Source organism: Apium graveolens, unplaced genomic scaffold (assembly GCF_009905375.1).
Source record: "Apium graveolens cultivar Ventura unplaced genomic scaffold, ASM990537v1 ctg1946, whole genome shotgun sequence".
Lineage (NCBI taxonomy): Eukaryota > Viridiplantae > Streptophyta > Magnoliopsida > Apiales > Apiaceae > Apium > Apium graveolens.
Window position 1 is genome coordinate 1 of NW_027417464.1, and position 61,284 is coordinate 61,284.

The 61,284-nt window shown below is 33.5% G+C and overlaps 1 protein-coding gene and 1 pseudogene across 1 annotated transcript; both read left to right on the forward strand.

Annotated features, from left to right (window-relative positions):
* The first annotated feature begins 5,961 nt into the window (after window positions 1–5,961).
* LOC141700246 (uncharacterized) lies at window positions 5,962–27,436 on the forward strand. The gene is made up of 13 exons (XM_074504048.1): window positions 5,962–6,210; window positions 6,365–6,523; window positions 7,512–7,763; window positions 7,871–7,990; window positions 10,870–10,947; window positions 11,183–11,275; window positions 11,803–11,898; window positions 12,263–12,316; window positions 12,409–12,612; window positions 16,877–17,002; window positions 23,303–23,368; window positions 25,471–25,770; window positions 26,592–27,436. The coding sequence occupies exons 1-13, from the start codon at window positions 6,148–6,150 to the stop codon at window positions 27,066–27,068; spliced, it is 2,088 nt and encodes a 695-aa protein (XP_074360149.1). The 5' UTR covers window positions 5,962–6,147; the 3' UTR covers window positions 27,069–27,436.
* A 21,099-nt stretch (window positions 27,437–48,535) lies between these two features.
* On the forward strand, window positions 48,536–57,275 carry LOC141700245 (obg-like ATPase 1; annotated as a pseudogene).
* The last annotated feature ends 4,009 nt before the right edge of the window (window positions 57,276–61,284 follow it).

Below are 61,284 nucleotides of genomic sequence, written 5' to 3' on the forward strand. Positions count from 1 at the left end.
TCCTTTATTCATTCTTGTCAGGATCCTCCATGGGATCCTCCTCAATAACTATCCCTTCTAGGACAACATCATCAACCGCTACATCCTCACACATCATCCGGTCCTGCATTAGGACACTCTATCGGATCCACAATCCGATCTCCAATTAGTAATAAAACATCATCGCGCTGTTGCTCCTCAACCTCAGGGTTCGGAGTCCCGCTACCATATACGATAACGAACTACGCTCCTATCATGATATTTATAAGGGTTCCCATAAGGGTTTTAACTGTCAGTGCTACGTTAGGTAGCCCGACTATGAACTTGGCAAGAGTTCTTATTTCTTAGTTAACTTATTCTTAACGTCCCATCATCTGAGGTTTATAACGCTTAGCTCTGATACCATTTCTGTAACACCCCCAGATCCGGGGTCGGGGATCCGGGTCGTCACGGTCTTTCTTTCCACAATATCACTTCACTTAATTAATAATAAATAACCTTATGCTGTGACCCCACACTAACACACACCACAACCCGTTATAGTCTCAGAGATGAAATTTAAATAAGTACAAGTCTTTGAATCCACAATTTAAAAGTTATTACAACCCAAAATGATTACTTGATAAATTTACAGTTAATTGCCATTATCTGCCACAAGTTATAATTATACATAATTGATTCTCAAAAGTAGATGGTCTGATCTACAATAGATCTACCTCTGCAGCTATAGCAGCTACAACATCAACGGGAAGACGCGGGACGCTTCCCACGCGCTTGCGCTGGGTCTGCTGGGGTCTGGCCATCTCTCCTAACTGTTGTTGTGATGAAGAAATAAAGCAAGGGTGAGCAGCAAGCCCACCAAAATAATATGTTAATGATTTACAATATATGAGCCTACTCATAATACTCATGAAAGTCTTGGTCAAAAGAAATGAACCAAGTTTGATATCTTAATGCGATGAAGTCGCAAAATATTCAGTATATATACATATATACTTTTCAAAATATTGGAAGTCCTCTTCCATGCATAATATACACAAAGTCCCAGTGTATAACTGTATATAAAAAAATATCGTTGCAAGGTGATCTCATATATCTAACCTTGTCTCAACGTTTTCTGAAAATCTTTGTCATTCATAAGACAATTATTAATTAGATATAAGTTTAAAAGATGAGGTTACCAAATACCCCAATATACTTATATCTTTCCCAATACTACTTGAACTACCACCGTTCAAGTTATAATCAGTTTCAAAAGTTCATCACATAGATGAGACTACAAGACAAGATTTGAATAGATTCAATCTTTGAAATATTATTGAATGAAATAAAGTTACGAGATACTTTATTTAGTCCCGATATATATATCCACATATATATCTCTTAAACATTTCCTGGAACCTCTGTTATAAAGTATGAACAGAGTTTGAAACATCCAATGAATTTTGGAAAGGAAAAGAATTTTGGCATAAACCCGATATCTCGCTGATCAGGCAAAGATACCAATAAGTAACCTTTTCTACTAGTAGATGGACGAATTCCCCACTGGTCATCACCCTGGTCATAATTAAGACCTATGCTGGACTGCCACTCAGCCACTTATGCATTTGATGGACTCCCACTGAGCCACTTACACAATAATAGACCGTACCCCGGCCTGTCGCTTATGCCGACTCAATGAGAGGGGCTTACTTCCCGAACGTTGGGCAAGTAATCAATTCATTTACCAAATCTGCAACCTTGTTGCGAATATAAAATCACCACAGAGCCGGATTCCCCAGGTTTTGAGCGAGTATTTAAATCCCCTTAAAAGGATCTTAAATATAAAAATGAGTTTTGGGATCCGCTCTGACTTTTAAAAATCATTTTGAAGACTCGAAAACACTTTAAAGAGTGTTTGGAGTAAGGCTGATTTAATGAAGTAAATCATCCCCAGAATATTTTAGAAAATGACTGAATATTATTATTTTAATTAATATTCCCATAAAGAATAATCTTTATAAAATAATTGAAGTAGAATTTTTAAAACTTATACTTAAAACGAATATTAAATAACCAAAGATATACTTATATAAAAGTATTATCTTTATTTGAATAACCGAAAATAAGTTTGATTATTTACACCTTATTCTTTAATAAAATAAAGAATATTCCTCAGCAAATAATCGGAGTCATAGATCCTCAAATGAATATTCAAATATATTCAAATAAAATACGCTGAGTCATAATACCTCGAATGAATATTATAAATAATATTCATTAAATAAAATAAAGGAGTCATACATCCTCAAATGAATATTCAAATAATATTCAATAAATAAATAAAAGTCATAAGTCCTCGAATGAATATTCAAATAATATTCAATAAATATATAAAAGAGTCATAAGCCCTCGAATGATATTCGAAATAATATTCAATAATAAATAAAGTTTAAAGTTATCGAATAAACCTTATCGATTAATAGTTTGGAAAACTATAACCATATATAAATAATATATATAATATATCCATATCCATATATACAAAATCTACTCGGGATCCTCGACTCCCGGTTTTAGAAAATTTTCACCTTTGGGTCCCTATACTAAGGGTATACGCAAATACCGCTTATCTCTAGCATAGGTATTATGCAACGAATAAGCATTTGAACCAACAGATATATATTTCAAGAATATGAAACAGGCATGCATATATACCATATCACATGCTACAATATATCGCAACATTTGCTAATATAAACATCATGCATCTATCGCAAGATAATGCATATACATATATACATCACACAACAGTATAACGGATAGAATACTTGCCTGAGCGACTGGGGTTACGAATGGCTCGGGACGAGTCTGGTAACCTATAAACAACAAGTAAGTTGGAATTAAACCAAAGTCACTTGTAAATCTATACTTTAACTAACTTAGACTCTAACGCTTATTCTGCGCTTACTGATTCGCTTAAGTCACTCGGGTACCCTCGGCTCCACCATTTTTAATAATTTAACCTTTACGAGTTTTAAAGCGATTCCTTCGCGAATGTCTTACCAACTGCCTAACACACTTACCATAAATGTTTCATACATTAATTAACCCTTTTTGATCTTTAACCTATGTTTCAAAGTAAGGCGAGGGAAAAAGTTTCGTTCGCGAAACGCCGTTACTTGAAACGGTCGTTTCTCCTAAACCGTGCATCGGAATCGAACGAACTACATATCAAAACGAAGCTCGTAACATGAGCTACCTAAACATGGCAGTGGTCACAATCTAGCAGGGGTCCTCGGGTCCTAATGTTATGCACAAAACAGTCTAAAGAAAATCGGACGTTACGACGGCTATGTTTACGCGATTACCAATATTTATACCACTCCAATTCTTTACCAATTCACTACAAACCACCAACCATCATCAATACCTCAAACACAACTTATATCAAGGCAAAGTCCATAATCTCAAGGTTTTCCAACTTATTCAACCACAAACATGATCTACTAACCATAACTTAAGATTCATTAACCATTAACCAAGATTCATATCCAAAATCACCACAAATCCAACCAAACCATCTATCATACATGGATCTTGCTATACATACATGGATATTTCTATATATACATTAATCCATCCATAAACTCATCAAAACTCAAAGTTCAAACTATAAGTTAAAGGTGAAAGTTGTTTTACCTCCTTGAAGCTTCCTAACACAACCCAAGAGCTTTGAACGCCTAAAAGAACCTTGATCCTTGCTTGTATAACCTTAATCTTTCATAAAAATTCAAGAAAACTAAAGTTATTTCTTGAAGGTTACTATTCACCATCTTCTTCCTTGATTTATAGAAAAAGATTGGCTTGGAATTAGAAGCTTAAACTTATAGGAAGTATGTAACTATCCATGGGGAAGCTTAGATAATTACCTTGCTAAATAGTAAGTGGTGGAGCTTGGATCTTCAAATTTAAGAAATGGGCCGAGAGCTAGCTTGGGAAGAAGATATTTTTGTGTTTTGTTTGATGAAAATGAAATGATTTGCTTGGTTGGTTGATTTTTGTGTTGTTTTTGGTTAATGACTTAATTAACCTTGATTTTGTGTGGTTATAATTCAACCACACTTCCTTCCCTTCTATGTCATGCTTGTGTCACCTTGCACATGTCATTATGCTCCCACTTGTCCACACCTTGTGGTTTGATGATGTCACAATCCCTGGCTTCTTGTACAAGCTTGTCTCTTGGTCACTTATTTGTTTTACGGTTCGCTTATCTTTCGTTCTCGTTTATCGTTTGAGGGATCATACCCGGGATCTTATTACTTAGGTTCCCTTAACCTTTCTCAATATATTATATTCCTTTTATGATCCTCTCCTATAATCCTTTAATTTCAATCCTTTTTATCCTGTTACCTTATACTCAATTCTCTCCGTATCTTGTGGATTTCCGGGAAAAATCAAAGTGTTCGGAATTGGATTCTGACGATCTTTACATACACTTATATACCACATAGAGTACTAATAATATCCCATAAGATCAATAACAGAACCCCTACATAGCGTGGCATGAAAAGTTTTCTCGTTCAGCAAAAACACTATTCATAAGGGTTTCAAAATTTCTCAAAAATTGGGGTTATTACATTTGACAAGTCACATAGGCTGATAGAAATCTCAGGAAGAAAATGGAAGCCTAGACAAATGCATATATGCTAGGAAAATCCGAAATTAAAAACATTCCATTTCAGTGCAAACAAATTGGATGATTCAAAGATGCTATATGTTGAAGACAAATGTATCCAATTTAAAGGAGTCATATGCGATGAAGTTAAACATGCATAATACTGGACCTAGATAATAGCAAACTTTTATTTTCTAGTAAAATGTAATTTGATAATATATAATAAACCAAGTGTAGCAGAGTTTAGTTATCAATAAATAAAAACAGAAAAAGAAATAAGTATGTTTCTTTGAGCGTTCGAGAGAGAAGTTCTTCAGAGAAAATACTGTATATGCAGCTGCTTACTTACTTTATAATTTACAGATTATTTTTTCAATATCTACCTCAGGTGGAATGACTAAAAAATCACATGAAATTTTAAATACCGTTGTTATTTCATTTATGCTGCTATGTTTTCTGTTCATCAAAGTTTAAGTTCCAAATTTAGTTAAAAAATATGCGATTTGAATTTAACCCCTTTCCACAAATATCATTGTAATTGCTTACAAATAACGTGTTTCAAGAAGTTACTAGGAAGGTTGGCCAAAAGAAAGGTAACAGCCATACGATGCAGATCCATGAGTCCATGAGTTCATGTGAGAAATGGAACAATTATCGGATCCCATGTTCATTTAAGAAATGAAACAATTATCGGATCCCATATTATCTATATAATTTATCTTGTATTGCATTTGGAGTCATTATTTTGAGACTTGTTTAGTATTGTTGCACATTAGAGACATTTTAATTTTTAAAAATATTGTTACAATTTTAAACTTGTATTATCATTTTTATTTATATGTGTGTTCGGGTATTTTTAATTTTATTAAGCTTGTTATTAGTTTTTTTCATTATTTAAGCACAATTTCGGGTGTAGGAAAAAATAGGCGGTAGTCATTCAGAAGCTACTCTTAATTCTAATAAAAATGATTCAAATGTTATGTTGTCCAAAGTTTAGTATTTTTTTCAAAAACAATTGAGTTAAACGTGATATCGTCTAGCGTTTAGCCTCTTTATTTTAAAGGAAAAGAACATGGTAGTGTTTTGGCTTTACACGTGTTATCGTCTAACGTTTTTTTTTAAATGGAGCAGAAAATAAATGATATAGCGTTTTGGTGCAAATGTGATATCCTCTAGCATTTTGACTATGTAAAATTTAAAAATAAAATCAAAAAAGATTAAATGCTAGACATAATAGTGTTCAAGTAAAACGCTGAATGAAATAACATTGGTGGATTATATTTTAGGGCATTCTCACTTCACCGGGCTTATAATATTAGGCATTTTTGTACGAAACTGTGTCGAATATAGGGCCAAGCCAACCCCACTTTAATTTCGAGGTAAAAAATAGGTAATGAAAAACTGGAGATACAATCCGAAACACATAATAATGTACTGAACAAGACGACCACTGCAACTACCGATTCTTAATAAGGCCAGAGCACAGTGTGTGACAACTAACAATATCAAACATGAGAAAGCGAGATTTAGCTATTCTCATGCTCTCCGCTTTTGCCATCTTCTTCTCCCTTCATGTATGTAATCTCTCTCTCTCTCTCTCGATCTCTATAAACCCTAGCTATATCATCACTTAATTATCCCTATCTCAATTATGTACATACTTTTAATTACTTAATTGTTGATTCTATATTTAATTTAATTATACACTGAGCGTAAATTGTTTAATAGCATGAAGGTGATTTTTCATTTAAAGAAGCGTGGTATCATTTATCTGATGAATATCCAATTAAGTACGAAGCTGACCGCCTTCCTCCGCCCATCGTATCTGATCTTAACGGTGACGGTAAAAATGAGGTTCTTGTCGCCACTCACGATGCCAAAATTCAGGTAATTTCGCCCTCAGAGCATCTCCAGTCAGAGTTTTTACTTCAGTGGTATTAGTTATAATGATTAGCTATATTTAATAAAATTATTTTATTACTATTTTTTACATACATATATATACATATGAAAATTTTATATGTTAAAATAAATTTAGTATATATTTAGTTAAGTACAATTGAAAATATAAATAATATATTCAATGAAAATATATTAAATATAATAGCAATTTAATATATATTACAATTGGAATATTATAACATATTTAAATATAACCAAACATAATTAATAAAAATTACTTATATCTATTATAAAATATATAATTATATTATTATCTATTTGTATTTATTAACATGCAATGTATATTAAAATATATATTAAAGTTTAAAATATTAAATATATAATAAGAATTTTAATATATATATATATAGTATATATTAACGTGCACGTTAAGGTTGAAAGGATAGAAGATATCTAAAATTATTGCTAACAGGTTTAATGGTTGGAGGGGTCTATTTTTTAACTATATATATCATGCTGTCACCTAGACTTTTTAGCTAACAAGTGATGATCGTTGGAGATGCTCTTACTTGTACATTTGTGTTTTCCTTATCAACTTATATGTATGAATTACTCTATCATATTTATGGATTTTTTTGATAAATTAATATACAGGACGACTCCAATATATAAAACAAGATTAGCTTACAATATCAACATGAATTTGTTATTTATAGATAATGATTATAAAATTGAATAACTTACTACTAAAGTTCATTAATGTTACATATAATCCGAATCAAATTTCATAGAAGTAAATATAAAATTTACTACTCTAATGTTCATATTTGAATTTTGAACAGAAACTTTTATTTATATTGTAGCTGGTATTGGTTTTTTGATAGTTTTTTTGGCTGATAAATCAATACGTGGGTAAAGTTATGTTTGAGTGTTTTTGATTTCTTGTTCCGTTTTCTTTTGATGTTGCTTCTAGGTATTAGAGCCTCATTCTAGACGTGTGGATGAAGGATTTAGTGAAGCACGCGTTCTTGCAGAAGTTTCCTTGTTGCCAGACAAGATTCGTGTTGCATCTGGAAGGCGTGCTATAGCCATGGCTGCAGGAGTTGTTGACCGGATCTATAAACATGGACAAGTGCAGAAAGAGGTCCTTGTTGTTGTTACTTCTGGTTGGTCTGTTATGTGTTTTGATCACAACCTTCAAAAGCTATGGGAAAAGAATCTTCAGGTTTGAATAATTTCAAAAGTTTTATTATATGCCTTTTGCTTCCGTCTTTTGTTAGATTTTAAGTCAGTTTGTAGTGATACACTCATCATATCCTCGATTTTTCTCAGGAGGATTTCCCCCATCATGTTCACCACAGGGAGATAGCTATCTCTATAAGCAATTATACCATAAAACACGGAGATTCAGGCTTGATCATTGTAGGAGGAAGGATGGAAATACAGAGTCATGTGAGTTTTTTAGCTTTGCAACTATAGTTACCTCTCTATTTAGCTATTTCACTAAGCATGTTTGCACGATGATCTAATCTATGTGATACCCATTAAACCTCAGGGAAAAATTTAATTTTTGGAGCTTTTGTATTTTGGAAATGTACTTGCTATATTCTTTGTATCTTCTTGGTTTAAAATAAACACGTACAGTTTTTCCTTTATGTTTCTGGGCATATCAGTGACATTTTGTGTCATAAAAATGTGTTTCTCTCCTTAGATTTAGTACTTTTAAATGGTTTAGACCGATGTAGATCGTGGTTTGTTAATTAGGAATGAAGCTGGGAAGCACGGGTGCGGGGATATGGGAATTCAGCAAATTTAAAATAATGGGGATTCGGGTGCAGGGGGATACGGAAAATTTTAAAATATTAAAAATATATTATATATTTATTTAACATTTTTTTTATAAACACAATTACAAAAAATGTTACCAAACTAATAAACTAATATTAAAATATAAGAAGAGTGTCTGTGATAGACTGCTTAAGTTAGTGGGCTGAACCAGCCAAATAGTTGACATACCCAGGCCCAAACTAACAGGCCGAACTAAAATATCCACACATATACACGTAGTCACGCATATATACATACATACAGCACATCAACACATCTGACGCATCGAAGATTGACCACAAGACAACACAGTGACTGAAGAACAGATCTCCCTCCCGGTGTATGTCTCTATCTGTTCGTTTGATTTAAGGCTGGTTTTCGTTGTTTTACAGTAGCTGAAAAATGACCATAAATACCCTTCCCGCACCCCCTCTCCCGTACTCCCCCGAATTCCAGCCAGGTAATACGGTGACATGCCGGGTGGTGCACCCCGTACGTATGACGCCGCTCCCCCCGCATCGCTGCACCAGTCCGCACCCGGTGCGCAGTGCAGCACCTAAGTGCCACACCCCTGCTTTTCAGGAATGAAGTAACTAACAAATCCCGGTAAGAAGGAAGCATGGGTTATTAAATGACTTGCTATTCTACCTATCAAAATTGAGTAGGTCATCTGTCCAGCTAACCCGACCTTGATTTATCCGTATAATACTTAAACATGATATATATGTTTTTCTGGATATTTAAAAAAAATCAATTACAGTTGTACAGAGAGAGCGTCTTGATTAATGGGCAAGCTCAGACAGTGCACACCAATATGGTTCTTATTTCTTTTGTAAATTGCTCTTTTTTTACTTGCTTTCTGACCTCAGGAAAAAAGGATGTAGACAAATGAAGTGGGTTTAAAACATGTTTCAGATGGCAAAAATTATGCAAACCTAGCCTTCTAAACCAAATTAGCAAATTAACAAAGTTAACTTTAATACTAACGGACTTGTACCTTGGAATCATTTCTCTTGAGATTGAGGATTGTATGGACTCGTTGTTTAGGGACAATATGTGAAGCTTCTGCACCATATTTTAGCGTCTGTTTGGCAGTGATGAGTTTTGGTGCTATTATTCCTTTTAATATATTATTGACCAATTCCATGAGGTAAATGGATCGTGTGTGTGTTGTCAAATACGGTGGAGCTTGAATTTTTATCTAGGATGGGAATAGCATGGAATGGTTCAAGTTTATTTTACAGAAAAATTTGTAGCAGTTTCTTTATTTTGGGCAATTAAAAACTTGTTGAAGTAGTTCTGAAAGGAATTTTGTCAATTACTTAAAAATAAAAATAAAAGATAGAAATTAAATGAGAATCTTTTTATTATACATATCAGGAACTAATAATCCTAGTTCTCAGACAAAAACTAAATTGGGCCTATATATATTGAGCATAAGTTTAAATTCTTTTTTAGCAACAAGATCTTGAAACTAGGGGTGAGCATTCGGTCTGTTCGGTCCAAAACCGGACCGAACCGAATAGACCGAAAAACCGAATAGTCATTTTTTCTTGGACCCAACCGGACCGAAGTTATAATATGGACCGGACCGAACAGAACTGAAATAATTCGGTTCGGTCCGGTTTTGGACCGAACAGGCCGAAATTTTTTCAAAAAGAAAATTGCATTAAAAATTAAATCACAAATTATAAAATTTAAAATATAATTAAAGTAATGTGACATGTAGAGTTCTAAGAGTTTATAAATATAATTAAAAATTAAAAATTATAATTATAATTTTTAAGATATAAGTAAAATGTATATAATATAAATTATAGTATTTATGATTTGGTCTATTCGGTCTATTCGGTCCGGACCGAAATATTTGTTAAAAGAACCGAACCGAATTTTATTTCGGTCTATTCGGTCCGGACCGAATAGACCGAATTTCTGGAAAAATTAGGACCGAACTGAACCGAATTAGCACGGTTCGGTTCGGTTTTTCTGTTTCGGTTCGGTTTTGCTCAGCCCTACATGAAACATCAGTACAAAATTTAGATAGCCTGTATATAGTGGGAGGGTTGGGCCCTCTCCACCCTTCCAACCAAGTTAAGTTGCGTTTTTGGAGCACTAGATTTGCAGTCACCGGAAATTCAAGCATGTTTTGATTTAAAATCTTCCTGTTTGCCCTAGAAACTACGTCCGGATTTTAAGGTTTTGTTTTTCTTTATATATTTTCTGTTGTCCAGTGTAAGGATTTCTGCTCGATATTGTTAGTTTTCTAGTTCATTGCATTCTTTAAGGTATGTGTGTGTATATATATATATATTTTTCCCTCTCTATTTTCTGTTGTCTGGCGTAAGGAATTTTGCTCGATATTGTTGTTAATTTTATAGTTCATTACATTCTAATCATTTTTATTAACCAATTAACTTTCTTTTGCTTTAGTGATGCATCTTATTTTCGAATATTGTTTAAATATTAACATTCACAACTCTTATAAATTCTAAAAATCTTTCCAGATGCAAATGGATCCTTTTGAAGATATCAACATGGCAGTGGATAGTGAACAGCATAGAAGAAGTGCAAGTGAAAAGGAGGTATCTAGTGGACTGTTTCTGTTGTTAAGTTATGTGTACAAAGTTAAATGGTAGTTTAGATTAAATATGGAAGGGTATAATAAAGGTCCGTCTGACATAGAACACCAAATATATGATATATTCAAGTTAATTTCATCTCATGGCCAAGATAGGTTAAAGTTTGTTACATATTTTAGAAATGCTACATTCTTGTAATATTAAATACTCATGTTTTATGATCTTATTAAATGTGTAGGCCTTTGAGAACTCTACCGTGGACTTGCGCCATTTTGCATTTTTCGCGTTTGGTGGTCGATCAGGAAAGCTTCACTGGACTAGAAAGAATGAGGTTGGAAAACATATGTACTCCAAAGTTGGACCAGTTTCCCAAAAATCATTTATTAAGTTCTTTAATTTATTTATATCTCATCTGTTAATTGTTTTTTAGAATTAAACATTTTTCTAAACCAAACTCCAGTGAAGGAACTGTTGAAAAATACCTAAACACTCCACCTGAATATTTTAAGTATGTGACTCTTCCATTTGTATTTTACATACATGACTACTACTATGATTTAGAACAGGCAAAGAAATTGAACCTAGTGATTTCATAGAAGGTGCAAAGGGATTAAGATATGAGACCGGCTCTTCAAATTTATTTCAGACGGGCTTTTTATTAAGTAGACTGAGATATGCATGGCCGAAGCATTAACTAATCATTTACTGATACTGTTTCAGGTCCAACAATTTAATGTCGTACAAAATTATATTCCTTGAGGTTGTAGAAACTAGAAACTGTAAACGATAAATTTTGAAACTTATGCATGGGAATTACATCATCTTTTCTATTTGCTAATTGATATTATGCTATTACAGGATATTGAAACACTGTCATCAGACGCATCTCAGTTAATTCCACAGCATAATTACAAGCTTGATGTTCATGCTTTAAACAGTCGCCGTCCTGGAGAGGTATGGTACTATGGTAGATTCACAGAGGAAGTTGTTAATCTGTAGTTGTACTTGGAAAGTATTGACTTTTATATCCTGCCTAGGGTAGTCTCTATTTATAAAATCTCTTTAAGTTGTCGTAATTATGTTGTAGAATACAAAAATAGATATCTTATTCATGGCAGATTTAACTATCAGTTACTTTGAACCAAGGTAACTATATTATTCTTTTAAGAAAAAAACATGATTATATAGAGAGACTTCTTAATCTTAAATTTCAGTTGTATTAAAATTAAAATGTAATGCATAGTGCATTCTATTCTGGACATTTATTTGTAGTATTATATTTTCCTACAAGTTATTTCACTGAACAATTTGAATGTAGTTTGAGTGTAGGGAATTTAGAGAATCGATACTCGGAGTTATGCCACATCACTGGGTAAGTATTGTATGCGGTATCTGTGTTTGTACACATCACTGGTAAATGTAGTTTGCATTTTGTATGTTCAGACATCAGTTTTTTGGTCCCAGGATAGGCGGGAAGACACGTCGTTAAAATTGGCACATTTCAGACGTCACAAACGGAAAGCACTGAAGAAAACAGATGGAAAAAGTATGACTTACCCGTACCACAAGCCTGAGGAAAATCATCCTCCGGGCAAGGACTCCACCCAAAAAATTTCGAACTTGATTGGAAAAGCAGCAAAATATGCTGGATCAGCAAAACCAAAGAAGGTTGTCTTTCCATCCTTCTACATGTCGGAAAAAATAAAAAAGAATTGTGGTACACTTGCTAGTAATTGATTTATCTGATTCGGATATATTTTTTCTATTATAGCACCATGTCAGGAATTGGTGGTTCCTGAACTAGTTTTGTAACTGTTTTTGGTATTTTCTAGTTAATTGAGAGAGATAACAGCTAGATATAACAAAGAAACAGAGAGAAACAACAGATTAGAGGCAGAAACAGAGAGATAGAGTCAGAAATTGTAGAGAGAGAGACAGAATCTGATAGTAACTTGAAGAAGATAGATTTCTAGAGAGAATCTCTAGAGAGAGAAGAGAGAGACTTGTGGAATAAGTTCCATTTTCATATATTCATAATGCATTAAAGAAACAGAACACTAGTCTGGTGTATATAGACCAGCACCATACAAGATTGTAAAGACCAAACTACCCCTAGTTGATTTATACTAGCACACACCACACCATAACACATCAGCACAGTATATACTACTACTGCTACTTATTACCTTTTCCTGACATATCTCCCCTCTTGAAAATGAACCATGTCCTCATGGTTCTTGCACTTTTCAACTTCTTCCCACCAGAATGAAGTACATCTTTGCTATGTTTTCTTTTCTGGTACATGACAACTCTTTTCTATTCAGAATATCTTGCATCAATGGTTGATGTACAGAAAAATCTCATTACCAACAAGTTGAATTTCCTGCAAACACCTCCTGGATCAAAAATTGTTATTGAATACCTTCTTCTCCAGCCCTCCTTGACTTCAAGTCTTGTTATCTTACATGAGCTGCCTTCTCTTAATACAATGTACTTGTAGAGTTGTACAATTATCTCACCTATCACAGGATTACATTGTTGATTAGTCTCAGCCAGAATTATATCAATTCCATCACTCACTTGGACATTCTGTCTTTGAACTCTAACTGAAATCTCAATCTCAGTGATAACCACATTCCTCTGCAAATGAGAAAGTTCCTCCAATAGCTGCTCTATTGCTAGAGAATTCAAACTAATATCATGCCGATTCCTGCGTTGATTAGCAACTAAGACTTCCATTACAACTGCTTCCTTTATCACCTCACTCTTAATCGTATTGTTGAACTTGTTAACACCTTTTGATTCCTTGTTTTGCACCTGACCACCCGGATCAAAGATAAGCCTATTCCCATTGCTAAAATTGTCAGATTCCATACCTAACCCATAAGAATTTTCAGCTGCTGGGGAATCTTTGATATTTAATTTGCACAGAAAAGCCTCAACAATCTTTTTCATGTTGGCAGGAAATAAGGAAAAAACTTCTTCCAACTGGAGTGTCATCTCATTAATAATATTGTTACCCCCGCCTTCCACTGTTTTAAGTCTTTCATTTTTGCAACCAGTTCCATTGAGCTTTCATTTATGCAGATTCAGTTGTTTTCCTAGCAACATGTTCCTTGGTGAAATCAATAGAATCACTCAATCCATCTCCACCTTCAGCTAAAACAGTTTGCTTTCAGAGTTCATGTCCAACACAAATTTAGTCCTAGATGAACAGGTTGAACATTAATCAGGTGATTCACACTAGAGATTCAAACTTCTCTCTTGGAAACTTTTCAATAGTGTCAGACTCACTAGACTCACTGGGAAAGTGATTTTGAGGCTCCACAATTACATCCCTCTTTGCCTTCAAGGTTTTAGATGCTTGCCCATCACCAATTGGAGTTGCATCTCTCCTTTTTCCTCTTCACTAGTTTCTTATAGCTTAGCTAAATTCTCTTTGTACAATATTGCTGATTACTTTCAGTTTCCTTGTCACGATCTTTTGACTTCTCTTCATAGGCTTTTATGGAATTTAAATCTTGATGTTTTAAAATAAAACAAGGTGCAGGCTGCAACCTCAACTTAATACAGTTCTGAGGATGCTATCACATCTGTCGGCATTTGAAAACTCTGGCCCTGACTTTATTGTCACATGTAGATCTTCTTTTTCATCATACTTCTTCTCCCTTAGTTTTATTCTTAAATCAGATGTGCACTCCAACACCTTAGCATCAATAGAATTGCCTTTTTCAAAACTCTGTTTAGGCTTAAAGAAATCCTCTAGACCCAAAGCTATACAATGATTTCTTCATAGCGCCAATCCTCTTTATCTTCACCTGGCGATTCATCAAACTTTGGAGAATTTAATTTGAGATGATGTAATGATTCGAGTAGATCATTTCCTGGTAAACTAGATTCAACAGAAGGATTCACATATCCAGCTTCTCCTTTTTTCTTACCTTTCATCTTTTTCAAATTTTCCATCTTCAGAGCAGCTTTACCAATCAAATCTTCTAAATCCTGAAATCTCTTATCAGAAGTCTCCTCGTACCCGAGGAACTGCTGTTGAACTTCTTGTAAGAGTTCGTCAAAGCTTAGTCCATTGGCCTTTTCCATGCTTATTCTGCTGATGAAACAATTCCTTACCACAAACCAATAGTTAACTACACTCCCTACTATAGCACTACAATTTCCCACACCAGTACCAATTGATTCTCACAAACAATTAATCAAACACCAGAGTGCTTGAACAACAACACACTTCAATAAGCACAATTTCTTCGGAACCTTGTCTACCAGTAACAAGACGACAATATCTGTAGAGCACCACACCTTCCAACTGTCCTCCAGTTCAACACTCCACAACTATCAGGAAAAATACACTACAATATCAATTCTGCAGAGTTTCTACTTCAATTTACTGAGTTAACTTCTCACGTGCAATTTATCAAACAGTTTTAGTGCACTATCACAAGCACTCAACAATTCGCCAACTCTTACTTTACACAGTCAATATCTCTTCTGTTACACTACAACACCAGTCCTCCTTTCAATTTCAACCTCAATCTTCACAATTTTACTGGAACACTTTTTATTCATATACACAATTAGTTCACAATCGCATCTCCTTGGCAATTAGTCAAATACCTTCAGTACTATACCTCATATTACACCACAAATACAGTATAACTACCAGCAAAACTCAAAATTTTGTGATTTTTCAATAAGGAAAACACAAAACTAGTAAAAACTAATAGAAATGAGGTAGTATCTGCTAAACTTCACTTCAAAAAAACAGATCTGTTTAACACAACTACTGATCTGTAAGTAATAGAAGAGAAACAGAGTATCTTAACAAATTTAGCCATAACTTGAGATTTATAACTGCGATTACAACACTTCCACAACCGCTCGACTCGTTTTAACTAGCACAGAAAAGATGAAGCAGTGGCTGGATCAAAATATGGGCTCTGATACCAATTTTTCAGGAATTGGTGGTTCCTAAACTAGTTTTGTAACTGTTTTTGGTATTTTCTAGTTAATTGAGAGAGATAACAGCTAGATATAGCAAAGAAACAGAGAGAAACAGCAGATTCGAGGCAGAAACAGAGAGATAGAGTCAGAAATTGTAGAGAGAGACAGAATCAGATAGTAACTTGAAGAAGATAGATTTCTAGTGAGAAACCCTAGAGAGAGAAGAGAGAGACTTGTGGAACAAGTTCCATTTTCATATATTCATAATGCATAAAAGCAACAGAACACTAGTCTGGTGTATATAGACCAGCACCATACAAGATTGTAAAGACCAAACTACCCCTAGTTGACTTATACTAGCACACACCAGACCATAACACATCAGCACAGTATATACTACTACTGCTACTTATTCCCTTTTCCTGACACACCATGCCACAGACCTACAGTTGTTTGGTAAAAGTAAGTATTTTAGTTATTGTTAAGAAATGAGTATATGCTGATAATTATTAGCATATTAGGTATTTTGGATAAGCGTACTGGTTCAGGACAAGCGCAGCGTGAAACAATATGGGAAGAATATATAGAAGATTCTGGACGCCGATTAGTGGTTTTATTTAGGGTAATTTTAATTTGACAAAATGATACAAAAAGTAATTTTTGTCAGCCAAGCCAAACGGGCTCTGAATGACACTACTCCACTACTTATATAGTCAGATCCTGACATTAAAGGCCTTTATTTAAACTTATTTGCTTAGTAGTAACAATACAAACCTTGTGTTTATGCACATTTTGGTAACTGATGGTCTCTTTAAATGAATGCTACATAAATTGAGTAGTAAAATTTTATTTGTCATTGATCTGATCCAAATTTATATATTATCGTCGGAGTAGTTTGTTCACTTATCAATGAATTTTTAATAGTTATTTACATACAAATTTATGATATTCTTTGTAATTTTGTTTTGTGAACCAGCCATCAAATTACATTCCTACAATCACAAACCACACCCAGCTTTGGTGGGTTCCCAATGTCGTTGTTGTTCATCAGAAGGAAGGGATCGAGGCAGTTCATTTGGCATCCGGCCGTACTTTGTGCAAGGTAATTATTAGGCCTGAATACAGTTACAGTATTATAACTTATAATGTTGTAGACACTATTATCATTAGAGGACCCAGAAAAATTGTGGACTGGGATCCGTGTTCAGGACTTGTATGACAAACCTTTTGGTCAGCCATCCGCTCACCCCTGACCAGGTACACGAGTATGATATCTACCACTCACCAGAATTCCTCAACAGGCCGTCACCACTCACCATATTTTCCAAAATAATTATGTAATCGTAATTAAAAAGTAACACAACCAGCATAAAGCTCGTATAATTTACTGGACATTTGGGTGGTTTATATCTTCTTTCAGCATATTCTCCAGTGTTTAGAAAAAAATCCTTACCACCTTGAATTATTTAGCGAGACTTGTGTAATCACTGTTCAGAATAACTTCACTTCAGGAGAAAGGATATAAAGCTGGAGAAAAACAGAAGTGGGTGGAGAACTGAAGATGGCACAGATGTGTAGATCTAGATTCATTTATAGTAAACATTGTTTAAATTATGGCTTCTTGTTATAGTGATAAAAATATAAATTTAATATTTTTGGGATGACTAGAAATCACCAGACAATGCCGGTTGTTCTGCTTAAACTTCTGAACCTCTGACTAAAATTTGCAATACAAAGTCTTTTAGTAAATAAATATACACTACCCTATTTCTTCATTTAAGACATGTCATTATGTATATGTAAATATGGAAAATTTAATTCCACTTGTGGGAGAAAAATAAATGAACAGAAAACTGATAGAGCCCCAATCAGATACACGTATTCAAGGCGCAATAAAAGGGGTGGCTAGACTGTCTAATTGATATTACTAAATCAATTAGAAGATATGTAATATATATATGCTATTATTAATTAATAGGAATCTGGGAGAATAAATTAGTATCTTCTATATTTGGAAAGTACTGATTGTGACAGAATATATTGTCAAAAGAGGAGTTGAGAGAGACGGGCATAAATTGATTTGAATTGAGCTACTTATGCTCTAGGGAGAGTACCAGGTCTCTCGAATACCTGGGTATCTATCTTTCTGATATTATATTCAATAAAACACTCTTGAATCTCTGATATTCTTAGGCTATTGTTGGTTTTTGTTGCTGATATATATCGAAGGTTCTATCATTTGGCATCAGAGCGAGGTTATGACAAACACTAGAATGGATACGCGGGTGGAGTCAATGGAAAGTGAATTGAAAATCTTGAAGGAAGACATGAAACGGTTGCCTGTAGTGGAACAAGGGATTGCAACCTTGGTGGACCAATTTCAGCAGATGCGACGTGCACAAGAGGAACTTATGAAAGAACTGATAGGCAATGCCAAGTTGCTTGGAGAAAAAGGGTCGAAGTCAACAGAAATACCATCTTTTAACCAAGGAAGCAGCGCCAATGGCCGGGAGAAGGGATCTTGGGAGAGACCTGATTTTAGGGCTCGAAAAATTGAGTTGCCTATTTTTGAGGGTGAAGATCCAGATTCACGGACTTATAGGGCTGAACGTTTTTTTACTCTAAATCGTCTCAATAACGCTGAGAAATTGGAAGCGACTGTTGTGTGTTTAGAGGGTGATGCTCTTAATTGGTTCAGATGGGAAGATAAGCGTAGGAAGATAACAAACTGGGAAGAATTGAAGTCCTTGTTACTGAGAAGGTTTCATAACAATCAAGAAGGCTCTATGTATGACAGATTTCTTGGCCTGAAACAAGAAACTACGGTGAAGGAATATAGGAAGCAATTTGAGATGTTGGCTGCCTCATTGGAGCAGATATCAGAACCTGTTCTGGATTTGTAAAGGGGCTAAAATCAGATATTAAGGGAGAATTAAGGGTACTGGAGCCCAGTGGATTAGAAAAGACAATGGACCTGGCTCAAAAGGTTGAGGACAAAATTAACATTCACAAAGAACAGAAGAGAGGATTGGGTTTATTTAGGAATAACGGGCTAAATCCTAATAACCTCACCGGGGATGTTCCCAAGACCAACGAACGTGGGACTGTTGTAGGAGAACGCCGTGGTGGATACCGACGTTTGACAGATGCGGAGCTACAAGCCAAACGTGCCAAAGGGTTATGTTACCATTGTGATGAAAAGTACTCTATCGGCCATCGATGTAAGAAACCAGAGTTACAAGTGTTACTGAAGCAAGAAGGAGAGTTGGAGGATAATGAAGAAATTGAAGAGATAAAAATCGAGGCCCACGATGTACAAACTGAAGCACAAACAGTGGAAGTATCCCTAAATTCAGTGGTTGGGCTAACTCCACCAAAGGCTATGAAAATGACCGGCAACATTAATGGCCTTGTTGTCGTAGTTCTTGTGGATAGTGGTGCTTCACACAACTTTATTACAAAGGAGGTGGTTCAGAAATTGAATCTGTCCATTACTCCAACAGAAGCTTACGGGGTACAAATGGGGTCTGGACAAGCAATTCCAAGCGAAGGTGTTTGCAAAGGAGTGATGATTTCTTTACAGGGTATAGAGATTGTTGACGATTTCCTTCCGTTGGAGTTGGGAAGCACAGATGTAATCTTAGGAGTACAATGGCTTCAAACTCTGGGTAACACATATCATAACTGGACAACACATACCATGAAGTTTACTATCGGAAGAAAAACTATCACGTTAAAAGGAGACCCGGCTTTACAAAAAACGCGAATATCTCTAAAGGCTATGTTACGAACTTTGAAACAAGAGGGAGCAGGTGTAATGGTGGAACTAGGAAGCTCGATTGTTAAGACTACCGAGGATGATGCAACAATTTCTTTGGAAATTACAGAGGTGTTGCAAAAGTTTGAAAAGGTTTTTCACATGCAGACAACTCTACCCCCAAGTAGAGGCCACGGGCACGCTATCATTTTACGAGACGGAGTGCCTCCAGTTAGTGTACGATCGTATCGTTACCCTCAAATTCAGAAGGATGAGATTGAGAAGTTGGTGAAAGAAATGCTGGCAGCAGGGATTATACAACCAAGCAGCAGCCCCTTTTCGAGTCCAGTTCTATTGGTGAAGAAAAAAGACGGGAGTTGGCGTTTTTGCATAGACTATCGTGCTCTGAATAAAGAAACCGTGCCCGATAAATTTCCAATTCCAGTTATTGATGAATTGCTTGATGAGTTACATGGGGCTAATGTGTTTTCAAAATTGGATCTTAAATCTGGATACCATCAAATTCGCGTGAGAGAGGAGGATGTGCATAAGACAGCTTTTCGAACTCATGAGGGGCATTATGAATTTCTTGTCATGCCTTTTGGACTTACTAATGCTCCAGCAACCTTCCAATCCTTGATGAACGAGGTGTTCAAACCATACCTCCGTCGTTTTGTGCTTGTATTTTTTGATGATATCTTGGTGTACAGTGCAACCATGGAAGCCCACGCAGAACACTTGGCTGCGGTATTAGAAATTCTGGATTGTCATGAATTATATGCTAATAGGAAAAAGTGCACTTTTGCCAGGCAACGAATTGAGTATTTGGGTCATGTAATATCGGGTGATGGAGTGGCAGTGGATCCATCCAAGATACAAGTCATGGTCAACTCGCCGATTCCTAAAACTCTTAAAGAGTTGCGTGGTTTTTTGGGACTCACCGGATATTATCGCAAGTTTGTGGAAGGGTACGCTAGTATAGCACGACCACTAACGGATCAGCTGCGAAAGGATCGATTTGGGTGGACCTCGGAAGCCACAATAGCATTTGAAAAGCTTAAAACAACAATGGTTTCTGTTCCGGTTCTTGCCTTGCCTGATTTTAATAAACAATTCGTGGTGGAAACTGACGCATCTGGATATGGGTTATGAGCCGTGTTAATGCAGGATCAACGTCCTTTAGCTTATTACAGTCAAGTTCTTAATTCTCGATCCCAGCTTAAGTCTATATACGAGAAAGAACTTATGGCAATAGTCTTCGCAGTGCAGAAGTGGAGACCGTATCTGTTAGGAAGACAATTTGTTGTTCGAACTGACCAGCAGAGTCTTAAGTACCTTTTGGAGCAGCGTTTGGTGAGCAATGAGTATCATAAGTGGCTGATAAAATTGTTAGGGTATGATTTTATTATTCAGTATAGGCCAGGTGTTGGAAATTGTGCTGCTGATGCTTTGTCTCGCAAACCTGTTGGGGCTGATTGTTTTGAATTAGCATATACCAGCTGGGCAGATTGGAATGTACTCGAAAAGGAGGTTGAAAATGATGAATTTCTATCGCAGGTTGTAGCTGATTTAAAGTTGGGAAAGTTGGGAAAGAAGGTTTTTGAATTTAGTTTAGAACGAGGTAAATTGTTGTATAAAGGTCGACTGGTCTTGGCAAGGACCTCATCCTTGATACCTACATTTTTGAGGGAGTATCATTGTTCTCTTATTGGGGGTCATGCAGGAGAGGTGAAAACTTACCAGAGGTTAGCTGCTGATGTTTATTGGGTGGGTATGAAGAAGACCGTAAGTGAATTTGTGAAAAGTTGTGACACTTGTCAGCGCAACAAACACCTAGCAATGTCACATGCTGGTCTCCTACAGCCTCTTGCATTACCAAGTCAAGTGTGGGAAGATCTAACGATGGATGAAAGGATTTCATGGAAGGGCTGCCAAAATCTGAAGGAGTGGACACAATTTTAGTTGTCGTGGACCGTTTGAGTAAGTATAGTCATTTTATTACTCTCAAACACCCTTTTAATGCTAAGAATGTGGCTGAAGCATTTTTGAAATATGTTGTTAAGCTACATGGTGTGCCGCGTACTATTGTGTCTGACCGTGATAAAGTGTTTCTAAGCAATTTTTGGACAGAGTTGTTTCGGTTGCAAGGTACTGACCTTCGCCATAGCACGGCTTACCATCCACAAACGGACGGCCAATCTGAGGTGGTAAATTGTTGTTTGGAAACTTATCTCCGGTGTTTTGCTTCTGGCCAGCCTCGTAAATGGGCAAAGTGGATTTCTTAGGCTGAGTATTGGTACAATACTAGCTTTCACAGCTCTCTAGGTTGTACTCCATTCAAGGTTCTTTATGGTCGAGATCCCCCTCCGCTGGTTCGTTATATAGAAGGTTCAACTGCAGTAATTGAGGTAGAATCTATGTTAGAAGAACGAGATGCATTCCTTGATGATTTAAAAATGAATCTTCTCCGTGTACAACAAAAGATGAAACACTTAGCTGATACAAATCGTAGGGACGTCGAATATCAAGTTGGAGATGAAGTATATGTGAAAATTCGACCCTACCGACAGCGTTCTTTGGCTGGACGCAAGAACGAGAAGCTAGCTGCTCGTTACTATGGTCCATTTAAAGTCCTACAACGCGTGGGTCCAGTGGCGTATAAACTTAGTTTACCTCCTACTACTGCTGTGCACCCGGTATTTCATGTTTCTCAGCTGAAACAAGCCAAAGGCACAGATCATTCTTCTCCCACTTTTCCACCACAGTTAGCAGCTGATTTGGAAATGATGGTTGAACCGGCTGCACTGTTGGACGTGAGGTCTGGAAGATTGCAAAATTCCGAGGAGCAGGAAGTGTTGATTGAATGGAAGAATCTTCCCTCTTTTGAAGCCACTTGGGAGAAGTTTGATGCAATCCAAAGTCAGTTTCCTGATTTTCACCTTGAGGACAAGGTGAAAGATTACCCCCTCTGCGAGGGGGTAATGATAGAGCCCCAATCAGATACACGTATTCGAGGCGCAATAAAAGGGGTGGCTAGACTGTCTAATTGATATTACTAAATCAATTAGAAGATATGTAATATATATATGCTATTATTAATTAATAGGAATCTGGGAGAATAAATTAGTATCTTCTATATTTGGAAAGTACTGATTGTGACAGAATATATTGTCAAAAGAGGAGTTGAGAGAGACAGGCAGAAATTGATTTGTATTGAGCTACTTATGCTCTAGGGATAGTACCAGGTCTCTCGAATACCTGGGTATCTATCTTTCTCATATTATATTCAATAAAACACTCTTGAATCTCTGATATTCTTAGGCTATTGTTGGTTTTTGTTGCTGATATATATCAAAGGTTCTATCAAAAACTAAATAGTTGGCATATATCCAAACCAAACTTATTGGGAAGGCAGAGTAAGAGTACTGATTTTGTATCAGTTACTTTTTTTATTTTAAATCTAATCGTAGATGAATGCTACTATGTGTCACTTGTTCCAGTTTCCGTACAGTTCAGTTCTGTGTTTTCCGTTACGTGTACAGATATTTTGATGTAAATATCATTGCTCACCTCTGCTTGAATTTCTGGATATAATATCTTATTCTGCACTAACAAATTTAATCTCTTAATGCATCATTGTGGCAGCTTCATCTTCAAGAAGGTGGACTCCATGCTGATATTAATGGGGATGGGGTTCTTGATCATGTACAGGTGCGCTTGTTATATACGACTTTTTTCAATTGGTGTGTGAATCTTTTGTTGACTCTTTCATATGCTTTAGTGTATTGTGCAACTTATCTCTGACTTCCGGAACATTTGTTAGGTTAGCGTATCCATAAATACATGTCTTTTACAATGCATGTTGCACGGTGATTTGCTATAGTTACCACAGCACCATGAAAGCTTGCTACTTGACAGAACTGGTTCTGTAAAAAGTCAGTGAGACATAGTGCCTGGTTGGGAAATCTTATAAAATAAGTAACTTATGACTTAAGATGAATAAATGACTTAAAAGTGATAAGTTGGTGAATGCTAATAAGTTATATAAGTGTTTGGATAATTTTACTTATAAGTCAGATTTTTTTTAGATAAATGAACGAAAATAAATAAATTTTAAATAAATTTTCTTAATTCTTATATTTTGAGTTAGAATAACGTGTAAAAATATATATTTTAAAACTAAAATTAATAAAAAAACGAAAAATTAAAATAAGTTGAGAAAAAGTACGTCGTTACTAAGTGCCGTTTGAGAAATCTTAAAATAAGTAACTTATGACTTAAAATGAATAAGTGACTTATAAGTGATAAGTGAGTGAATGCTAATAAGTTATATAACTGTTTGGATAATTTTACTTATAAGTCAGATTTTTTTAGATAAATGAACGAAAATAAATAATTTTTAAATAAATTTTCTTAATTCTTATATTTTGAGTTAGAATAACGTGTAAAAATATATATTTTAAAACTAAAATTAATAAAAAAACGAAAAGTTAAAATAAGTTGAGAAAAAGTACGTTGTTACTAAGTGCCCGTTTGGGAAATCTTAAAATAAGTAACTTAAGACTTAAAATGAATAAGTGACTTATAAGTGATAAGTAGATAAATAATTATAAGTTATATAAGTGTTAGGATAATTTCATTTATAAGTCGGAGTTTTTTTTTAATTTAAATAAATCAAAATAAATATTTTTTAAATATAATCATATTATTTCATGAATTTTAGATTAGATTAACATTTAAAAATATATTTTTTAAAACTAAAGTTAATAAAAAGGCAAAAAATAAAAATAAGTTGAGAAAAAGTAGGTCGTTAATACTTATAAGCCAGCTTATTAGCTTATAAGCCCGTAATAGCTTATTGACGAGTGTTTGTTGACCCAACTTATAAGTTGAATTTACATATTATAAGCTGATAAGTTGAATGTTAGTGACAGCGTACTTTTTCTCAACTTATTTTTTATTTCTCATTTTTTTATCAATTTTAATTTTAGGATATATTTTTTTAAATGTTAATTTAACTTAAAATATAAGAATTAAGATAATTATATATAAAAATTATTTATTTTAGTTCATTTAAATAAAAACAATTCTGACTTATAAGTTAAATTATCCAAACACTTGTATAACTTATAAGCATTTATCAACTTATCACTTATCACTAACTTAATCAATTTAAGTCATAACTTACTTATTTTAAGATTTGCCAAACGGGCACTTACTATTTACTAACATTCAACTAATCAACTTATAAGTTAAAAATTCGACTTATAAATTAGGTAGACAAACACTCCTCGATAAGTAGTTACAGGCTTATAAGTCGATAAATGACTTATATGTTGTTGGCCAAACAAGCCCTAACTTTCAACTTATCAACTTATAAGTTAGGTCAACAAACACTCGTCAATAAGCTGTTGCCGACTTATAAGTCAATAAGCTGACTTATAAGATTTCACAAACAGGCAGTAGCAAAATTCTAAGTTACTCATAATTCTAAGTTACTCGACTCTACATTTTACCATTAAGTATCCATGTCAGACACTCGACACTCGGACTATGACACTTATTTTGGGCAAAATTATGTATTTTTTTCCAAAATGTTTCCGAGTTCGAGACTTGGACAAGTATCCATGTCCGATACTTCTAGCCGAGTCCGAGTAACGTAGGCAAAATTGGTTACCTGTAAAAGACACACATTTGGATTCTGAAGAGAAGAGAAAGAAACAGACACAAATCTTAAATCTCCTATATTAGTTATGGTTGAACAAATCTTTGAATGATGTAAAAATACACTGATAAATGCTCTCTTTATTTAGGCTGTAGGGAGAAGTGGTGCTGAGCGAACTGTTGTAAGTGGATCAATGGAAGTACTGCGACCTTGTTGGGCTGTTGCTACTTCTGGTGTTCCAGTTCGGGAACAACTGTTCAATGTTTCTATATGTCATCATTCGCCATTTAATATATTTCAACATGGAGAATATTCTAGAAGCTTTGGTCGGAATACGGATACAGGTTCTTTGGAGGTAGCAACTCCAGTCCTTATCTCACGTGATGATGGGCACCGTCATAGAAAAGGAAGCCACGGAGATGTTGTTTTCCTGACTAATCGCGGGGAGGTATGCTGTGACACTACAATTTCGTAAATCTCTCTATCTTTGATGATACATGATAAATTAGTGTGGTTTGTGATAGATCTTCTTAGTGACACCTAAGTCAGTTATCCTGCATGGCGGTATTAAATTATTGTTATGTTCATACGGGTTTAAGCAGGGCCGACCCTGAGATATGTAAAGCTCCTAGCGAAAAAAATTTGTGCCCAACAATAAATCGAAAGAATTATATGAAACAAAATATAGATCATGTTTATGTCGATCCAACTAAGCAAGAAAGATTAATATTTTGGTGGTCTTTTAGAATAAAAACTAAAATTAAAATATGTGCCCTTTAAATTTGTGCCTATATTTTTTGAATCTTTTTCTTTTGTTCCTTCATGTATATAAAAAAATGTTTCCCCTGAAAATTCAATTTTTTCGGTGCCCCATTCGCTAGCATGAAGAGCTTGGCCTCAGGGCATTTAAGATGGTTATTAGCAAACAAAAGAGAAGGCTTTAGGAAGTAGTGAAAAGAATCAGACCCATTTTCACAATTGTAAGTTGCTGAATAATAATTAATATAGTAATAATAAGTAAAAACAACTAAACAAGAACTCATTAAATTACATTGTTGGCAGTTTGTTGGCAATTTCTAAAGATTTCAAATTTCATTTATAGGACATAAAGTGATCTGTTTAATTAATAAATTATAACTGAATCTAGAGTGCATTTTAGATTCGTTGGAAATTTTCCGCCTCGTGGTAAAATTTTTAATCATACATCGAGACTTCGAGTTTTGTCGTAAAAGAGCTGTCAACTAAAGTATTCTGGTACAACTCTTTTAGGTGACGTCTTACTCTCCTGGAGCCCATGGCCATGAAGCTATTTGGCAATGGCAAATTTTGACTGGTGCAACATGGTCAAACCTACCATCTCCATCAGGCATGGTAGAATCTGGCAAGGTTGTGCCCACTCTTAAGGCATTTACATTGCGCAAACATGATAATCAAGAACTGATCCTTGCTGCGGGAGATCAGGAAGCTGTGGTGATATCTTCCAGAGGAAGTATATTAGCATCCATTGAGCTTCCTTCTTCCCCAACACATGCCTTGGTGAACGAGGATTTCTCAAATGATGGTCTAACTGACCTTATTCTTGTAACTTCTAGTGGAGTCTATGGCTTTGTTCAGACCAGGCAACCTGGCGCCCTCTTCTTTAGCACTTTAGTCGGCTGCCTTATCATTGTGATGGGGGTAATATTCATCTCCCAACACCTGAATTCCATGAAAGGGAAGCCTCGAGTATCATCCGGGCACCTCTGAAAAGACTGAGATAAACAAAGGTCCTTCACATAGAACAAGCTTGCCAGTGAGAACCTTTTAGTATTTGATGGGAAGCCAGTGTAATGTTCCTGCTTCAGAGATACATTGATGAGTTTTGAAGACTATGGTGTGCTGATTCGCTCTACCTCTTGTGCATGTAACATTTTATATTTTATGTAGGAGAGAGGTTTAAAGTAGTTGCATGAGATTTCTACTTGATTTTTTTTTCTTATATAGACTTCTTAAAAGTTGTATTTAGAAAACTAACATTGACCAGGCTTAATTCAAATTGAAAGAATGATGTTGTGATCAAATTAAAATAACTTCTCCGTGTACAGGAAATACATGTACTTGTATAACATGTTTAATTAGCTTTGGCCATCTTTTAACGCTGAAGAAGCAGAACTTTGGCCGGGTCCAATGGTCTTGGCATTCGAGGGTTGATACAATTTGACAGTTATTTTACTGAACCACTAAATTTTCTGTCAATTAATTTTATGACATTTTCCTTAGGCAGACACAGATATGCACAAAAAGCCCGGGCCCGAAAATCTGGTCCGGCCCGATCCGGTCAAGCCCGGCCCGGGCCTTGACGGACCCTATATTTGTAGGCAATGCCCGGCCCGGCCTGGTTAAAAGCCCGGGCTTCGGCCCGGCCTGACCCAATTAAAAGCCCGAAAAAATCCGGTTAAAATCTGATTATTCTAATATATTTTGTTATATATTTATGAATTCACATTTACTATAAATATAAATAATACTTTAAACACACATATATTTACATATTTGTGATTAATAATATTATTTATATACTTCATTGCATAAATAATAAAAGAAGATATAGTAAATACACTGTATATATTTGGATAATAATGATAAAACATATTATTCTATAAACATGTTTATTTTTTGCCGAACTTAAATGTTTTCAACGAAGTAATGTTTTTATAAAATATTCCATGTAAACTAATACATTTTTACGATGATCTAGTCGCTAACATATGTAGTATTCGGAATCTCTAATAAAATTCTATCCAATTTAAATTAGAAAAACCCCGGTCCGATCTGATCCGGTCCGAAAAAAGCCCGAAAACTCGATCCAATTTAAATTAAAAAAACCCCGGCCCGATCTGATCCGGCCCGAAAAAAGCCCGGTTAGGCCCGCCTCAAGGGCCCAAACCGGGCTCTGATATTTTCGGAAAGCCCGGCCCGGCCCGGTCAAAATCAAAGTCCGAAAAATCCGGTCCGGTTAAAGGCCGGGCTTTTTAAGGCCCGGTCAAAACCCGAAAGCCCGGTCAAAACCCGGGCGGGGGGCCTTTTGTGCATATCTAGGCAGACATAAGACTCTATAGGTGATGAGCTGTATTTGGTATAATGTGACCCTATCTTTTGTGAATTTATGTTCGTGTATTAATGGTTGGAGCTAAAGGGTGTAAACGGGAACTGTTTCTGATTCTGAGTTATTCGAGTTCAGCTCGTAAAAAATTCGAGTTCAGATCAAAAATAATTGAGTCGAGTTCGAACTCGAAATTTTCAAATTTTTAACCGAGGCGAGCTCAAACTTCACGCGGCTCATAAGGTTCGCGAGCCTTATCGAACCTCTATTATTTTTTATTTTTTTATTATAAATATATATTTTATATAAATATTTACTATTTTTTATATATTATTTATTTTTTTATTGAATCGACCTCGAGCCGAACTGATCATATTTCGAGTTTTTGTTAATATTTAATGAAATTTAATTCTAACTTTCGAGCCGAACTCGAGCCTACCAAACTTTTATAAGCCGAGTTTCTAACTTGAGATTATAGACTCGGTCGAGTTCGACCGCGAGTTTGAACTATTTTTAATCGAGTTTGAGCCGAGTCTGACAGTGTTCGGCTCGGCGCGGCTCGTTTACACCTTAGAGCCAACAGTTGAGGGATTTATTGAAAATAATTTTGTATTATTTGTATTTGGTGGTTGTATATTTGATTAAGTCGTGCTATGAACTAACTTTATCACATCTGTCGTGATATGGGTTTTTTTTGTCAGACTTTTTATTTATCAAATAATATTGTCCCTGATATTTTTGAAAAATAAGATATTTCAGCCGAAAAAGTTAATAGTTGAGTAATTTTTAATTAAAATATAATTAAATACAATAGACCTAATTAGAAAAATTAATTATGTTGAACAAAAGAATATATAAATATGGAACAACGAATTCTACATTGACATTTTATCATAGTTTTACCATATCAATTATCATTTTTTAAAATTTTATTTAAAAAAACAAACAGGCCAATTTCCTGGCACAAGTATATAGATATAGCAACTGACCATCCTACTAAAATTTTTAAAACTTCGGTTTTGATAATACTGGTCTATAACAGAAAAATGACTAAAATTATACTATTTGGAGGCCAAATGTTTAAAACGGCATAACATGGATATGGTCCACAATTAAACTACAAAAATGGGCCTTCGTGTAGCTTTTTGAAATTACGGGGTAAACACTAAACCTTAGTTCTTTTAGCATTTACTTCTTTATTCAGTACAATATTTTATTTTTGTTTAATGGTTAATGCCATATGATGTACTCCCTCCGTCCCTCCCAAATATTTATATTTAGGTTGAGCACGGAATTTTAAAAAAATGATAAAATAATGGAAAAAGGTTAAAAAATTAAGTAAAGTAGGGGTACATATTAATATTATAAGTATGAAGTGGGTATATGGAGAGAAGTAGTGGATGTAGTTAATTTAAAAATTATAAAATTTTTACTATTTTTGAAAATTTTTGAAATGTAAACAATTGGAAGGGACATCCCAAAAAAAAGTGTAAACAAATGGGAGGGACAAAGGGAGTATCATTTTGAAAACCGGAAACACCACTTAATATGTAATATTTGGGAATTTTGTGAATATTATGTGAATTATTAAATAATTTAATACTCCCTCCGTCCTATCAATTTTTTATATTGGGTTTAGGTACGGAGATTAAGAAAAAATATAAATAAGTGGTTTGTAATGTAAAGAATTGAGATAGAAATCCATGAAAATAAAGTTTAAAGAAATAAATCAGACGGATGGAGCACGTGTTTGTATCAATTTAAAATATTTCTAACCAGAAGTGTTATCGGGAAGATATTATATTCGGCTATTATAAAATTTTTCGAATACTTGTTACGTGCTAAAGTGCAATTATATTAATGTATATGCGACCTGCATTTATATAAGATAGTCTGTGTGTCGTATGACGTGTTCCGTCACTTTCGTTCGTATATTCTATATTTTTTTCCGGATTTTATTTTTTAATTCATAAAATATTTCGGTTAATCAAAATTATCGAACCTAAATCGACCGGAATGTCAAAACCTGCAATTTTTTTATAAATCAAAGTTCATTTGAATATTCTATATTTTCGTATTTTTGAAATGTTCGTAATTTTTCAAAACTTTTGTATAAATTTTTTGTTTATTTAAAAACAATACTTTTAAAATAATTCCCTGTGATTTATTATTTTTGGGGTAGTTGTTTTAATTACGAGATCAAAATATCGTTTATTAATTGGGGGATGGGTTATTACTTTTTGTTAATATGAATAGCCTAAAATTATTTTTAAATTTCATATAAATCAGAAAATATTCAGATAATTCAGAATATTCTCTCGTTTATCCGATTAGGCTTTTCGATTGATTCCAAGAGTTATAGTCAGCCATTTTTGACTCCCGGGAAGAGCTTGTTCTGTTGACACCAAAAATATGATATAAGGTTTAGTATTCTGAACATTTCACCTTCGTCATTATCAACGAATTTGGGGCTTTTAAAATCATCGACTTTTAGATATTTTTTATTGATTAAGTTTCCTGCGATGCTTTTGAGTCTGTTCATCTATTTATTCGAGTTGTTCAATTGCTAAAACTTATAGGTAGAGTTCATTTTATAAATTTGTATTTTCTTTTTAACTTTATTAGTTTCCAATTGATTTTTAGTTAAACTACACCATAGATAGCCCATAACAACTATTGCGTAAAATAGTGATGTGCAAGTGTAAATACCAGATATCGTTCCTCAAGGACTGTATGTTTGTATAAATCGCAAATAATATCCAATAATTGGGTTATAAAACACAAGAACGAAGTTTTTGATTTATCTAATTAAACTATTTAATAACTAAATTAATTAATTAATAATATGCTAGCAAAGAGAGTTTGATGTTCAAATACGAGAAGCCGAATCAAGATAATTACTTCCCCCTAATATGTTCATGTCGGTAATAAAGTAGTGTAACACTACAACAAGATCACAGCTCATTAGCTAGAATTCAATGGTCGTAGGTTCCTCAAGAAATCACTACGGTATAATTCCTATAAAATAAACTAACATATGTCTATGCCAATTTACTCTTCAGAATTTATTTAAGCACTAATTCACAAAGTTATGCATGGTCACAATATATGTCTATACCGTAACAATATTATAATCAAAAGATATAAGCATGCACCATTCAAATATTGTGTCAATTAACTATAACCTTCTCAGTATTATAATTAACTCGTTAACCTACTAAAGTTGATAAGACAATAACAAGTATTAGCATGAAAAACACTTGAACGAATAAAACGTAAATTACATACAATATTTCTTATCAAAACACCAACAATCACATACTAGGGTTCCATAAAAATCCGAACTCAAATAATTTAGTTCATAATCAAGGTATCAAAAAAATCACAAAATAACCAACACATGTTCATAATAAGAGATATAAAAAGATAAGAGAAAACAATGTCAAATAGTTGTCTCCAATGGTTTAATTCTTCTCCGTTGATGGATTCTTTTCCTCCTCTCTTGTGCGGCTACTTGCCTCTTGCCTCTCTCTCTCTCTCTATTAGGTCTGGTCTAATCTAATAATATATAATAAAAGTCTTTTTAATCAATTAAAGCAAATATAAGGAGATTTCCCAATTAGAATTGAATTCCGAGATAGTGGAAATTCGTTGTTGACTTTTGGGCTCTGATTCCGGGCTGATTCGGCTGGATTATAAATTCAACAACTGATAACTCCTGGTGGAGGGGCTGCTCTTTCGTCGCCGCGCCTGTATCCTTCGCCGCTATGGAGGTGTAGCTATGGCGGGTTCCTACAAAATAACACCGGAAGGGGGGTTTGGGCCCCGCGGTGCCTCCGGTGTGAGAGTAAGAACTCGCTTTTGGGAAAGATGAAGATAGAAAGGAATGCAAGGTAGTTGTGTGTGTATATGAGTGTGAGAGAGTGATTAACCCCAAAATCTTTCCTCCTTGGGCTATAAGGGGTTGGTACCTTTAAATCGTAGTCGCCGATTCTAGGAGCGGAGGACACCTGGCTGAAGTGGATGCTTTACACGTGTCGGGACAGTACTGATTGAGGAATTTCTCGAGGATCCTCTGAAACGTGCCTTGATTATTCCCATGATTGATGGGTGACAATTGTCTTTATTATGCATTTCGTCATGTGCCTCATGTAATATCCGGGATATATCGTGTAATTATTTTTGCTAATAAATAATTAGTATGTATGTTTAGTATCTATTTTGTGAATTATTTGTTAAGTGTTAAATATGTTTGGATGTTTAAAAATATTATTAATTGAGTATTTCAATTTTTTTTATGTCCAAAATAAAATATAGATAATTGTCATATCTTCCTAATTATTTTTATGTTAATTTATGAATTTATAGGAATCATATGGATTTTTTTTAAACTCTTGTTGCGGGTATTTAAAACCTATTTTATGAAAACGGGAACCAACCACCGTTAACCGTTTTTACGTTTTTAGAACCCGAAACTCTTCCGAGAACTCCTTCCTAACCTAATTGCAATATTCCGAGCATTTTCCGTGTTTCGATTTTTTCGATCCGGCGTACGATTTGTCCTGCGCGGGTCCCGGAGCAACATTTTCGATACAATATTCGTTTCGGTAAATCAATAAAACCCGTATTTTCGATAAACGGGAGCTTTTTATTAAACTATCCCAATTATCACCTCGTAGTACGTGTAACCAGGCGCTGAGACCAAGAACGCAGTACAAATTATACTGATTTGGATAATTATCCCGAAAACCGATACCGTTTGGATCAGTTTTTATAAATAAACGTACCGTTTTATATCCGGAATGATCTAACGGGATACTAATTCTCCGTAATTATAAATAGCCTTTTACCGTATTTTATTTCGTATCAAAATCATTTGCAGACAGATAATTATATAATTTTTACAGAGAAAAATCATATATCCATAAACCTTTCTGAGAATCAAACCACAAATTCAAGGTGTTAGTGAAATCCGTTTGGAAAGTTGGAGTAACCAATTTGAAGGTCTCAAGGAGTACTATCAGATTTCAGGACCTGTTTTACTGCAGAATTAAATGTTGATTTTTTATAAATTTAATTATTTTCGAATTATTTTCATGAAAAATATGAATTTTTGTTCGGATGATTGTTTGTATGATTTGATGATTGCATGTTGTAGAGCTTGTTATCCTGATGATTTTGGTATATTATACGTCTGATTTGGAGTCCAATAACATGTTCAAATTTGATTTTGATTTTCGAATTTCAAAATTAGGGTTTATAACCCGTATGAATGTTCTTAATTGAAATTTGGGGGTTTCTTATTCTGGAATAGATTGATGTTGTGATATAGTGGATTGTGTTCCCTGTAAAATTTGCAATCCAGTCATATAAGTTTCATGAATCAACGAGGTCTGTAGAGAAGGGAATTGTGTTTTGAATATTTCCGAAGTTCGCCGGAAACTGGCAAACTTCACGGCCAAATTCCGGCCAACTCAGGGATTGTTAGATCGATTTGATTGCATGGTTATGTTCCTGGTAATCCGTAGATGTGATCTGGAGCTTGTGGCAAGGTGAGGAGGCCGGAATCGTGTTCTCCGGCCACCCCTGTGTTTTCCGGCGACTGGACTGCAAAATTGCAGTTTAGTCCCTGTAGTTTTGTAGATGATGAAGTTTAGTCCCTGAAGTTTCCAGACTTTGCAAAAATTGGATTCCTGTTTTAAAAATGTTCAAAAATCATATTTCCTATTTATTTTTATTATAAAAATCCGTTTTTAATTTCTGAAAATTTTAAAAATTATTATTTTAATTCCGAAAATTATTTTTAATTCACAAATAAATCTGAATTAATTAGTTAATTAATTTCAGTTAATTTTTAATTGATTAATTAGTCAATTAATTGATTAATTGATTTAATTAATTATTAATTGATTTTTAATTAATTATTTAATTAGATTTAATTATTTAAAAATGATTTAAAAATTTCGAAAAATAGTTTCGAGCTTTAAAATATTATTCTAAATTATTTTCAAGGCTCGATAATTATTCTAAAATTGTTTCGGAGCCAGAATTGGCCAACCGAACCCTGTTTATTATTCCGAAATTGATCCAACGACCCGTTTTAATTCCGAAAAATGTTTTAAAAATCATTTTAAATACCAGAAAGCCTATTTATGACCCGAAATATCTTTATAAATGATATGTCATTGATTACGTGATGTATTATGTGTGACTTGTTGATTGACTGTCGGTTTATATATTCGATGATTACTGTTTATGGCGTAACTTTTAATCCGTTAATCGGATTTGGGTGAAACGAAGGGTAGATAGAAGTATGTGTTGAACAGAATCCTATGAGTGGAATATTAATAGATACTTATGATGCCTAGCAGAGTAAGCAAGGCGTAAGAAAGATAAGCAGGTGATCAGAAAATAGAATTGACATGTAGAAAATACAGCAAGTGAGCAGAGATTAGAAGCGAGGCATAGGAGAAACAGATGAATGGTGGTTTAATAGAGTCGTAGACAAGTACAAGTGAGGTTGGAATCAATTATGATAAGGCAAGTACTTCTAAACCTTTCTCGAGATTTATTGCAAATATTTCTAAACTCTCTTGTGACCTATTGTTAATATTCAAAATAGCTCTGTTTTATATTGGAAATACTTTGAATCCTCCAGCCTTGAACCTGAGCCACATCATTTGATCTTTGAGCCGTAAGCCTTATTCTTTGTGAACCATTTCTTGTGGATTTACCAAATATTAAACCACACAAATACGATACTACTCCACAAATATATATCCATCATATACCAAACATTGGAACAAAATTGTTTATATATACAAAAACTTTTATACTTAACCATACCTTGTGATATCAAAGCACTAAAACTTTGGAAATACACTATTCATCTAATACCCGATTATCCTACCGGCTGGAGGCCACTTCTTTTATGTATTTTGACATACCCTTTTTGGTAACTATGAACTTTTACCTTGCTCTTTTACAAATGTTTTATGGTTATGGATTATGATCTGGTTTTATTGAACTCTATTGTTTATCATATTGAAATGCTTTAGAATTGGATAGTTTTCTTTGTATGGACCAGATTCGTGGTCAGACCATATCGATGGTCAAGTTAGGCCAATGTGTGCCTTGGATCCAGTAGTTAGAGCAGTGCTGTGTGCTTTGCTCGGGGTTAGTGTGTGACTGATCAGCAGCCTAACCTTGGTTTTAAAAACTTAAAATGAATATCCAATTCTATTGGTTGTTTAACAAGAAACTTGATTCCTTTGAATCATCTCATTTATTATTATCTAACCTCAGTTATTGATAATATGACTTGCTGAGCTAGTTAGCTCACTCTTGCGAATCTTTTTATATATTCTACAGTTAAGAAGGATACGGTTGATAGCAAGGTTTCCCAGTTCAATGTTCGAGCTAGGATTCCAGATTATGATTGATCGAGCTAGCAGGAGCTTATGGCAGTAATGAGATAGCAAGGCTGTAAGAATGATTTTATTATCAATTGTAAGTTAAATTAGTTGGGATTTGGTACGATGTAATAATTAAGGTTGTGGCTTGTTTTCATACTTTAACCTGTTGCGATTCGTGGTTTTGTGAAGCAGGGTCATTATAAATAATATTTCTTATACAGGTTGATATATTGTGTTTGTGTTGTGGATCCCAAACTTCTGACCCGGGTTTGGAGGGCGCCACAGGTTGGTATCAGAGCTACATGTTATAAGTCACTGAAACAAGCCTAGATTGTCGGGATCGGGTAGAGGGTTAGGATTAGGAATAGGAAATAGAAAGATAAGCCATCGTGAGGTTGAGTGCGACTGTATAGTAGGTCTCTGACACGGTTCGTGTTGCGATTCGGGGTTCTTAACTCGCGACGTGATATCCAGGCAATGGCAGATCCTTATTTCCCTGCATCAACTGATCATTTGGAGCCTTCCGTTTAAGGATCGTCATCTTCTCCCAGATTCGATTTGCGCCTTGTTCTCCATCAGTATTAATGGTATTACTTTCTGTTATGACAGTTGCGCCTCTCCAAGTTATTCAACGCTATTCTATCATCTCTCGATATGAGACTACCTATTCAAGAACCTTCATTTGCTTATTCTTGTTCTTTTGAACATTCAACTATGAATGTATCTTTTCTGTCTATTATACACCATATTCTACATCCTTAGTTTAAAAACCTTTCTACCGAAACAACAGCGTTTGCGAGAAGGGACGCGATAGCGGCAGTAAACGGTGAGTATTGAGATATAAATTAAGGTGAGAAGGAGTTTAGAAAGAAGATTCAAGTGTTCTGGAGGATGGCTGTATCCGGTTAAAAGAAGCTATTAGTAATTAGGCCACTCATGACTAGCTTGTGGAATTGAGTAGATAAGTGTTGAAGAAAGAGGGTTAGAGGAGATTAGGGATCTGAAGATTTCTTGAAATTAATGATGTTGTAATGATGTGATATTAGCTGACTTGTTGACTATGGGATAGTCTGTTCCACTTAATGATTGCAAAGTGGTTAACGGGGATACTACCACTATGGGAGCCTTAATGTGAAGCTACAAATAAGATAACGTGCAACGACAGCGGAAGTTTTAATTGATTACGGAAAGTAATAGACCCCAATGAAGGAGAGGAGATAAATGGAAGTGAATGGACCTTTGAGTGATCATTCTTTAACTTGATATTTGGTCATAAGAAAGACAACAACCAACTCATATAGTGAGGACAACCAGAGGTGTGATTTTCAAAATTTTCAAAATTTTTAACAAGTTTTCGAAAAAGATTTTTCCTCACAACATTTCTAAAAGCCTTTTCGAATAAAATAAGTTTTAAACATCGGTTGTCAAGTTACTACTTGAGTTTCTTGTTTGTCAAAAGGCTCGGATTAGCTGCAAGGATATTATTTTAGATTTAGTATTGTTAATTCAGAGGACGAAGTAATCTGCGATTATGAGGAAGTTGGTTATTCCTAACAAGAAGGTAAAAATATTGTTTGATAAGATTAACAACAAAACCAGCGTATGGAATAACTATTCATCCAATTACTGGGATTATCAGAGTTCGAAGAATTCATTGATTAAACGGAAGCCTGAGCATGACCGAAGAAGATTGGGAAAATTTCCAGACTCTTCTAAAGGAAGAATATTATTAATAAAATGATCGTTATGTTGAATGATTTATGGTTATTCCAAATTAGAAAGAGGAAACTCAAGGTTATCTGATAAGAAAGCCATTATGATCAAATTGTTAAAGTATTATACGTGTAGGTACGACGTTACAGATGCGAGACTTAACAAGTAAGAATCTACCATAATGCTTAGTTACGAAGGCATTTTAGCATACTTCTAAAGTTATTATATGATTCAATTGGGATATGATCAATCAAACTCGAAAGATGAATACAAGTGAAATGTGGATGGTGATCAATGGTATCATTCTTGTCATCAACATTACAGCGTATATTCCTTTTTAATTCCTAAAAATGTATGAACTTCTTTTCTTAATAAATTCTTTCTGATAACATCAAAACGGAGAATTTTGCATTCCTTTCAAATTTAATTGTTCCCCTCGGATTTTGTTTTCTGATTGGGACAAACAGTGTTATGATGAAACACTTTGTCGGAATGACAAAGAGTCGGGTGGGACGCCACCTAATCATGTGCTGTATGCCACACGGTATTAAAGACTGGCCATCTTCAGTACTAATATGGTTGTCTCATTCATATTCAAATCATTACTTCTTCTTTATCTTCAACTCTAAGTTTATTAAAATTGTGAATCCTTCTATTTGTTTCATTGTACCGTTGTTCCTTGCGAGAGTTTTTCAAACAAAAGTTAACGTATTATACACTCAGCGGGCAAAGTCTCATCTACCTCGCATGCATGGGAAGGAAACAAGGGCATATGGTGAAAATTACAAATCACTGTCCCTAGCCCGGGATGCATTAACAGTTAAGGGAATCTACTTCAATAAGGGATACGTCTCCGAGAACGAGAATTTGCGATATGTTATTTAGAATATGGATGTGATGACGTGGAAGATTATTGCGGATACCTTATGCGTTAAAGTATTAAAAGATATGGGAGCAACTTGATCATATATTTCTCAAGGTTTTATTGATAAGATGAATTATCCTGTCAAATCATTAAGTTTAGGACTAAAGGACTAGCAAATTAAGAACGTGCAGTCATTAAATATGTAAGTACCAATGACGGAATCGATATTTCTGGCATTAAGATGTGAAGAATTGATATCATTTGAGATAAGAAGATTTGATATTATTATAAGGAGTGGATTAACTATTCAAGTGTGATGCCCAGGTAAACCGTCGTGACGGAAGATAGTTCTGGAGACGCCAAAGGAGAACATGAAGAAGTTTAAAGGACAAAGGAAAGTAAAGAATTTGTTAAAAATAATTTAAGATTATAGTGACCAAAATATAAGTGCTATGGCGATTATAAATAAGAGTTAGGAGCAGACCGAACTTGAAGATTTTACAGTATCAAGACATATTTCCAGATGAGTTACCAATATTTCCTTTAGATAAAGAAAATGTGTTTATGATTGATTTAGTACGTGAAATGAAGCCAGTGTTCAAAGCCCCGCGCAGAATGGCACCAGATAAAATGAAGAAGTTACCAGAGCAAACGCATGAGATGATTAAAAGAAAAAGCAACTGGACCTAGCGTACCCCCTTAAAGTGCACCGGCACGATGTGTTAATAAGAAAGATGGAAGGGTGAGATTATGTGTTAGCAAAAGCTCAACAAGTTTACTCTCAAGAGCAGATATCTGTTACCTCGAAACCAATGATTTGTTTAACTAAATGAACGAAGCAAGGTATTTTTATAAGATTGATTTAAGACTGGGTATATTACCAAGTGAAGATTGAACTTATGGACATATCAAAGATGATTTTCAGAACTCAGTACTGTTGTTATAAAATTCTAGAAATGTTAGTGGGATGAACTGATATACCAGTGATATTTAAATTTGATGAGTAGAATTTTGAAGGAAGAATTTGGATAAGATATACTTGCGTTAATTAAGAAGAACCATGCAACCTATACAATGATAGCTGAAGAGTCAAAGAAGAAAGAAGCGGTATAAAAAGAGTTTACCAGATAAAAACTTTAATGGCAGGAGGTATAATTCTTAGTATAGACAGTCAGTAAGGAGGAGACAAAAGGGGATTCAGCAGAAAAAAAAAAAATTAAAGATAGTATGAATGAAGAAAGACCAGAAGCACCAACAAAAGTAAGAAGTTTTATCATGGGCCAGTTATTATTGGAAATTTGTGCAAGATTTCTTGAAAGTTGTAATATTAGAGATGAAGTTAACCAGGAAAAGCAAGAAGGTTATATGAAATGGAGAAGGGTGAAGAAAGCTTTGCGGAGTTAAATGAAAGAATGGTTACAACACCTATTTTATCACTTTGAAAGCATCAGGGGGATTTGGTAGTTTATAGTGATACTTCTCGTAAGGGAATAGGATGTGTGTTGACGCAAAACAATAAAGTTATTGCATATGCATCCAGACAACCGAAACCTTATGAGCAGAAGTACCCTACTCATAACTGGGAATTAAAAGCAACAATAATATTCATTTTGAAAGATTGGGAAATATTATAAGTATAGAGAAAGATGTGAGATATATACGGACCACAAGAGTTGAAGTATGAACTCTCTAGGAAAAGCAAATGTAGTGGCAAGAGATGAGCAAGAAGGAGAGAGAATGAACATAGAGACTGTACCAGAAGAATTATCTATGGAATTCTAGAAGTTGGAATTGGAAGTCAGAGTGCATGATCCAAAAGGAGTGAGAATATATAAGTATAACTTTTCAGTCGGGATTGTTAGAAAAGATAAAGAAGTGTCAGGAAGAGGTAGTAGATCAGGATATAAATCATTTAGTATGGGAAGAATAGTGCACGCAAAAAGGACGATCAAGGTATTCTTAGGATTTCTTCTAGAATTTGGATTCCACCAGTGATGGAACTGAAGAATGAAATTTTACAGGCAGCTCATAATTTGAGGTATTCAATCCATTCAGGGAGTACCAAGATGTATAGAGATTTAAAGGAAATTATAGGTGGTTAGATATGAAGTGGGGAATTGTGGAATGAATTAGCAGATGTTATATATGTCAACAGAGTTAAAGTAGAGTATCAGAGATCAAGTGGATTGCTACAGTCATTGGAAGTTTGAAAGTGGGAGCATATCACCATGGATTTCATAGTTGGGGTTACCAAGCACAAAAACTAATCATGATGCCGTTTGGCTTATAGTGGATAGATTTACCAAGTCAGCTCATTTTCTGCCTATAAACGAAAGATTTTCGCTCGATAAGTTGATCCATAGGTGCCTGAAGGAAATTGTAGTTTGTCATGAAATTCTTGTGTCTATCGTATCTGATCGAGATCCAAGATGTAATTCGAGATTTTGGAAGAGTTTTCAAGAATGTTTAGGAACAAGATTGAATATGAGTACGACTTACCACCCGCAGACGGACAACTAGAGTGAAGGAACGATCCAAACAATCGAGGACATGCTACGTGTTTGTGTTATTGATTTCAAAGGAAGTTGGGACGAGCATTTATCCCTGGTAGAGTTTGCTTATAACAACAGTTATCACGCCAGCATTGGGATGCCACCTTATGAAGCCCTTTATGGATGCAAATGTAGATCTCCAGTATATTGGGATGAAGTAGGAGAATGCAAAATACTGGACCTGAATTGGTGCAACAGACAAAGGAAGTTGTTGAAATTATCCAGAAGAGATTAATAGCCGCACAAGATCGTCAGAGAAAATATGCAGACCAGTCAAGAAAAGACATGGAATTTGATGAAGGAAGCTTGGTATTATTGAAAGTATCACCGTGGAAAGGACTAACGAGGTTTGGGAAGAAAGGGAAGCTAAGCCCAAGATATGTCAGACCTTTTGAAATCCTAAAGCGCATTGGTAAAGTAGCTGACGAGTTGGCGTTACCCCCGCACATGGAGCACATTCACAATGTTTTTCACGTATCGATGTTCAAGAAATATAATCCAGACTTCAGGCATGTAATAGAATATGAGCCAATAGAGCTTCAGGCAGATTTATCATATGTAGAGAGTCCGATAGAGATTCTAGAGGAAAGAGAGAAAGTATTGAGAAATAAAGTGGTAAAGTTAGTAAGAGTATTGTAGAGAAACCCAAAGGTTGAAGAGTCAACCTGGGAGTTAGAAAGTGATATGAGAGAAAAGTACCCTTATTTGTTTTCTTAGGAGATTCTGATGACAGAATCCTTTTAAGGGGGAAGGATGTAATATCCAGGATATATCGTGTAATTATTTTTGCTAATAAATAATTAGTATGTATGTTCAGTATCTATTTTCTGAATTATTTGTTAAGTGTTAAATATGTTTGGATGTTTAAAAATATTATTAATTGAGTATTTCAATTTTTTTATGTCCAAAATAAAATATAGATAATTGTCATATCTTCCTAATTATTTTTATGTTAATTTATGAATTTATAGGAATCATATGGATTTTTTTTTAAACTCTTGTTCCGGGTATTTAAAACCTATTTTAAGAAACGGGAAACCAACCACCGTTAACCGTTTTTACGTTTTTAGAACCCGAAACTCTTCCGAGAACTCCTTCCTAACCTAATTGCAATATTCCGAGCATTTTTCCGTGTTTCGACTTTTTCGATCGGCGTACGGTTTGTCCTGCGCGGGTCCTGGCGCAAACATTTTCGATACAATATTCGTTTCGGTAAATCAATAAACCCGTATTTTCGATAAACGGGAGCTTTTTATTAAACTATCCCAATTATCACCTCGTAGTACGTGTAACCAGGCGCTGAGACCAAGACCGCAGTACAAATTGTACTGATTTGGATAATTATCCCGAAAACCGATACCGTTTGGACCAGTTTTTATAAATAAACGTACCGTTTTATATCCGGAATGATCCAACGGGATACTAATTCTCCGTAATTATAAATAGCCTTTTACCGTATTTTATTTCGTATCAAAATCATTTGCAGACAGATAATTATATAATTTTTACAGAGAAAAATCATATATCCATAAACCTTTCTGAGAATCAAACCACAAATTCAAGGTGTTAGTGAAATCCGTTTGGAAAGTTGGAGTAACCAATTTGAAGGTCTCAAGGAGTACTATCAGATTTCAGGACCTGTTTTACTGCAGAATTAAATGTTGATTTTTTATAAATTTAATTATTTTCGAATTATTTTCATGAAAAATATGAATTTTTGTTCGGATGATTGTTTGTATGATTTGATGATTGCATGTTGTAGAGCTTGTTTTCCTGATGATTTTGGTATATTATACGTCTGATTTGGAGTCCAATAACATGTTCAAATTTGAGTTTGATTTTCGAATTTCAAAATTAGGGTTTATAACCCGTATGAATGTTCTTAATTGAAATTTGGGGGTTTCTTATTCTGGAATAGATTGATGTTGTGATATAGTGGATTGTGTTCCCTGTAAAATTTGCAATCAGTCGTATAAGTTTCATGAATCAACGAGGTCTGTAGAGAAGGGAGTTGTGTTTTGAATATTTCCGAAGTTCGCCGGAAACTGGCAAACTTCACGGCCAAATTCCGGCCAACTCAGGGATGTTAGATCGATTTGATTGCATGGTTATGTTCCTGGTAATCCGTAGATGTAATCTGGAGCTTGTGGCAAGGTGAGGAGGCCGGAATCGTGTTCTCCGGCCACCCCTGTGTTTTCCGGCGACTGGACTGCAAAATTGCAGTTTAGTCCCTGTAGTTTTGTAGATGATGAAGTTCAGTCCCTGAAGTTTCCAGACTTTGCAAAAATTGGATTCCTGTTTTAAAAATGTTTAAAAATCATATTGCCTATTTATTTTTATTATAAAAATTCGTTTTTAATTTCTGAAAATTTTAAAAATTATTATTTTAATTCCGAAATTATTTTTAATTCACAAATAAATCTGAATTAATTAGTTAATTAATTTCAGTTCATTTTTAATTGATTAATTAGTCAATTAATTCGAAAATTAAATTGATTAATTGATTTAATTAATTATTAATTGATTTTTAATTAATTATTTAATTAGATTTAATTATTTAAAATGATTTAAAATTTCGAAAAATAGTTTCGAGCTTTAAAATATTATTCTAAATTATTTTCAAGGCTCGATAATTATTCTAAAATTGTTTCGGAGCCAGAATTGGCCAACGAACCCTGTTTATTATTCCGAAATTGATCCAACGACCCGTTTTAATTCCGAAAAATGTTTTAAAAATCATTTTAAATACCAGAAAGCCTATTTATGACCCGAAATGTCTTTATAAATGATATGTCATTGATTACGTGATGTATTATGTGTGACTTGTTGATTGACTGTCGGTTTATATATTCGATGATTATTGTTTATGGCGTAACTTTTAATCCGTTAATCGGATTTGGGTGAAATGAAGGGTAGATAGAAGTATGTGTTGAACAGAATCCTATGAGTGGAATATTGATAGATACTTATGATGCCTAGCAGAGTAAGCAAGGCGTAAGAAAGAGAAGCAGGTGATCAGAAAATAGAATTGACATGTAGAAAATACAGCAAGTGAGCAGAGATTAGAAGCGAGGCATATGAGAAACAGATGAATGGTGGTTGAATAGAGTCGTAGACAAGTACAAGTGAGGTTGGAATCAATTATGATAAGGCAAGTACTTCTAAACCTTTCTCGAGATTTATTGCAAATATTTCTAAATTCTCTTGTGACCTATTGTTAATATTCAAAATAGCTCTGTTTATATTGGAAATACTTTAAATCCTCCAGCCTTGAACCTGAGCCACATCATTTGATCTTTGAGCCGTAAGCCTTATTCTTTGTGAACCATTCTTGTGGATTTACCAAATATTAAACCACACAAATACGATACTACTCCACAAATATATATCCATCATATACCAAACACTGGAACAAAATTGTTTATATATACAAAAACTTTTATACTTAACCATACCTTGTGATATCAAAGCACTAAAACTTTAGAAAAAACACTATTCATCTAATACCCGATTATCCTACCGGCTGGAGACCACTTACTTTTATGTATTTTGACATACCCTTTTTGGTAACTATGAACTTTTACCTTGCTCTTTTACAAATGTTTATGGTTATGGATTATGATCTGGTTTTATTGAACTCTATTGTTTATCATATTGAAATGCTTTAGAATTGGATAGTTTTCTTTGTATGGACCAGATTCGTGGTCAGACCATATCGATGGTCAAGTTAGGCCAATGTGTGCCTTGGATCCAGTAGTTAGAGCAGTGCTGTGTGCTTTGCTCAGGGTTAGTGTGTGACTGATCAGCAGCCTAACCTTGGTTTTAAAAACTTAAAATTAATATCTATTCTATTGTTGTTTAACAAGAAACTTGATTCCTTTGAATCATCTCATTTATTATTATCTAACCTCAGTTATTGATAATATGACTTGCTGAGCTAGTTAGCTCACTCTTGCGAATCTTTTTATATATTCTATAATTAAGAAGGATACGGTTGATAGCAAGGTTTCCCAGTTCAATGTTCGAGCTAGGATTCCAGATTATGATTGATCGAGCTAGCAGGAGTTTATGGCAGTAGTGAGATATCAAGGTTGTAAGAATGATTTTATTATCAATTGTAAGTTAAATTAGGTGGGATTTGGTACGATGTAATAATTAAGGTGTGGCTTGTTTTGTACTTTTAACCTGTTGCGATCCGTGGTTTTGTGAAGCAGGGTCATTATAAATAATATTTCTTATACAGGTTGATATATTATGTTTGGGTTGTGGACTCCAAACTTCTGGACCTCGGGTTGGAGGGCGCCACATCCACTGATGTCAATCTTTTTAGGATGGAATTAAATTCGTTCAAATGATCAACAACACAATCGCCTTCATTCAATCTAGTGGCAACTAACAAGCGAATCAAATACACCTTATTTGAAGCAGACGGCTTCTTATACATGTTTGACAAAGTCTTGATCAAACCATAAGTTGTCGTTTCCTTGACGATATTGTAAGCAACATTCTTCGCCAAAGTCAACCTGACAACCCCAGAGCCTTCCTGTCAAAAAGCTTCCAGTCTTCATCCTTCATCGCAGTGATTTCTTCTCTTCCAGCGGTTCATCTAGTTTTTTTCTGATATAAATAATCCTCAATTTGCATCTTTCAAATCCCATAATCTTTGCCATCAAATTTGTCGATCTGTACCTTCCCGTCTTCTGCCATCGCTCCCACTCGCCTGAAAACCTAGGCTCTGATACCAGTTGTTGAGTATACAACAACGAAAACAAAACTCAAAGCGAATAAACAAGAACAAGAAAATAAACGACAATCACACAAGACAAAGATTTACGTGGCTCGGAAATTCCTACTCCACAAGTCGCCACTAATTTTATATTGATCTCTCTCAATTGGTTGTGTTATGATTTTACAATTACATGAGTATTTATAAGAAAAGAGACTGGGCCTAAATTAAAATTACAGTCCAAATCCGGAAAAGTAGACTAATCCATAAACTAATCTGAATTTGAATAGTCTATTTTCATGGGTTTAATTCATAGACTCCACAAAATCCAACATCTCATTGTTATTGTATTTTCTTGAAATGTGTAGAATGTGAACGTTAACGTTAACTATCCTTGATGTGATGTTAACGGATAAATGATGAAGTTTATATGTTTTAAAATAGAGAAGTAATGTGTTTTGTGTAAAAATGAAATATGCAGGTGTATTTTGTATTATAGGGGGGGTTTAAGGGGGGAAAGAAGAAAAATTGTCCAATCAGCTTATAGATTGCTTTTAATCGTTGTTATCAATAAAATATTTATTCTCCACAATTATTCCACTAATTCTACATATTTGATTTTAAATATTTGTTAAAGCATAGCTAAAACATGAATAAAATATAAATTAACAGCTATTATACATAGTATTATTGGAGTTGACTTGTCAAACTATGTAATAATTTACTAAAAACCTATTATTTACATTTATTTTTAAGATTGGACTACGAGGACTCTCATATATACTTTGAGGTTAACGAACGCTGATATAATTTTTTACAAAACGTTCAAGAATATGGATGGTATGGATGATATGCTTTCTCATTTGTATCGATCGTTTGATCAAGAAATGTTGGTGTTTTAATTAAAAACTAATTTACAGCTTGAATCCCATAATCTTGGTCAGTCACAATTTAGTTTTAATAATTTAAACTTTAACTGTTTGCACCATAAAGTTTAGAAATGCTGTCAATTAGTATTCATTTCACGTTTTTAACATTAAATGAGACGTTATTGTTAATTATGGGAGGGTATTTATGCTAATGTATGTTTTAAAAAAAATATGTATAAACATTATTGGAGTTTGTTATTCTCAAAGCTTATTTTAGCTAAATATTTTATATCGTAACAGTTTGCATTCTAATATTAAATTCAATAAAATAAATAAGTTTTATAAAATGATTCAATTCATTTTTACCAAATTTTATTATAATTTATAAAAGTGTTGGTATAATTTAAAATCAATAAACATGCTGATAATTTGGGTGGTGAAAAAATATCATTTGAGATGTTACTTTTTAATTTATTATTACTGTTACACATAATATTAAATGTATGGAGATAATTTCTTAGAGCAACCTATAATTTTTTTATATATATATTGAAATAATTTTGTTAAACTTTTATATAAAAAGCCTAGATATTAAGAATTGAATAAATTTTGTGAAAAGAAAATGGCGATATTAAATAGTAATTTATTTACGGGATAAATGTGTTATCATTAATAAATGTAAGTATAATATCATACTCAGATTAAAAGTAAATAATTACAAGTCAAATATAATAAGCGTAATAGAGATAATAGGCTAAATACTGCCTGTGTCCCGTACATTTCTTTACAGTTAATATTTTGGCCCGTGCCATCCATTTCTTTACATTCCAAAAATAGTAAACTTTTAATAATATAAAACACTATTACACCCACTAACTTCCTCCACTCTCTCAAATTTATTATTAAATATTAAAAGGTTCCACTACTTTAACCATTTTTCATCATTTTTCATACTTTATCTACTTTTATATATATATATATATATATATATATATGGTCTCCGTGCCCACCAGAGATGTAAAATCCTGATGGGATGGAGGGAGTATGATTTGTAGATTTTATAATTATAATCTAATTTTATATATGGAACTTTAAATCATTCTTTTTTTACTTTTCTTTCTCGTTCCAAGTAATTATAGTTGTGATACAATCACTAAATTAATTGTTTTTTTGAATCAAAGGAAATTCATTAATTATGTAAACTTTCAGACAATAGTATCTCCACAAATGACTTGGAGGAGATGGAAAATCACAGAAACTGTTTACATCACAGGGCATTCTCGCCATATAATGGGGCTACCCTGTTCGCTTTGTTTCTGATAAATCTAGCAGCTAATCTTCTTGTCCTTGGAGAAGATCCCTGCATTGCTGTACCATATGGCCAAACTCCAGTCTGTTCTCCTTCGGGTGCTGCAGCTCTTGAACACTAACCAAAGAATCACTTTCGATAATCACTCTCCCTGTTGTTCGCTCATTGGCCCATGTTAGAGCTTCAAGAATACCTAACAACTCTGCTTCAATAACAGGCACTCACCTTCAATCTTCAACGTCTTCCCAACCATGTACTGGCCCCTGTGATCCTTCCAACCATCCCCAATGCGAAACCAATTCTGAGAGCTAGGCACAGCTGCATCAACATTTATTTTCAAACAACCATGTTCAGGTGGTCTCCATATGCTATTATCTTCTTGTCTGACACTTCGCACCGTTGTTCTTTGATGTCGTTTTTTGTTCACTTCTTGCCACTCCTTGATTTGGTTTTTGCTTCCTTCCATAGTTGCTGCTGGTGTCATGACTTTGTTTTCAAATATATGTTTATTCCTCTGTACCAAATCCCTGATAGTGTAGTAGAGATAGTAACCAACTCTTCCTTTAGAACCACTTGATAGTTTTTGAAGGAGCCATTCACTGCTATCTTTCGATATTCCAGTTATCTATACTAACTCCCATGTGTTGCCAGCAACTCCTGGCAAACTGACATTCAAAAATAAATGTCGCAAGTGCTCAATCTCTCCCGTGCACATACTGCATATGATTGGAGATTGGATACCTCTACTTCTCAGCCGAATTCTTATGACAACGTATTACGACAAAACCTCCATAAGAAAACTTTGGTTTTATGAGGGATCTCTAACTTCCATATCACACTTCAGCCTCGTGATTGTTGAATATCATCTTCTACTAGGTGATGTTGACACCACTAAATTAATTGTTATTTCATGTTTTGAGTGAATTTGTAACATTTATAAATTTGACTTTTCGGAATTAAGATACAAATAAAATAAAAAATAATGTCTAAGGACACAAATTATCTATTGGTTTTATTTTTGAAATACTAATATAAACGTAACATATAATAGGACATGATTATTTTTTAATAATATAAATAAAAAATAATGTAATCATTAAAAATTTACAGTAAGAATATTATGGAGTTAAAGTAAGATTTGAGCAAAGTTTCACTTAAATTATTTTCAGGTAATAACTGACATAACATCTAAATTAACGACAAAACAGCCTAATGAATCCAAAATGTCAACATTTTTTTAAGATTAAAAGTCATGGGATCACAATGAGATTCAACCACAATTTTTGACTTGCAAAGGGCAAATTAGTATAATTAAATTGCATTTTCTTTATTAAAATTTTATTTTAATTTGTTTAGTTATTTTACAAATTTATTCTAAATTAACAAGTCTAATTATTTTACCAACCTATTTTAATTAAAACATATATGATTATTTTAATTTAAACACATTTTTAGACTTGCTTTTTAAAAAATATTTTTATTTAAACATATATACCAGGACTTCTCATTTCACAAGTTTTATTATTATATTTTACTTTGATAAGACTAACTATTTACAAATTTATTTTAATAAACATACATATAATTATATTAATTTAAACATACATATGGAGATTACTTATTTTTAAAATTTTAATAATTTAAATCAGAATAAAATATATATAAAAAAAATTTAAAATAACCGACGTACCCAGATATATAAGCTAGGTAAAAAAACTAATATGAAAAGGGTAGTGCTCGTACTACTCCCTACAATTCATTGGGACGACAAATATTTTTTTGTCCACTATGCTTTTTGTACGAGGTAAATATTAAGCATATTTTCATAAAAAATATTTTTTTTTAAAAAAATAATAATATTTGAATTTTTGTTCGAAAAAAAGAATTTTTAGAATCTATCTATATACTCTTTATTAATAATCGAAACCATATATAATTTGGTGCTAAAGTAAGTACCAAATTTGATATTTACCTGATATAAGTTGACTTTTATTTCCAATAAATTTTGTTTTTAACACCACAAACAAATTTGACTCAATTCTCTGTAAAAATTATTTATAAATTATATTAAAATTTATAAGTTGCGTTAAATTAAATAAACTAACATATATTACTTTTATTTTGAAAAAACTATTAACTACAAAGTAAACTATTTAAACACGAATTTACTTTTATTCTCTGTAAACTTTATTTTCTATAATATTATTTTAAAAATAATTAAGTAATAGCAAATGACTTTAGTAACATTTATTAACTTTTAAACTAAAAACTATCAATTTAACGACTGTATTGTTTGTGTCCATCACAATGTTATTTTACTTTAAATTAAAAATATATTTTAACAGTAAAAAATTTATGGGCTGTATTTAGATTATAAGTAATATTAAATTAAATTTAATAACATCTATTTACTTGTAATTTATAAATTAATTTTTATCGATAATTTAGTAATATTAAATAAACTATATTGAAAAGGCTAATTATAAGATAATTATCAAATTATATTAATTAATATTAAATTACTATTGAAAAGATATTTGGTTTATAACATAGAGATACAATTCGTTTCACAAAATAAAACTTATATGTTAGATTATTATATCAAGTAATACAATACAAAACTAGAATTATAGTGTGAAAATTTCATAACTGATTCGATTCTTTTTAACCACATAACTATTTTTTGCAAGTACCAATTTAATATTGATATTAATATATTAATTTTATTTCATATTTTGCACGGATTATGAATAATTCTCTATAAATATTAATTCGATATTTTAGTCTCGGCCCGCGTGTGACACGAGTTATCAACTATCTATATTAATAAGCAAACCATGTTTATGTCCTAAATTTTGGTACTCACTAGAAAATTATACAATTATTTTTAAAATTTTATGTAATAAAATCTGAACTAACAAAAATTAATTTTTATTTTCTGTAATTTTATTTCCCTTCAATTTTTATTTGTTGGTGAATATCCAAACGTCGGTTTTACTTTAAAATAATCGTATTAGTTAGTTAACATGTCGGATTTATATAAGTAAATAATTAGGTGCATGAATAACCTGAACTATACGGTGAAATTTTTGAATTACGATTTACTTCGATTTTTTTTAACTACATATTTTTAAAAAATAAAAAAAATAAATTGGATACCCATTTGACAAATGCGTATCTAGTACAAAACACGATACCCAAATGACAAATGCGTATTCGAAACGGTATTTTCAGTCATCCAGTTCCAGAATGGGTATTTTCAGCAATTTGCATCAAAATTTGTTATTTTTAACATTTTTTCGATTCAGGTTGGGATGCCAAATGTAGGCAAATCTAGTCTTTTCAACAAATTGTCAATACCAGCAGAGAACTACCCCTTCTGTACCATTGAACCCAATGAGGCCCGAGTGTACATTCCGGATGAGAGGTTTAAATGGCTTTGCCAATTATATAATTAACCAAGCAGTCGGGTTTGGGACTTAATTGACAATATATTGCGTGGCTTTTTTTAGCGAATTAGGAATTGCTATTATGAAAATTGCATAAGCTCCTCGATTCCAAAATTGTTTCTACTTTTTTTTTACCCTTCTCTATTATGAACGATACTAGCTTGTCTTTTTTTAAAAAAATATTAATTTAGCAATATTTGGTATCACACGAGTAGGCATTCGCGTTTGATGATTGGATGATTGAATATGTATAAATGTACCCGACCGACCTTTCCCTCCCTTGTTCTCTTATGTGATTACTACCAAGCCAGCATGTATAATGGGCCGACCATGTAATTTTAATTCACATTTTTTTTGTTTATCAATAGGTTTCTGGACAGTGCGCAGGTATGAAGTGTAATTTCCAAAATTTTGAACTATATATACTGCTTAACTAGAAAATTTTGAAATATCAGCCCTGGTAATTGGTGCTTTTGCTTTTCAATTGTTTTTCTTTTGTTATAGGTGCTTTTGATGATCCAGAAAATACACATGTTGATGACATTGTGGATCCGTGAGGGATAGAGACCATTAGTCAAGAACTACGGCTCAAGGTAATTTTTTATCCATAGGAACTCTGGCTTGAATAACCCTGAAAAGCCATCTCTTAAATTCTTCAGCATATAGTTCTACGTAATATATGTTCATTGTCAAAGAACGCATGATTACTTAAATAGGCGAATATGTAAGTATTTAATGCATCTTGATAGGGCTGACATCGTCGTCTCCATTGAATTTGCTCAATGTTGTTAAAACCAAATCACAAATGTAACTTTTGTAATGTTTTAGTAATTTTGGTATTTACGATGAAACATAGAAACAGACAAACTTTCCCTTTCAAAGATTAGATGTTGTATAAGTGCTAAGTTTGTGAGAGGATGTACTATGATTGCACCAGTTATAAGAAACATCAGAATAATTGTACTGCTTTTAATTAAGTGGTACATGTACCATGTAGTATTATGCGTGCCAAAATGATTTGTTTGAACAATTGATATAAAGACTTGCATATTATACCTTCATATTTTGAAAATAGGATTAGCAACTTCTGCTCAGTTTTGTAATGTATTCAACTGGGAGGGAGGAAGGGAGGGATCGAGGGGGGGGGGGGGGGGGAGGGAGAGAAAGAGAGTAGGATGCATTAGGACCTTCTCCTTGAATCCTGGTCACGTGGCAGTCTTGTGCACCATGTTGCGACCTTTAATCCAGTTTTAATGTAGGTAATATATGTAGGATACAGATTAAGGACTACATTAGTTGTTTCATGGTGGTCAGGAATTTTCAACGTCGGAATTTTTCATTAATTATAGCATGCGTCCACATCCTGTTTAATTTTGACTAAATTATTGGCATGGTTCTTTCCATAAGAGAAGGTTCGAAGCTTTCTTTAGTTCAATGACTTTTACTTAGCGGGTTCCGCTTATATGCATTACTAAATGGAAATATGGAGTTAGATAATTATAGTTCTATCAAGCATTTAATTGGCCATATGATGGACATCCATGTCCCTTTTGAGATTTCTGGTAGAATTTACTGCAGATTAGAAATGGCCTTTAATACTATGAAACATTTTAGAGATGAGGAGTTTGATAATAAGATTGCTTTTTAAGCTTTCCTTGTTCAATCCAAGGACTTGTTCTTGACATATTTGTTATAATTGTTACCATGTACTGTGTTTTCTGTGAAAAATCCCCCATAGTTCCTATAAGGAAAGTGTAGCAGATTATTGCAGTTGTTTCAATTGGAATAGATAAACCATTGGTTTGAAGTTTTTGGGACTATCAATTTTACTTTTTATGTAAAAGTTAAAACTAATTGGTACAATTTTTGTAACTCAAGGAGCTTGAGTTCATGGCAAGAAGATTAGAGAATGTGGAGAAGAGCATGAAGAGGAGCAATGACAAGAAATTAAAAGTAGAGCATGAGTTGTGGCTTAAGGTTTGTGAGATTGACATTCTTATCGAGCGATACATCTTTAATATTTTAATTTATGGTCCAAAGACTTGGAATGTTTTTTCTCAAATGCTTACCTTACATATAGGTCGCTTAAGTTTTGACATGACAGATTTTCTGAATTATGCGTAGCTAAAACAGTTGCTCCAAATTGATTTCTCACAATTTTTGCTGTTTAGCACTGAAATTCTGTTCCAGTTTATGCAATAGTAAATCTACTGCTTGATTGGATGAATGTTTTTTTACGAAGCCAGCCATTGTTTCTCTTTTCGTTGCTGATGGCATTCAAATTTGACGAGAATATGGAACTAGTTAGCACAGTTATAATTCCTCTGGCATTTGTCTTGAATTATGTAGGTCCATATCTGGTTAATTTTTTATAAGATATGTTGCCAGGTTTTTACGAACTCATGGTCTCTTCTGTTATCTTCAGTCTTCTTAAAAACTCTTTTCCCATCCATTGCTCACTGGGCTACACATACCAATATACAGGGATGGGGCTTAAAAATTGTACCCTTTATTCTGAATTTTACAAAAAAAGGATGCAGCTATTTAAATTCAGAGAAGTCATCAGGCCGCTTTTTCCCATCTACATCAACATATCTGATTACTGAATCGTTAATCATTTACCATCATACTACTATCATATATTTTGCTTCTAGTAACCAAGTACATCAACTAACTGACAAAGTAGGTGTTCTTGACTTGCACTAACATGTAAATTGATTAAAGGTAATTGCTCTGGTTTTTATTAAACTACCATTTGCGCAAAATATTGTTAGCTGTGGTTTGACGTGGAAAATAATTTAACTAAGACCTTCATTCGAAATTAAAGGGCTAGTACCTTAACTTGTTTTCAGTCAAAAAGAAAACTTAAGTCAACACACCTGCATTTAAAATAATTCAGGTCAAAAGCTGGCTCGAGGAGGAAAAGGATGTGCGATTAGGAATATGGAAAGCTGCTGAAATCGAGATATTAAATTACTTTTCAATTGCTGACAGCCAAACCTGTGGTTTACTTGGTGAGTTTTCCATCGCCAAGTAAAAGTAAATTTAGCAATGAGTTTGTGGCACTGCTTATAAACTTCTACTAAAACACATATATAATGATTTGTTGATAGTGTTTCTTCATTTTGTGTATTTAGAAATTGATATTATATACCCTTTGACAATAATTAGGCATGTCCTATCTATACACAACATCCTACTAGTAATTCTATTTTCTTCTTTTTGCCAAAATTGATCATCATCCTCAATCTGATACTGTTTAAGTGAATAATTTTTTAAGCTCCATCCCAGATTTTATATATATCCTCCGGATGAATATTGTATACTGTAAGTTGCAATGTACAGTTTAAGGCTTCAGTAAGAAGAAATGTCCGGATTCTGATTTCTGAATAGTATTTATGGTGAACAAAGATTGGATTCTTCTTGTAGTATTGTTTGATTAGTTGAAAACCTCTTTGAAAATTAAGCCTGAATTCTCCTTGTCCCTTACAGTTTTTCCAGTTTTTAGATATTGTCACACTACACGTCTGATATCTGATTACAGGAAATGATTATAAAAATATCCTCATATTCAGGCTGGAGATATGCCTGTATGTAAATTTGAATTCAATGTACAGCTGTTATCTTTCTAAACTTGTTGCAGTTGTGTTACAACTTACAAGAATTCACAACATACATACACATGTGTGTTCATATCTCTACTCTCACATATCTGTGTAGGCACATTATAATGTGCATTGGACAAGTTTGCAATCACACGAACGAAATGATTACTTTGTTTGCAGGTGAATGTGAGTGAGAGAGATTATCAGAGAAAGAAGAACAATTTTCTTCCAAAGATCCATGCTTGGTATGTTTATGTTTATGACATACTATTGTTCAGTTATGGTTACTTTCTGCAGTGTTTCTCATATAAATTATAACTAGTAGTCCAGTATACATGCCAATGCTACCCCACTAGTATTAAGAGCATCTTTCAACCCATTACCCCCTATTTTTGGGTGTAATTTTTATATTAAGATATTGTAAAAATTACATTATTTTCAAATTCAACTCCAACTCACCAACACTACAATTTTACACCATCTTGTACTATATAGATTATTTTATTATTAAAGTACAAAAGTAAAGTTAAAAGTAATAAAGTGGTGGGATACGAATGGAACATATTTGTTTTAGTAAAGGATTACAAGGGCAACATGGAAATATACAAAAACTCAAAAAATTTAGTCTGTGACAATAAATTTGGTGCAACTTTTGGTGTGATACCAAATGGTGTTAATTTTTAGAGTTGAGTTGCATAATAGTTTTACACTCCAAAATGGTGTGTAATGTACATATTAGAGTTGGGGTTAGCGAGGGTCTAAGAGCATCTCCAGTGGACGTCCACCCGCCATCAAAGTCCTTTTACAGGCCAACTCATCAAAATGCGGTCATCTTAAAAAAATGGTCAATTACCTCAATGAAAAGTCTAGTCTAATTGATAGTATGTTCTATTTAATTAATTTAGTTAGAATGTTATAAAAAAATAATTTTAAACATCTTTTAATGCATTAATCAGTAAAGTAATAATAAAATATAAAAATAATGAAATGGCCAATGCCCACTTTGATGGCAAGACCACTTCTTCCTCATTGCTCCAATGCATGGTAAGCCAAAATAGCTGCCCGAGTCATTTACGTGTCTCGAGACAATCAAATGGGCAGCATCGGAGCTGCTGTAAGAGGATGTATTAATGTTTGGAATAAAAGTTACTAGATCTAAATATATGAAAACGTCAAGAGAAAAGGAAAGCGCTAGCCCCTCTTTTGCAGGCCATTATTTAAGCATGTAAGGATTTTGGCTATCTGAAATCGAAGTATGTGATTAGTTAAAGGAGTCTATATGTGCTTGTCTGACCATATATATATTTAAAAAAGATATGAAAAAAAAATCAATAATAAACAAGACCATGGTTGAGGGCTTTTATTGACGTGGTCTATAAAGTTGAACAAATTTTAGTGGCGGGATTAGTGATTGATAATGATGTTTTAGCTCTGCACATGATTTTATCCCTGATTTAGGATAATGCTTCAACAAAAATAAATATATTTCTGCTGTCCGGCATTTTGTCAGGTTATGCCGATCTTTTTATCCGGCCCAATGTAGGAAAAACGTGTGACCACCTCCATAAGGTCTATAATGCTTCAAGTTCAGTTCCTTTTGGAAGGATTATTATCTAATGACTCGGGTAATTCCTAATCTGTATACTTATCTTAATTGTCTCTTTTTTTATCTAATAAACGAGGAGAACAAAATTCTAAGAAGATTAATGTGCTTCTTTAATATAAGTTTCTGATACATGTGCAGTTTCATGTAGTTATTACCAACAATTCTTACCATGTTCTCGGAGCTGCTATCACGTTTAGGATCCTGACATTGGATAAAATAATATATCAATATGTTCTATAATCAGCTTCTGGTCAGTTACACTTTATATATGTTTAGGGTGCAGGAGCATGGGGTGAAAATATGATCCCTTTCAGTTGTGTGCTAGAAAGAAATCTTGCTGATATGCCTCCAGACGAAGCTGCAAAATACTGCATGGAGAAAGAGTTGCAAAGGTTAGTTCAGTATGGTGCTAGCTATGGAGAAATTGTAATTGTTTATGGAAAGTGCTATTTTAATGGCCATAGATGGCTCTTTAAATAGTGAAGCTGACATAGATAAACTGGGATGCAGTGCACTTCCAAAGATCAAACTGGATTCTCGGCCATCAATCTCATATCCTTTTTTACCGCAGGTCCTGACGAGGTATAATATCTGCTTGATTATCAATTTAAATATTGTAAACATTATAGTATTAATTCATTTGTTTGAATCTTTGATATGATGTTTTATATAATCTTTCTTACAGTTTGTTACAAAAGACCATGTCCACTGTTTTATTTCAAAGTTATTAACTTTATGATTTATTATTCCAAATCTTGGATTGACAAGCTTCTCTTGCGTTTGATATTGGCATCATCATGTTCACTTGCTGCAGTGTAGGTATTTCTCTCGTTTGCAACTTGCTGTGTCCGAAAATAATCATCTTACATCGAAAACCATAAAAAATAGTTTTAAGCAAAAAAAGATGGTGTAAACTTCATCCTTTGATTTCCAGGCTGCAGGGAAGTATAAACAGGAAGGGAAGATGTATGTGGTCCAGGATGGAGACATAATGTATTTAAAGTTTAATGTAACTAGTGGTGGGGAAGAAGTGAGAAACCATCCCTCCTGAAAATAAAAAATGGGACAACACATTATATATAAAATACCCTCTGGATACTTCATATGATTTGAACTAAGTTGTGATGTGTTGCTATCGGTTAATGTGATCTTCGTACTCGTCTACCTTATCCCAAAAATCAACTTGTCATCCTGCATTTCTATCACTAGCACCTACCACTGCTTATCCGGTTATCCTTTGTGATCAATTTTACAGTAAATGGAGTTATGCTTAAGGTGTCATGGCTGGAGTTTCCAGTCGAATATTCGGTGTGATTTGTATCATATGGTTCCCGTCTATAACTCGTTTAGCACTCTGCTCTGCTGCTTTTCATGTTAGATTGTGAGGTCCTTAGTCCTGATCAATTTGCCTAATTTCTATTTGTTTTTCCTCCAAAGAAACACAAAAATTTCTTCATCTTTCTATATATGTTGGCCTACTTAATTGACAAAAATAATGAAACACCATAAGAAGCACAATAATGTGGGGGTAGCACATTATGATTTATATAGCCCACATTATTTGAATGGACCAGGTAATTATTCTGTCAAGTCAGAATGAGTATGCAAAAGCTTGTTTGTCTTTTGTTTGTTTAAAGATCGTTGGTAAACTCCTTAAATGTATTTTAAATTATTGTAACCAACGTATCCATTCGTTTGGTGAAAATTGGTTCCACTCAGCTTAGTTCACGTGGAATGTTATACTCAGGTTCAACTTCTCATAAAAATAAATTTAATAATTGTGATTTTTTGATCCATTTTAGATCCTGAAAAAGGTTTTTTTTTAATACTATTTTGAGATTTTAAAATCATTAGCATTGAATATATACATTATTAATACCTTACTCCCAAATTTAAAAAAAAAAAAACGAAAACAAGTAATATCCAATGCAAATTTGAACCTAGCACGTGTTTTGTTCAAATTAAAGCAACAATTACCTATTTAATTTAAGTAATTTTTTGACGTAACTGCTAATCTTTATCAAATGTGCTAAGCACAGTATGCAAAGTAATTGTTTTTATCGAATATCTACTAATTTATGTCGAATGTGCTAGTTACATTATGTAAATTAGTTTAAATCTTCTTTTTCAAACGCATTTACTTATGATTTGCAATTATCATTTATTAAAAAAACGTTATTAACCAGCTAGAAAAATCTTTTAATTGCTAAGGTTGCATAGAGTTTTTGTTTTTTCAGAAAAATTGGGAGTGACTGATTCATAATTAATAAACTTTTTTTTTAATTTGACAGCAAAAAAATAAATCTCTATTATAAAAAATTGGCGACACACTAAGAGAATCTAGTAAGGGGTATTGAGACATAAATTTAGTAAAATCAAATTTTATCTTCTTTCATCATTAACTTTTCTGAAAATATAAAAAAATACCCATTTAAAATTTTAAAAATGTAAAGATATCTTTTGTCTGGTGTCCCCTAAACCGTCCCTGCACACATCATAATGATGCATGTTTTTCCATGTTACCATGGATCGGCCATATTTACTTGATAGATTAGTGCTATTACATGCATGTTCGCATGGATGATCATGGCCGCATGTCTGTGGTATGGACCCTACAGTAGCCGTGTTATTAGTTTACTGGCAATCATATGCAAAGGTCCCACTGTTTTGGTCCCACTTAACTAATGCTTCGTTATTATGCTCCCACCAACTTCACCTTAGGCGAGCCAACCGTGTATTTTTGTAGAGAAAGGATTTGTTCTTTTTTGCTAGAAATAATAGTAGTACAATCTTTTAGTTAATTTATCTGCTTCAGACTGGTAATCTGGTAGTTCGTTGAGTTTTTAAGTGTGAAGATATGAAATTCTTTTGGGCCACTTTCGAATATTTTGATGTTTTACCTCACCAAGTTCAAATCACGGGTGATGTTGTCACTCCCCCTCCTACCATCAAGTTTGAAGTTTAAATATTTCCTAAAGTTAAAGTATTTTATATATAAATTAATCAAAAGTCATATTTAAAAATATTTAAAAGCAGTTAATGCAATTTCCTGTATAAAAAAATAGTTAATGTAATTGGGTCGTATTTTTAAGAATAATTTTAGAAATCTCAAATTGATACGCAAAGTGGATCCCAAACGGCATGTATCGTGGTTTGGCTATAAATTAATTAATAATAATGGACCTTACATTCACATAAATTTCACCAATAAAAATATTTAAATTCCCAAATTACCCAGTCATCCAAGCCACGTTATTATGGACGAAATTTTGATAATCAATTTGGTATCCTTGGTACTATCCTGTTTTTCATAATTCATACTAAATTAAAATAAATGGAATGGGTATAATTGGTACCATTTTTCGGTTTGGTTTGGTTATCCTCACTCATGTGCGTAATCAAACTATGAGGAAGGATTGTTAGATTTATATACTAGCACTACATCATAAATGGACTACTGTAATGTAAGTGTTACGTTAGCTAAGAAAATTTGTCTTATTGTAACACTTCTAAATTAATGTTACAATAACTATATAACTAGTGTTACATAGAATGCCGGTGTTGCATAACATTTAACACCAGCACCTGGTGTTACATTAGTTATTTTTTTACTTTTTAAAAATATTAAAGTGAAAATATTATTATAAATTAGTATTAATTTCTAAAATTATGTTATTTGTAATGTCTAAAATATAAAATTTTAATATTAATTATTAAAATGTTATTCAAAATTATATTATATTTATATTATTATATTAGATTATTTTAATATTATAGAACTATACGTTTATGTTAAAGCTTTTTCCTTTAAAACAAAAATATTGCATTTTAACATTGCATATAAATATTGTAATAAAATTAAAGTAGTAAACTGGATATAAAAAACTATAAATTATATTATTTAAACATGATCAATAATATATTATATTTTTATTTATATTAATTCCTTTAAAAAAATCAAAATTAAACTAACAGAATATAAAATAACTAATATAGTTCACATTTTACCAGATAAAAAATTGAACGACGGTAAAAATTCCGCCTAAATGAAAAATCAAGCCCTCTAAGGGCATATCCCGGAACCCTATCCTCTATCCCCATTTCTAAGTAAAACCATTAGCCTTTGTTTGTCTTTCGATCTATGGCGATTAATCGATCTCAATTAATCGATTGATGGCTTAGTCTCCTTGCTCTGACAATTCTATCTGGCTTTATTTATATTTTCGATTTTACGAGTTCTATTATATGTACAATTAATTGATTTTGAATTTTCAATTGTTTTGTGTTCTTCGGTGTGGGATTTGAGGATTTATCGGCTCGTGTTCTTCTCTGATGCGATTTTGAGATTCAGGATTTCTCTACTACGCAAACTAACTTCCCTAGTTAGTCCTAATTTAATTCACTAAAATTTGAATCAAAGGTATCACAATTCATCACATTTGAATTTTAGGGTTCTGAGTTCTGATTCTTTTATATCATTTTGCTGTATTTATTTTTATTTTAGGGGTATGACTTGTGTTAGTTTAATTTGTACACTTTACTTCTTAGTTAGAGTAGTATTATCCGAATTTGCCACCTGAAGGCATGTCTTGTTCATTTTTTTACATGCTAAATGTTTCATATTTGACATAAATTCCAGTAACTGAGATGGTTACTTAAAATGAATCTGGATATTTGTTATGAATGCATTTTAATTATTTTTTTGCTTATTTTCTTGTTTATTTAAGACAAGAGAATCAAAAATTGGTAATGGGGTTTCTCTTGTTTCAAT

Bases quoted from the DNA above. Each gene is read 5' to 3' on its own strand.
- LOC141700246 (XM_074504048.1), top strand. From the start codon at position 6,148: ATGAGAAAGCGAGATTTAGCTATTCTCATGCTCTCCGCTTTTGCCATC. The intron at 10,948-11,182 runs GTATCTAGTGGA...TTAAATGTGTAG, and splicing joins GAAGTGCAAGTGAAAAGGAG to GCCTTTGAGAACTCTACCGT. The intron at 12,613-16,876 runs GTTGTCTTTCCA...TTTGTGAACCAG, and splicing joins GATCAGCAAAACCAAAGAAG to CCATCAAATTACATTCCTAC.